This window comes from Coregonus clupeaformis, chromosome 6 (genome assembly GCF_020615455.1).
Source record: "Coregonus clupeaformis isolate EN_2021a chromosome 6, ASM2061545v1, whole genome shotgun sequence".
Taxonomy (NCBI): Eukaryota; Metazoa; Chordata; class Actinopteri; order Salmoniformes; family Salmonidae; genus Coregonus; species Coregonus clupeaformis.
Window position 1 is genome coordinate 16802228 of NC_059197.1, and position 72089 is coordinate 16874316.

General features: G+C 44.0%; 1 protein-coding gene across 1 annotated transcript; it reads left to right on the forward strand.

Annotated features, from left to right (window-relative positions):
- The first annotated feature begins 28869 nt into the window (after nucleotides 1-28869).
- On the forward strand, nucleotides 28870-33735 carry LOC121568350 (ATP-sensitive inward rectifier potassium channel 1-like). Its single transcript, XM_041878902.1, has 2 exons — nucleotides 28870-28958; nucleotides 32174-33735. The coding sequence occupies exon 2, from the start codon at nucleotides 32191-32193 to the stop codon at nucleotides 33310-33312; it is 1122 nt and encodes a 373-aa protein (XP_041734836.1). The 5' UTR covers nucleotides 28870-28958; nucleotides 32174-32190; the 3' UTR covers nucleotides 33313-33735.
- The last annotated feature ends 38354 nt before the right edge of the window (nucleotides 33736-72089 follow it).

The following is a 72089-nucleotide window of genomic DNA, read 5'->3' on the forward strand; positions in this document are numbered from 1 at the left end:
TTTGTCTGAGACTTTAAAAGATGAATTGGTGTCATATGATGAATCGCCTACGCTGGATAATCTTATTTCACTCACTATCAGGTTGGATAATCGGATTCGGGAGCGCCGCCGGGGAGAGGAGTGTTAGTTCCAAGCAACCTGTCTGTCATCAACAAACTCCTCCCTGCATCGTCCCTACGGAGAGAGCCGTGTCTTCCCGAGTCGATACGAGGAGCACTGAACCCGAAGCCATGGAGGTGGGTCGTGCACGGTTGTCCTCAGAGGAGCGTGCACGTCGTATTCAGGCTCGGGTCTGCCTGTATTGTGGGAAGCTGGTCATTTCGTTCCTTCCTGCCCAGTTCGTCCGGGAAAAGGGCGGCTCATCATTTATGGGAGAAGTTTTGGTGAGCCGAGCAGCGGATTCTTCCTCTTCTCCCCGCATTCTGCTCCAGGCATCCCTCCAGTGGCAGTCCCAGAATTTCTCTGTTAGTGCGCTGATTGACTCTGGTGCCGGACAGCTTTTGGATAGAGATGGGCTCAACAAATGGATTTGGAGACTGTTCCTATGGACTGTCCGCTGCAGGCTAAGGGTCTAAATGGACAATTGTTGACCCGCATTACCCATCAGACTGTTCCTGTTTGTCTTAGAGTGTCGGGAAATCATCAGGAGAACATTCAATTCCATATTATCGACTGCCCACAGACTCCCCTGGTCCTTGGTATCCCCTGGCTCATAAAACACAATCCACACATTGATTGGGTGACAGGTAGCATTGTTTCATGGAGCACATTTTGTCATGTGAATTGTTTGTGTTCTGCTCAGACTCCTGCCAGTACTGTGCCTCAACCTCCACTGGAGTCCATGGATCTTTCTGCTGTTCCTGACGTGTATCATGACCTGGCATCCGTTTTCTGCAAACACAGAGCTACTTCTCTTCCTCCTCACCGGCCTTACGACTGCGCCATTGACCTCCAGCCAGGAGCCCCGCTCCCCAGCAGTCGCCTGTACAATCTCCCCGGCCGGAGACGGAGGCTATGGAGAACTACATTCGGGACTCCTTGGCGGCAGGTATTATGCGTCCTTCCTCGTCACCTGTAGGAGCGGGATTCTTTTTGTTGCTAAGAAGGATAAGACCCTCAGACCCTGTATTGATTACCGTGGACTTAACAACATCACCATTAAGAACAAGTATTCTCTACCTTTGATTAATTCTGCTTTTCCCCTCCTTCATGGTGCTACCATCTTTACGAAACTGGATCTACGAAATGCGTATCACCTGGTGCGCATTCGTAAGGGGTGATGAATGGAAGACTGCCTTCAACACACCCTTGGGACATTTTGAGTATCGGGTTATGCCTTTTGGGTTGTCTAATGCCCCTGCTGTTTTTCAGGCACTAGCTCAATGATGTCCTTCGGGACATGTTGAATCGGTTTGTTTTTGTCTATCTGGATGATATCTTGATTTTCTCAGAGTCCTCCCAGGAACATGAACTGCATGTGCGCCAGGTGTTGCAAAGGTTGTTGGAGAACAAACTGTTTGTGAAGATGGAGAGAAATGTGAATTTCATGTGTCTGAGACCTCTTTTTGGGTTACATCATAGCTCAGGGGAGCTGCGGATGGACCCAGCTAAGATCTCTGCTGTCACGGACTGGCCAGCTCCCTCTACCCGCAAACAACTTCAACGATTCCTGGGGTTTGCGAACTTCTATAGGAGGTTCATCAAGGACTACAGCCGCATTGCGGCGCCACTCACCGCTCTCACCTCCATCTCACGACCGTTCGCTTGGAATGAAGGGGCCGAATCAGCGTTCGAAGAACTGAAACATCGCTTCGCCTCGGCTCCCATTCTGATGCAGCCGGACCCCGACCGCCAGTTTGTCGTGGAGGTGGATGCATCCGACACTGGGGTAGGTGCAGTGTTGTCACAACGTTCTCCTGAAGATAACAAACTGCATCCCTGTGCTTTTCTCTCAAGGAAACTTTCTCAGGCAGAGAGGAATTATGATGTTGGAAATCGTGAACTGCTCGCCGTTAAGCTGGCTCTCGAGGAGTGGCGACATTGGTTGGAGGGGGCGGAACAACCCTTCATCGTTTGGACGGATCATAAGAATCTGGCTTACCTCCAGTCAGCCAAGCAGCTCAACCCCCGGTCAAGCCAGGTGGGCACTATTTTTTGGGAGATTCAATTTTTCTCTGTCTTACCGTCCTGGGTCACGCAACGTCAAGCCTGGCGCCCTGTCTCGTGTTCATTCGGCTGTTGATACTGGTAGTAACCCTGAACCCATTTTGCCTCCTACCTGCAGTATTGCAGTCATCACATGTGACATCGAGGGGATTGTTAGACAGGCTCAACATCATCAAGCTGACCCTGGGAGGGGTCCTCCTAACCGGATGTTTGTCCCTGAGTCTGCTCGCTCCCAGGTACTTCAGTGGGCTCACTCGTCTCCCCTTACCTGTCACCCTGGAGTTTCGCGGACCCTTGACTTTGTGCGACGGAAGTTCTGGTGGGCCACGATGGAGGCGGACACTCGAGCCTTCATTGCTGCTTGTACGGTATGTGCCAAGTAAAAACTCCACCCAGGCCAGCGCTGGTCATCTACGACCTCTACCTATACCCAGCCGGCCCTGGTCGCATATCGCTATGGATTTTGTCACTGGACTTCCCCCCCTCATCTGGTAAGACTGTCATTCTTACGGTGATTGATCGTTTTTCTAAGTTCGCTCATTTTTGGCCCTACCTAAACTGCCCACTGCCAGAGAGACGGCTGATATTTTGGTTGAACATGTGTTCCGCTCTCATGGTCTACCCACGGATATTGTCTCTGACAGGGGTCCCCAGTTTGTCTCCCAGGTGTGGAAAGCTTTCTGTAAAGCTTTGGGCATTACATCCAGCCTGTCCTCTGGATATCACCCCCCCAGACCAACGGGCAAGCCGAGAGAGCGAACCAGGAGATGGAGACCGCACTTCGCTGTGTCACTGGGTCTAACCCTGGGTCATGGAGCTCCATGCTCCCCTGGGTGGAATATGCTCATAACACCTTGACTAACGCTTCCTCTGGTTTGTCTCCTTTTCTGTGTGCTCTGGGTTATCAACCTCCCCTGTTCCCTTCCCAAGAGAGGGAACTTGCGGTACCCTCGGTGCAGTCCCACATGCGCCGCTGCTGCAAGGTCTGGAGGAAGGCCAGGGTAGCTCTGTCCCGAGCTTCGAGCGTACATGCAGAGGCAAGCCAACCGTCACCGGTCCCAGGCTCCCGGTTACTCTCCTGGTCAAGAGGTATGGCTGAAGTCACGGGACCTTCCATTGAAGGTGGAGTCGAAGAAGATGGCGCCTCGTTTTATAGGACCGTTCAAGATACTGTCTATTGTTAACCCCTGCGCGGTTAAGCTACAGCTTCCTGCCTCCCCTACGGGTTCATTCCACCTTTCATGTTTCCCAGATTAAGCCTGTGTCGGTTAGCCCTTTGTGCCCGCCCTCTCGTCCCCCTCCTCCGCCCAAGATCGTGGGTGGGGTCCGGTCTACACTGTCCGGCGACTTCTGGATGTTCGCCGCCGGGGTCGTGGTTTCCAGTACCTGGTGGATTGGGAGGGTTATGGTCCTGAGGAACGTTCCTGGGTGCCCAGGAGCTTCATTGTGGATCCTGCTCTGGTTCGTGAGTTTCATAGGTTACATCCTGATAAACCCTGTCGGCCGCCAGGTGGCGTCCGTAGAGAGGGGGTACTGTTAGGCCTACTGCTGCTAGGTAGCTCTCTCTCTGCTCTCCCCCTCCCCTCTGTCTGTCCTTGATTGCAGGAGTGAAGTCTGGTGTGCGGGAGTCAGGGTTCCAGCTGCAGCTCATTCACCATAATCACCTCAGCCTTTAAGACCCGGTCAAACTTTCCACTCATCGTCAGATCATAGTCAAGGCGACCATGTTAGTCTCGCTGCCGACTCAACCTGTCTGTTTTCGCTCTTGTGTTTTTTGGACTGTTTATTTACTTTTTCTCCTGTGCCACAGATATTTGGAACCTGACTCCTGCCTCCGCTTCACTCCTGCCACCACCATCCTGCTCTCCACTACTCGGGCCTCTCCTTTGGACTCACCACGGACACTAGGACATTACGGTACCACACCTGCCCTGACCTGGATCTGTACCCTCCCTGTAACCTGGACTTGCTCTTCCCCATTTATTGGAAACCTGGACTATTGAACATTATAATAAACCTGTTAAAACTTCTCTGGCTTGGTGTACTTGTCTGCATTTGGGTTCTATCCAGTTAAATCATAACAGTTGGCTAATCAACCTCCTTGTAGATTGTCATGTTCAGAAGAGAAAAGGATCAAATAGACCCTCTAAGATACTTTATTATACTGTCTAGTTATGGCACAAGTTCTCAAAGAAGCAGCATGAAGCTCTCACAATTAACCTGCTGCCAGAAAATGGAAGCCATCAACCTCCGACAATCAAAATCGAGTAATTAAAATGCTGACAGGCTTTCTCCAGACACAAAATGGATTATTTACAGTTAAGTGTAATGAAAAGTAACATTAATATTGGATTAATTTTTAAATGCCAGGAAAAAGAGACGCATGTAAGAACTTCTTCAGAGTGGACATTTAAACTCCTTTAATAAATAGAAGACTTGCATGTGTGGACATTTAAACTCCTTTAATAAATAGAAGACTTGCATGTGTGGACATTTAAACTCCTTTAATAAATAAAAGACTTGCATGTGTGTGTGGAGAAGAAAGGAGGAGGAAGACGCATTCATATCTTCACTTCTTTTCTTTTTTCTTTCTTCTTGATCCAGACCAACGTCGCTGAAGTAATGGGACCAATGTTCTCTATCACTATCCAGTCAATCTTTGTATTACAATATCATATAGTCATTTTATATTATAGAGTAACCAGTATGGGAGTAAAATGTTCCACCACTTTGTCCCGTGTACCAACTCCAGAGTGTTTCAGAGGAATTGAGTGTGCATCACCCATAGCGTTGATCCTTGCGTTTCCGCACATAATGAAAACTAAACAGCAAATTCAGTCTGTGGTCGTCTTCCTAGCTATCTGGTAGTGCTCCTAGTGAAAATGGGAGTGGTAGGGATGTGGTGGAGCATGTCCTGTTGTCTCATCTGTTCCTGGTGAAGATGGGGGAGGGTTGTCTCTTGTCTCATCACTGTCACCAAAGAACTGAAATTAAGCGTGTCAGGGTTTGGGTGAGCTGGGGGGAGCGGGGGGGCGTATTTTGCTTAGCAGATTACCGAGGGGGGTCCCTGGGCGTTATGAAGAGTGAGGAGCAGGAGGTTCTCTAAGATGTAAGGGGTTCATCTTATGCCTCACTGAGCAGTGAAGAGACAAGAGGAGGCCCAAACAGGTGGTGCAGCTTCTCTATCAGAGACTTCACACCAGAGGAAACTGGTCAGGGGAGGACATCTCATAATAATGAATGGAATGGAGAAAATGGAACGGTATCAAACACATGGAAACCAGGTGTTTGATGTGTTTGAGATCATGCCATTCACTCCGTTCAAGCCATTACTATGAGCCCGTCCTCCCCATTTAAAGGGCCACCAGCCACCACTGCTTCACACACACTGAGCATCTTGATGCAACAACACTTAGTCCTCCTGGCTCTGTGGAGAAGCAGACATTGACTGATTATTTTCCACAGTTATTATTCAAAGATGGTTTCTAGGATAAAGACTTGAATTTGGACATAATGATTGAGAGCAAAGCAATTCTCCTTTAGAATGAAGACTGTGATACTATCAAGAGAAGAGAAGCCACTTCCTCTATCAGCCGCTACACTGATCAGTGTCAATGTAAAATGTTAGTGAACCTCCATAGGGTTAGGGTTAGGATTAAGGGTTGAGCCGGGATGTGGACATGAAGCTAGGGTTAGGGTTAGGGTTAGGGTTAGGGTTAAGCCAGGGTGTAGACATTAAGCTAGGGTTAGGGTCAGGGTTAGGGTTAAGCCAGGGTGTAGACATTAAGCTAGGGTTAGGGTTAGGGTTAGGGTTAAGCCAGGGTGAGACATGAAGCTAGGGTTAGGGTTAGGGTTAGGGTCAGGGTTAGGGTCAGGGTTAGGGTTAAGTCAACTCATCAGACAGAGTTAGCTAAGGTTAGAACTAACTCTGTCTGATGCGAGTCAAAATAAGTTTAAATCATCGGTAGATCTTCCTGGCACGATGTGCACTAGTCATAGGGCTGTTTACTCTGATAGAGATGTCTCTCCCCTGACATACACTACTGTTCAAAAGTTTGGGGTCACTTAGAAATGTTTTGTCCATTAAAATAACATAAAATTGATCAGAAATACAGTGTAGACATTGTTCATGTTGTAAATGGCTATTGTAACTGGAAACGGCTGATTTTTTATGGATTATCTACATAGGCGTACAGAGGCCCATTATCAGCAACCATCAGTCCTGTGTTCCAATGGCACGTTGTGTTTTCTAATCCAAGTTTATCATTTTAAAAGGCTAATTGATCATTAGAAAACCATTTTGCAATTATGTTAGCACAGCTGAAAACTGTTGTGCTGATTAAAGAAGCAATAAAACTGGCCTTCTTGAGACTACATTTACATTACATTAACATTTACATAATTTAGCAGACGCTCTCATCCAGAGCGACTTACAAGTTGGTGCATTCAACTTATCACTTTTTAACTTAAGACTAGTTGAGTATCCGGAGCATCAGCAATTGTGGGTTCGATTACAGGCTCAAAATGGCCAGAAACAAATAACTTTCTTCTGAAACTCGTCAGTCTATTCTTGTTCTGAGAAGGCTATTCCATGTGAGAAATCTCCAAGAAACTGTAGATCTCGTACAACGCTGTGTACTACTCCCTTCACAGAACAGCGCCCTGGTGCACAACTGAGCAAGAGAACAAATACATTAGAGTGTCTAGTTTGAGAAACAGACGCCTTACAGGTCCTCAACTGGCAGCTTCATTAAATAGTACCCGCAAAACACCAGTCTCAACGTCAACAGTGAAGAAGTGACTCCGGGATGCTGACATTCTAGGCAGAGTTGCAAAGAAAAAGCCATATCTCAGACTGCCCATCTTAATATTTAATTTTTATTGGCTCCCGAGTGGCGCAGCGGTCTAAGGCACTGCATCTCAGTGCTTGAGGCGTCACTACAGACCCCCTGGTTCGATTCCAGGGTGTATCACAACTGGCCGTGATTGGGAGTCCCATAGGGCGGCGCACATTTGGCCCAGCGTCGTCCGGGTTTGGCCGGTGTAGGCCGTCATTGTAAATAAGAATTTGTTCTTAACTGACTTGCCTAGTTAAATAAAAGTAAAATAAACATGAAATTGGCCAGTCTGAGATATGGCTTTTTCTTTCTAAGAGACTCTGACGCCTTAGGGCAGTGATCAAACAATAAATTGCTGGTTCTGATAAAATAACAATGCACTTGCTCACCAAGGGCTGAAACAGCTTTCCCCTCTCCCAATCAGCTCAGCAGTTAATACTAACAGAGACGTTGTGTAAAATTGGCTCTGGCTGGTTGGTGTACAACTCATTCCACGGAGGGCCTAGTGTCTGTAGGTTTTTGCTTTTTCCTTTCAATTAAGACCTAGACAACCAAGTGAGGGGAGTTCCTTCCTAATTAGTGACCTTAATTCATCAACATTTACATTCTAGTCATTTAGCAGACGCTCTTATTCAGAGCGACTTACAGTTAGTGCATACATTATTCTTTCATTCATACTGGCCCCCCATGGGAATCGAACCCACAACCCTGGCGTTGCAAACGCCATGCTCTACCAACTGAGCTACATCCCTGTCGGCCATTCCCTCCCCTACTCTGGGCCAATTGTGCGCCGCCCCATAGGTCTCCCGGTCACGGCCGGCTACGACAGAGCCTGGATTCGAACCAGGATCTCTAGTGGCACAGCTAGCACTGCGATGCAGTGCCTTAGACCACTGCGCCACTCGATTTGTATTACTCAACCAAGTACAAGGAAGGAGCGAAAACCTGCAGACACTTGGCCCTCCGTGGAATGAGTTTGACACGTGACGTACATGATTAGCCTATCTCTGGGTGTAAAACAGAAGCCTTTGTTTCACTTAGGTGTTACATTGCTTGACACCTAATATGTGTCTGTCAGGCCCTGAGATCTCATTGATAGATTGCCATTTAGTTTAAGAAGTGCATAGTTAATAAAATACCAATATCTCTCCATTAGACTCTCAGGTCTGGATTGATTAAAACTGCTGATGTTATCTATCTGAGGTCTAGACATGTGACAAAGGAAGCTCAGATTGAACAGCCACCTCTACCTCTATTGCCTGAAGCAGAGTGGATGACAATGACAGGTGAATAGACAGACATTGTAGAATACACACTTTGGCTTGCAATAGCATTTCAAGTCAGTGTTTCCTGAGGGCATAGACACAGACGGACACACACTCACTCAGTCACACACACACTCATGGACACGCACACACACACACACACACACTCACTCCGTTAAGGTAACTGGCCTTATCTTTTGTGGCGCAGGCTATCCATCTGAGCCAGCTGTGACTGTTTGTCAATCATTTACTGTTCTTCATGTAACACTGATCGCATGTACAGTTGAAGTTGGAAGTTTACATACACCTTAGCCAAATATTTTTAAACTCAGTTTTTCACAATTCCTGACATTTAATCCTAGTAAAAATTCCCTGTCTTAGGTCAGTTAGGATCACCACTTTATTTTAAGAATGTGAAATGTAGGGGGCGGAGCTAGCATGTTGGAGTGAACGGCTGTGTGTGAGAGGCTCCCGCAACTTTTTTGCGAAATAATCTAACCTAACTTACTTTATTGCACTTGTTACAACAAACTTTTCTTTCTAATACAATATTGTAACTTTCTATGTGAAAATGCCTAGTAATAAGCGACCAAAGGACAATAAATCCACATCAGAGGCCTACTCCCCACCAAACAACGAGACAAACATGGCGGAAGGCACAGGTAACAACGTGACACTTACAGAACTTACCCGGGCTTTGGGAGAACTACGTGTTGCTATAGCGGAGGATCTTAAGGCTACTATTGCTGAACTGGACACTAAAATCGAGAGCACCATTCGAACGGTCGCTTCGCAGGGCCAGAGTATTGTGGACCTTGAGAAAGCTTCTGAATTCAACGCTGGTAGGATCGACGAGTTAGAGAAGCTATGCACGTCATTGCAGGATAATGTGCAGAGGCTTTCTGTGAAAGTGGTCGACCTGGAGGGCAGATCCAGGCGTCATAACCTTTGCGTGGTGGGTCTGGCAGAAGGGGTGGAGGCGGGCTCTCGCCCCACCGACTTCTTCGCCAAGCTACTGAAGGATGCAATGGGACCGGATGTTTTGGCGTCGGATCCCCTACTGGACCGTGCACATCGCGCCCCTTGTCCCAGTGCCTGGACCGGGCCAGCGTCCTCGCCCAGTAATCATCTGTTGTCACAGTTTCAAGACCAAGGATCTTATCCTGCGCGAGGCTCGAATGAGGGGCAACCTGTTACATAAAGGGCACCCCTTTCGTGTCTATGAGGACTATGCGCCCGATGTGGCAAAGCACCGCACTGGCTACAGAGATGTCATGACCAAACTCTACAAACTCCATCTTCGCCCAGCCTTGCTCTTCCCTGCAAGACTAAGAATTACCCCGCCTTCCGGGGAGAAGATCTGGCTCTCCTCGGTTCTGGACGCAGAGAAGTTTGTCCGGCAATTTACTCCAATCCCCGTACAGGTTAGAGTGCCTTGTCATTGTGTGTTAAGGTCTGCTCACGGACTCGAATCCATACCATACCATAACGGGTGATACCGTATTCAACGGTCTCAGCAAGGGCTACCGAACATGTAATACGATGAGCTGACCAATGGAGGGTGGTCAGAGCTCTCACTTAACGTTAATTTCACTTTCATTCCGACTGGGTTTAGAGCGATGCCTGTTTGGGAGGCCTTCCAGGTCGGATCATTGACACTTTCGGATGGATATACTTATATTCCCCCATTTTTGTTTTGTTTCGTTATTTATTTTTCAATTCTTACATTATTCCTGTGCGTACATATAATAATAATTATTTGTACTTTATTATTATTTTCTCTTAGCATTTTAGTATTATGTATGTGTATATTTTAAATTTGTATAGATTATTATTCTGGGGTATGCATGTTTGTGTATGTAGATGTGTGTGTATGGATGTATGTGTGTATGCGTGTGTATGTATCTGTATATATTTAAGAATATTTATTTTATATGTATATTTTTTTTGGGTGTGTGTATGTATGTAATAATAATAATAATATGCCATTTAGCAGACGCTTTTATCCAAAGCGACTTACAGTCATGCGTGCATACATTTTTTGTGTATGGGTGGTCCCGGGGATCGAACCCACTACCTTGGCGTTACAAGCGCCGTGCTCTACCAGCTGAGCTACAGAGGACCACGTGTGTGTATACGTGTGTATGTATACGTGTGTATATGTGTGTGTGTGTGCGTATATATATGCGTATGTGTGTGTGTGTATGTATGTAGGTATACACATGTATGTATGTATGTATGTGTGTGTGTGGATGTGTATATGTGTATGTGTGCACATATGTATTTTTAATTTTTTTACATTTTTATTTACTTTGTTATTTTTTTGATTGGGGGGTACGTTCAATTTATCAAAATCCTTGTTCCCTTCTCCTAACCCACAATATGTAACTGTACTGCTGTCTATGTCGGTTACTGATGGTTTATGTTTAGACCGGTATTGCTTAGCAATAGAATCTTGTGATGATATTGCTTATCTCAGGGATTGACCCAAGATGAACCTTAAGTGCGCAATATGTTTAAGTTGCAACTTATTCTGTTTAGGTTTATTAGATGCTAATTGAACACTTTAAGTGCAGGAGCCTCCTCAGTTCATATGTTAGTAGAAGTTCTAGGATAGTTAGAGGTGAGCGCATAGTTGGGATTTTATTTGTGTTTTACCTCTTGTTCGAGGTCGCGCCATGCTTTTTTGGCATCGGCCAGACAATGTGTTTGTTATTTTTATTTTCATATTTTTTTCTGTCCTATGTGTGTATGCCTGTTAAATGTGGGTTGATGGGGGGGTAAAGGTTGGGGAAAGTAGGGGAACAGGGTGGAGAGTAAAGGTGCTTGCGGGGGGAGGGTGGGTTGGATACTGCTCGGGTGTAGGTGCTACATATGCTGATCGTGATGGTTTGGTGCGCTTTCTTACCTTTTTAGTGAGTTACATGTTATGCAGGCCACCATAGGAACTACAAATGAGAGGAGGGCGGGACTTACATTCACTTCCTGGAATGTCAAGGGTTTAAACGAACCAATTAAGAGAGGCAGGGTCCTAGCCCACTTGAAAGCACTTTCGTCTGATATTATATTTTTGCAAGAAACCCATCTGAAAAACAAATCTCATAACAGACTTAAATGTAAGTGGGTGGGACAAGTGTATCACTCTAACTTCTCTGCCAAAACGAGAGGCACAGTGATTCTGGTACGGAATGGAATTCCCTTTCTACATAAAACCACTATTGTGGATAAAGAGGGTCGTTATGTGATCGTAATAGGAGAGATCCATTCTACTTCTGTAACTCTACTAAATATATATGGGCCAAACATTGATAACCCCTCTTTTTTCAAAAGAGTCCTTGCCCTGATTCCAGATATCTCCCATACTAATCTGGTCATTGGAGGGGACCTTAACTCGGTACTAGACCAATATTTGGATAGATCCTCTACCCGGCGAACCCCTACCTCCCATTCAAGCGAATTCTTGAATACCTACATAAAAAATTCTAACTTATTTGATATATGGAGGATCTCTAATCCTACGGGTAGGGAATACTCCTTTTACTCTCATGTTCACAATGTATATACTCGAATTGACTACTTTTTGGTTGATGCTAAACTACTCCCCTATACCTGTAATGTGAGATATCATGATATTATAATCTCTGACCACAGTCCACTCACCTTCTCCCTGAGATTGGGTGACATCGTACCAAACGAGAGGGTCTGGAGGTTGAATCCTCAGCTCCTCACAGAACCAACATTCTGTGAACATCTTAAAGACCAAATTACATTTTTCTTTGATACCAACGACAACACAGAGACTTCCCCAGCATTATTGTGGGAAACGCTGAAGGCTTATTTGAGAGGCTGTATCATCTCCTTTCAGACTGCCAGGAGTAGGCAAAACAGAAAGAAATTGGTAGAACTGGAGGGACAAATTCACTTACTGGATAGGGAGAATGCTAGACATCCATCTATGGAGAAACATAAACAAATTATGTCTTTAAAATTTAAATACAATCAGATCCTCTCAGCTAAAATTGCTAAATCTTTTCTCTATGCCAAGCAAAAATATTTTGAGTTTGGTGACAAACCACACAAATTACTCGGCCAGACAACTTCGAAAAAACGTGAGCGACCGAATGATTCACAAAGTTAAATCTGCATCTGGGGAATTACTCTCCTCCCCAAAGACATCAATGACAGATTCCGTCAGTTTTATGAGACTCTATATACATCTAAAGCGGATCCTAACCCCTTAATTATGCAAAACTTTTTGGAGGACTGTAATCTTCCTGCCCTGAACCAGGAATACTCTAACTTCCTGAATAAGGAAATATCTCTTGAAGAAATTAGAGAAACAATTAAATCTCTAAAGAGTGGCAAGACCCCGGGCCCAGATGGATACCCTGGTGAATTCTATAAAACATTCAGCAACATGCTCTCTCCCTACCTGCACAAAATGTTGGTTCGGGCCAATGAGGATGGAGCTCTCCCATCTACTTTGGATGAGGCGTTTATTACAGTTATACATAAGAAGGGTAAGGATCCGGAAGAGGTAGGGTCATACAGACCAATATCCCTCCTTAATACAGACCAAAAGATTTTAGCAAAAACTCTGGCTAACAGGCTTAGCACTTTAATTGGCAAATTGGTCCATTCGGACCAGACCGGATATATCCCTAATAGAAACTCATTCTTCAATCTCAGGCGCCTCTTCAACATTATGTATTCTCAGAGGTTACCTAACGTGGACCTTGCCGTTATATCTCTTGACGCCGAAAAGGCCTTTGACCAAGTTGAGTGGCCCTATCTATTCAAGGTCCTACAGAAATTTAATATTGGAGATGGGTTCATAAATTGGATCCAGCTTTTATATAGGAACCCCTGTGCGAGAATACTCACTAACCAATCATTGTCGCCCGATTTAACCTTCACAGAGGGACAAGGCAGGGTTGTGCGCTGTCGCCTATGCTCTTCGCCCTAATTATTGAACCTCTCGCTCAAGCGATCAGATCTAATTCAGCAATACACGGCTATAATACTAAAGATACTCTAAATAAGATTTCCCTATATGCAGATGATATTCTCCTCTATGTAACAGAACCCCAAGCTAGTATTCCAGCTTTTCTTGAGGTGATTAATTTGTTTGGTACCTTCTCGGGATACAGAATAAATTGGAACAAGAGTGAATTAATGTCCATACGGTTGCAAAACACCTCCTGGCTAGAACATCTTCCAGTTAAGTTATCTTCAGAAAAATTTATCTACCTTGGAATTGTAGTTACCAAACAATACTCCTTACTATTTAAAGAGAATTTCCCTTCTCTGATGCAAAATCTCAAGGCAAACATACAGTTTTGGAGAACTCTCCCAATTTCTCTGCTCGGAAGAATTAATGCCATTAAAATGGTCTTCCTCCCACAACTGCTCTACCTATACCAGAACATCCCAGTATTCATACCTAAATCATTTCATAAACAACTGGACTCTATTATCAATCCTTTCATCTGGGATTATAAAACACACAGGATAGGTAAAAAACACCTATGTAAATCCAAGATGGAAGGAGGATTGTCTCTCCCAAATTTTATATTTTACTATTGGGCCGCTAACCTCCGCGCTGTTACCTTTTTGCTGGATGACGCAACCCCGCCACCCAGCTGGATTAGCATGGAGCGGGAGGAGTGTCACCCCTTCTCTATTGGTGCCGTGATTTTGTCACCTGTTAATCTGGAGATGTCACTTTACCATAACAATTCTATTATACATAGCACAGTCCGAATCTGGAAGCAAATTAAAGTCCACTTTGAGCTTAGACCAATATCATTCATGCTCCCTGTTGCCAGGAATCCCTCCTTTGCCCCCTCTAACCTTGATAACACCTTTGAGCGATGGGGAGAGTTGGGGATAAGTACCATAGGGGATTTATATATAGGAGGGACCTTTGCTTCCTTTGAAGCGCTGAGGGAAACTTATAACCTTCCCAGAAGTAACTTTTTCAGATACCTACAAATTAGACTATGTTAGAAAACACCTCCCAACATTTGAGAATGCTAAACCTTCCATGTTTGACGGATGCATAAAAATATGCCCCACCTCAGACAAACTGATATCTCGTCTATATGACGCTTTTCAATCTGTTAGCGCACCCTCTACAGATGCCATTAAGGCAAAATGGGAGGAAGAACTAGGGACTGATATTTCGGTGGCAGACTGGGAGGATAGCTTGGAGTATATCCACACCTGCTCCATTAACTCCAGACATCGTCTCATTACAATTTAAGGTATTACACAGATTACACTATTCCAAAACTAAACTGCATAGGATATTTCCTGATACATCCCCTATGTGTGATAAATGTCAGGCTGAGCAGGGTACACTACTCCACTGCTTTGCCCAATGCTCTAGTCTGTATGGTTATTGGTGTGGAATATTTGGGGTCCTCTCTGAAGTTCTGGAGACTTCAATAGACCCAGACCCGCTTCTGATAATCCTGGGAGTGTCCGACTCCCTAAACGGATTAACCAACTCCCAAAAACAACTCATCTCTTACAGTCTCATCTCGGCAAAAAAATTAATCTTGTTGTTTTGGAAAAGGAGGGAAGCGCCCTCTACCAAATTATGGCTCAGCGAAGTGGCAAAACTGTACACTTAGAAAGAATTAGATATATTCTGAACAATAAATTATCAACATTTGATCAAATCTGGCAGCCTTTCCTCTCTTACCTGGACCAGTCGGTGCTGTGAATTTGTACTTTTAACGCACTCTCAATTGTCATATTTATATATACCTTTGGGCAGCGTGTGCTGGCCCCGACACTCGAGCAGTCGGGAGGGGAATAGGGTGGAATAGGGGGGATAAAGGGGGTATAAGTGGGGGGTTACATCTACCCTTTTTCTTTCTACCTGTCCCTGTTCTTTATGTCGTGTTTTGTAATATTTGTTTTGTGTCCAGAACTCTGGGTCTTGTTGTTCATGTCTGTTCTCTTATGTTTAGATAAGAACTGTACACATGTCTTTCATACCTATACACCATTCTTGTGTGTGTTCAATAAAAAATATTTGAACAGAATGTGAAATGTCAGAATAATAGTAGAGAGAATGATTTATTTCAGCTTTTATTTATTTCATCACATTCCCAGTGGGTCAGAAGTTTACATACACTCAATTAGTGTTTGGTAGCATTGCCTTTAAATTGTTTAACTTGGGTCAAACGTTTCGGGTAGCCTTCCTTTGCTGTTGTTCTGGGATTGATTTGCACTTTTCGCACCAAAGTACGTTCATCTCTAGGAGACAGAACGCGTCTCCTTCCTGAGTGGTATGATGGCTGTGTGGTCCCATGGTGTTTATACTTGTGTACTATTGTTTGTACAGGTGAACGTGGTACCTTCAGGCATTTGGAAATTGCTCCCAAAGATGAACCAGACAATGTGGAGGTCTACAATTTATTTTCTGAGGTCTTGGCTGATTTCCTTTGATTTTCCCATGATGTCAAGCAAAGAGGCACTGAGTTTGAAGGTAGGCCTTGAAATACATCCACAGGTACACCTCCAATTGACTCAAATGATGTCAATTAGCCTATCAGAAGCTTCTAAAGCCATGACATCATTATCTGGAATTTTCCAAGCTGTTTAAAGGCACAGTCAACTTAGTGTATGTAAACTTCTGACCCCACTGGAATTGTGATACAGTGAATCATAAGTGAAATAATCAGTCTGTAAACAATTGTTGGAAAAATTACTTGTGTCATGCACAAAGTAGATGTCCTAACCGACTTGCCAAAACTATAGTTTGTTAACAAGACATTTGTGGAGTGGTTGAAAAACGAGTTTTAATGACTCCAACCTAAGTGTATGTAAACTTCCGACTTCAACTGTATGTATCGCTCATCATCTCCTCTCCCCCAACATCCCCCTTCCCCCACTGTCCCCTGGGAAGTAAAATACGCCTGAAGATATGAGCATTCTACTTCTAACTGCTGAAGGGTTTCCTACTACACTTTGTCATTTTATGTTGAATACAAGTAGCACTCAAACAGCTTGCCCATGTCTTCAGAAAATTACGTTGCCTGAACAGAATGTCCAAATTTGGAGAATGCTGCAGCTGACATTAGGGAAATGAGTTGACACTCATGCAATGCATACAGACACATACTTAAAATTTGGACAAATCCTTCTTTTGCATAAGCAATCCCAATAAACCCCTGTCTTCATGCATATCCTCTGAACATTCAGAAAATTCAGTTACCCTTCAAGAAAAGATTAACAAAATGCAGAAAAAAAGGTAGAGAGTGACAGGTGGAGAATAGAGGTGTGATGTGTATGTGTGTGTGTGTGTGTGTGTGTGTGTGTGTGTGTGTACATGGGACATTTATTCAGGTGATCAGTCAGCCAGACCCTGGTGCAGGTGGGGGGCCAGCAGGCAGAGCACATCATGTCTGAGTCCCACTGAGGGACTGGCCCCCAGCAGAGAGGGGCTGAGAGGGGGCTGTCACCAGGGCTGACATGAGGGGTCCGTTGGGATGTGAGGGTCTGGCTGGGCTGGCTGCACAGGTACCTCATTACACACTCTAGCTCATAAGATATGTACTGTATGTAGAGGTAGGAGAAGGAGTCGGACTATACACTTGGGTGGACAGTATCGTTTTACTGTCTACTGCATGCCAGAGACAGATTAAGGACCATGGACAGCAACAGTGTTCTATGCTGGAAGATGGTGTCACGACTTCGGCCGAGGCTGCCTCCCCTCCTTGTTCGGGCAGGCTTCGGCGTTCGTCATCACCGGCTTACTAACCACTGTCGCCCCAATCATCATCACATTTGTCTTGTGTATAAGTGTTCCCTCTGCCCCCCTTGTCCTTGTGGGTGATTGTTATTTGTGAGAGTAGTGTAGCTCGGTGGAGCTACTCGTACATTTTGTTGCCAGGGTAGATTTCCCCCTGTGCCTATGTATTATTGGATTCTACCGTTACAGTGTATTTGCCAGGGATGAGAGTTTCCCCTGTGCCTGTTTCGTTGATCGCTATTTGAGCGCAGTTGTGTGTCAACGAAGGAATAAACTCTGTATTCGGTGATGACCCTCCTGCGCCTGACTCCTTCCATCACACTCACCACAGATGGAATAGAAACAACACAAGATACTGTAGTTCAAGTCTTGCTTTGTTTTAGCATGCCTACTGTACTAACTGTGCTGGTACAGCAAACTATGTATATTTTATCTGTGTGTGCTTCATGCGTTAATGTTCCTTGAGATTACAAATCCATCAGGTCTGGATGAGCTGCACTGTTAACATGGAAATAAAGATATCTGGGCTTTTCCACGGCAACGGAATGATTGTTTTTTGTGTTGGACATGCATTTTAAAGTGAAAAATCTGATTTTTCTATTACTGTGGCATTGCCCATTTGCTATTTGTCATGCCATTAATAACCTGCATGGTGACCTTTTTAAAGGCTCCTCTCTACACCTCCAATCTGTCATAATATGTTATTCTAAAAGAAATAGGAGCACCTCTTTATTCACAGTCAGTGTGGAACAGTCATGATATTTGTTCTCGCTTTACTGTTGCCTCAACTGACTTGTCTAAATTAATCTTGCTCTTCAACCAAATTTTATACCCTCAAGTTGATAATCTGTTGACGTTGGAGGTGGTGGTCGACAGGTGGTGGTTGACTATAATTCACAGGTTAGGGGATACATAAATAATGAATGCTGCATTGTACATATTTCATAAAACAAGTTGTAATCAATCATGAATGAGTTGAGGTACCGACTGCGGTCCGTGTCTGAGTTATACAATGTCAATTACCCCCTTTAAAACAAGATGTCAAGTCCTTCATTTCCACTTCAAAGGGCTGAGAGAGCATAGCAGCTTGCTGAGCCTCCAATGACTGTGGCACTGAAGTCAGCACATGAAAGCGATTCCACAAATCCTCGGCTCAAATTGGGGAACCTTTCCAGCTAAAATCAAACATTTCTGTTGGTCTGTAGAACAGAACTTTCTATTTGAACAATGTAAGAACTGCATATGTCTAGCCGAGTCAGAAAAGAGTGTCTTGACACTAAATGTGTGTAAATATGTCACCTTTCCCATTAACAGAGTATCCCATCACAGATTAAAGACTCATCACATACTGTAGGGGAGGACTAGAAGACAGATTAGGCCTCATAAACTAGCAGCTGTCGTTATAAACTGAAGGCTTTACGAGCTAATTGAAGTTGCTTGATATTGCTTCATGAAGTGGTGATGTGGTAATGACAGGATGTTTCTCTTTACAAGGTAATGACAGGATGTTTCTCTTTACAAGGTAATGACAGGATGTTTCTCTTTACAAGGTAATGACAGGATGTTTCTCTTTACAAGGTAATGACAGGATGTTTCTCTTTTCAAGGTAATGACAGGATGTTTCTCCTTACAAGGTAATGATAGGATGTTTCTCTTTACAAGGTAATGACAGGATGTTTCTGTTCACAAGGTAATGAGATGATGTTTCTCTTTACAAGGTAATGACAGGATGTTTCTCTTCACAAGGTAATGACAGGATGTTTCTCTTTACAAGGTAATGACAGGATGTTTCTCTTCACAAGGTAATGAGATGATGTTTCTCTTTACAAGGTAATGAGAGGATGTTTCTCTTCACAAGGTAATGACAGGATGTTTCTCTTTACAAGGTAATGACAGGATGTTTCTCTTTACAAGGTAATGACAGGATGTTTCTCTTTACAAGGTAATGACAGGATGTTTCTCTTCACAAGGTAATGACAGGATGTTTCTCTTTACAAGGTAATGAGAGGATGTTTCTCTTTACAAGGTTCATTTAGTTCTTCTAAAACTAGTGGCATCATTAAGTAGAGTTCAGGACGGTGGTCATTAATGGAATGAGACCCATTAAAGTGAAGAGAGGACCTTTCTCTGTCCCTCCTTCTCATCCTTCATCGAACACACACACGCACACACGCACACACATGTGCACATGCACGCACACACGCACGCATACACACACACACACACACACACACACACACACACACACACACACACACACACACACACACACACACACACATATACACACACACCTCCCACTGCATGACCAATGCAGCATGAAGGGAAGACACTCTTTTATAAAAACAACAAGGGCAAGGGCATGCATTCCTGCCTCCCATAGACCTTTCAGAGCAACCTGTCCAATTAACTTCAATGGCCAATAATATCATTTTATACTTTCCCTCCTCCCCCTCCCCTCCCCTCCCCTCTCCTTCACCCCTCCATCCAGAACAACCTGTTCTACTCCCCTCCCCTCCCCTCCCCTTCACCCCTCCATCCAGAACACACTGTTCTTCTCCTCACCCCTCTATCCAGAACACCCTGTTCTTCTCCCCTCCCCTCTCCTTCACCCCTCCATCCAGAATACCTTGTCCTTCTCCCCTCCCCTTCCCTTGCATGCGTCTCCAGACCTCGAGTGTCAATGATTTAAACGGATTGCTCATCCAGCCAGTTAACCTTCCCATCCCATAAAAAGTGTAATTGGTTTGCTATAGAAAGCAGCCTTTTCCATGCCGGGGATAATCCCTGGGCTTGATTAATGCCTCTCTAATCAATGTGTGTCTGGGAGACCCGCCTCTTCAGTCATCCTGTAAAGGGGAACAGCTGGCCTTTCCAAAGTTCACAGTGAGGGTCAGTCAAACCACTTATACACATTAACAAAAACCCTGTGCTCTTTTCAAGGAGTTACCAAGGGATGAGTAAAAGGATCACAGGCCTAACACTGTGAAGGCAAGACAGACGGCGTCACGTCTCCTCCCGTTGCTCCCCTCCGGCGCTCTGATTCGCCGGTCTACTGAGCCACCGGTCTGAGCGCACCACCTCGGCAACACCGGAATGGAAACCCAACGTACCCTAATCACCTCCAGCGCACCTGCAACTCATCATCTCATCACCACCCCTATTTAGCCCTGGACTGTTCAGTATTGTGTTGTGTGTGATTGTTAGTTTCTTGTCGTGTACTCATCCTTTGTTTGTTCTCTTGCTCAGTTTTAAGGCAACCTTTTCATTGTTGATTCCTGTGTCTGCGTCCTGCCGCTTCGTATCCTCAGTACTCGTCACTGACGAGTGTAAAGGCAAGACAGACAGGTGTTTGTATGTTTCCATGGATGTGTATGTTTCCATGGATGTGTATGTTTCCATGGATGCGTGTGTTTCCATGGATGCGTGTGTTTCCATGGATGCGTGTGTTTCCATGGATGCGTGTGTTTCCATGGATGCGTGTGTTTCCATGGATGTGTGTGTTTCCATGGATGTGTGTGTTTCCATGGATATTTGTGTGAGGTGTGACCATATGTGACAGACAAAGAGACAGGCAGAAAAATAGGCATCTGAATTGAAACTAACCCACACACATAATCTAAATGTAATCACACTATTAGAGTATAGGAGATGTGTTTCATGCGGTGACATCACAGAGAAAGATCCCCTGGTGTATTGCTGTTGTAATTTTCTCTTCAAACAGCAGTGGTTATCAAGCTCCCAGCCAGAGGTGCTGAGGGTATTGTGTTGTGTTTGTTGTGGAAAATAACCACTATACTTTATTACAAATAAGGGTTTACAGAGTTTTTGTTGCATCAAGAAATGACTTTATTAAAGTTTCAACAAAGCCGATACCAGTCTGCAGAGTGGCACCCCGTTCCCTCTCCCTCACGTCACATTATATACCATCATCCCCAACTCTTCTAGCTCTAAATCCCTCCCTCTCTTTATCACTCCACGCCCACTTCCTTTGTCTCTGAGGGTGGCTAAACCTAACATACACAAACATCACTCCATCATGCTGTAATCAATCAGGAAGATACCAAGGAGACAAAGGTCTAGCCCAAACTCCATTTAACCCTGGTGCCGCTCCCTTCACTGTGTTTGAAGAGAGAGACAAAAGGCCACAAGCTAGTTTCAGTCTCTTTTATATTTCACCTTTATTTAACCAGGTAAGTTCTCATTTACAACTGCGACCTGGCCAAGATAAAGCAAAGCAGTGCGATAAAAACAACAACACAGAGTTACATATTGTGTAAACAAAACATAAAGTAAAAAAATACAACAGAATATATATATATATATATATATATATATATATATATATATATATACAGTGTGTTCGAATGTAGTAAGTTATGGAGGTAAGGCAATAAATAGGCTATAGTGCAAAACAGTTACAATTTTGTATTAACACTGGAATGATAGATGTGCAAAAGATGATGTGCAAATAGAGATACTGGGGTGCAAATTAGCAAAATAAATAACAATATGGGGATGAGGTAGTTGGGTGGGCTAATTTCAGAAAGGCTGTGTACAGGTGCAGTGATCGGTAAGCTGCTCTGACAACTGACGCTGAAAGTTAGCAGCGTTCGGTTGAAGAGCATGCATTTAGTTTTACTAGTGTTTAAGAGCAGTTGGAGGCTACGGAAGGAGTGTTGTATGGCATTGAAGCTCGTTTGGATGTTTGTTAACACAGTGTCCAATGAAGGGCCAGATGTATACAAAATGGTGTCGTCCGCATAGAGGTGGATCCGAGCGTCACCAGCAGCAAGAGTGACATCATTGATATACACAGAGAATAGAGTCGGCCTGAGATTTGAACCCTGTGGCACCCCCAGAGAGACGGCCAGAGGTCCAGACAACAGGCCCTCCGATTTTACACATTGAACTCTATCTGAGAAGTAGTTGGTGAACCAGGCGAGGCAGTCATTAGAGAAACCAAGGCTATTTAGTCTGCCAATAAGAATGCGTTGGTTGACAGAGTCGAAAGCCTTGGCCAGGTCGATGAAGACGGCTGCGCAGTACTGTCTTTTATCGATCGCGTTTATAATATCGTTTAGGACCTTGAGCGTGGCTGAGGTGCACCCATGACCAGCTCGGAAACCGGATTGCATAGCGGAGAAGGTACGGTGGGATTCGAAATGGTCGGTGATCTGTTTGTTAACTTGGCTTTCAAATACTTTAGAAAGGCAGTGCAGGATGGATATAGGTCTGTAACAGTTTGGATCTAGAGTGTCACCCCCTTTGAAGAGGGGGATGACCGCGGCAGCTTTCCAATCTCTGGGGATCTCAGACGTTACGAAAGAGATGTTGAACAGGCTAGTAATAGGGGTTGCATGGGGGGGCATGGGCAAGTTGCAGCGGAGGGTGCAGAGCTGGTGGCCGGGGTAGTGGTAGCCAGGTGGAAAGCATGGCCAGCCGTAGCAAAATGCTTTCATCAGATAAGACAGCCATGGATTTAAGTAAGAGCAAGCAATTTGACCCTAGGGCAGATTCCCTCTCTACTCACCCACACAGTGAAATTAAATGACCCAATACAATTCCTGGCCCAGTAACACAAAGAATTCTAACTTTATGCTCTTGATTAACCCAGTTCTACCTCATAGTCCATTAAACTCTACAGTTCATTAATAATAATTCACCACATGTTCAGGACAGATTTGAATAAGACTGGGAACCGGCCCACAGCCTGCTGGGATGTATGAATATCAACGTCACCACTGACTTTAGGATGTGACCAGGGCACTACACACAACGGCTCTCCTCCACATTGCCTTGTAGACTGACGCAATACATGTTTCATGAATGTAATCTCTGCTCTTAGATAGGTCTTGTGAGGATAGAGAACGGTATTTGCTCAAAAAACTATAATCAATGTATGATGCCTCCAACAGCCACCAACATTTGACCCCGGTTCAAAGAGATGTCACATTTGGGTTCCCAAAATAATAAATAATGGATATCCTACTTGCTGTATACATTAGCATTCAAAATGGAAATCTACTAGGATGACTCTATAGAGTGTCACTTGTCTCAAAGAGTGAAGAGCTGCATCTTTCTGTGGAGCTGCATTCTAGTCTAGACAGAGTGTTACCGAATGTAAAGCTGAGATGCTACATCAATCTGAGAGATGTGGTGTTCCAACCACTAATGGCCTCCGACTAGAGATATGATATATGCAGACAGTGATGAATGATCTTACTACACATTTATTAGTCTTCCACCCCTCCACTCCTCTCCCTCCCTCCATCTCTCTCAACTTTGCTAAGGGTGTCATGGCTGGTAGTGATTCAGTTGAACTTGTAAACAACAGCCTCCATCTGTCTCCACCACCTTTAATAACAGCTCAATGTTTACTCTGCTTTATTTATAAGAATAGGAGAGTAGGCAGCAGGTCTGTGTTGGAGTAGGCAGGGTGGACGCAGCCACAGCACTCCATGAGTTAGTATGCACCCACATGCGTCTCCTACACAGTCTCACTGCAACAACACTGCAGTCAGAGAAGGGGGGGAAGGGTGACAAGCAGTGGGAGAGAGAGAGGGCTGCATTGAAATATTCAGACTAAGCCTTTCTTTGAGGTCAGTTGTTTGGACCTCTACACACACAGAGACACACAGACACACACAGTCTTGTATAACTAACCTTGTGGGGACACAATTCAGTCCCATTCAAAATCCTATTTTCCATAAACCCTAATTCTAAACCTAGCCCTAACCCTGACCCCAACCCTAACCTTAACCCAAACTTTAACCTGAAAACCTAACCTTAACCCTAAAGCTAACCCTCACTCCTAACCCTAACCCTAAACTTAATTCTAACCCTAACACTAATTCTAACCTTAACCTGCAAAAAATAGCATTTGACCTTGTAGGGTCTAACAAAATGTCCCCAGTTGGTAGTTATTATTTTTTGTTTACAATTCATGTGGGGACTTCTGGTCCCACAAGTATAATTAAACACGTCCACACACACATCCACACACACAGACACACACACACACACACACACACACACACACACACACACACACACACACACACACACACACACACACACACACACACACACACACACACGTAGGGCTAAATAATATTTAAGAGCAACACAAAGATGGCTGAATTCCTGAGAAGACAATACTATATTTTACAAACAGTTGATTGACAGTCCTCTGTAGCTCAGCTGGTAGAGCACGGCGCTTGTAACGCCAAGGTAGTGGGTTTGATCCCCAGGACCACCCATACACAAAAATTTATGCACGCATGACTGTAAGTCGCTTTGGATAAAAGTGTCTGCTAAATGGCATATTATTATTATAAGCATCACTTCGGGGGCTGCCCGTAATTGAGTTTACATACACTCAATTAGTATTTGGTAGCATTGCCTTTAAATTATTTAACTTGGGTCAAACGTTTCGGGTAGCCTTCCACAAGCTTCCCACAATAAGTTAGGTGAATTTTGGCCCATTCCTCTTGACAGAGATGGTGTAACTGAGTCAGGTTTGTAGGCCTCCTTGCTCGCACACGCTTTTTCAGTTCTGCCCACACATTTTCTATAGGATTGAGGTCAGGGCTTTGTGATGGCCACTCCAATACCTTGACTTTGTTGTCCTTAAGTCATTTTGCCACAACTTTGGAAGTATGCTTGGGGTCATTGTCCATTTGGAAGACCCATTTGCGACCAAGCTTTAACTTCCTGACTGATGTCTTGAGATGTTGCTTCAATATATGCACATCATTTTCCTTCCTCATGATGCCATTTATTTTGTGAAGTGCACCAGTCCCTCCTGCAGCAAAGCACCCCCACAGCATGATGCTGCCACCCCTGTGCTTCACGGTTGGGATGGTGTTCTTCGGCTTGCAAACACCACCTTTTTCCTCCTAACATAACAATAGTCATTATGGCCAAACAGTTCTATTTTTGTTTCATCAGACCAGAGGACATTTCTCCAAAAAGTACGATCTTTGTCCCCATGTGCAGTTGCAAACCGTAGTCTGGCTTTTTTATGGCGGTTTTGGAGCAGTGGCTTCTTCCTTGCTGAGCAGCCTTTCAGGTTATGTCGATATAAGACTCGTTTTACTGTGGATATAGATACTTTTGTACCTGTTTCCTCCAGCATCTTCACAAGGTCCTTTGCTGTTGTTCTGGGATTGATTTGCACTTTTTGCACCAAAGTATGTTAATCTCTAGGAGACAGAACGGGTCTCCTTCCTGAGCGATATGACGGCTGCGTGGTCCCATGTTGTTTATACTTGTGTACTATTGTTTGTACAGATGAACGTGATACCTTCAGGCTTTTGGAAATTGCTCCCAAGGATGAACCTTGCTTTGTGCATTCGCTTCTCATGACCATTTCTTGATATTAGTCATCTAAACTCAGAATACTTCATTGTCTCTTTCTCTTTGTTCCTGCCCTGCGTGTGTGTATGTACAGTGGGGAAAACAAGTATTTAGTCAGCCACCAATTGTGCAAGTTCTCCCACTTAAAAAGATGAGAGAGGCCTGTAATTTTCATCATAGGTACACGTCAACTATGACAGACAAAATGAGAAAAAGAAATCCAGAACATCACATTGTAGGATTTTTAATGAATTTATTTGCAAATTATGGTGGAAAATAAGTATTTGGTCAATAACAAAAGTTTCTCAATACTTTGTTATATACCCTTTGTTGGCAATGACACAGGTCAAACGTTTTCTGTAAGTCTTCACAAGGTTTTCACACACTGTTGCTGGTATTTTGGCCCATTCCTCCATGCAGATCTCCTGGGAGCTAGAGCAGTGATGTTTTGGGGCTGTCGCTGGGCAACACAGACTTTCAACTCCCTCCAAAGATTTTCTATGGGGTTGAGATCTGGAGACTGAATAGGCCACTCCAGGACCTTGAAATGCTTCTTACGAAGCCACTCCTTCGTTGCCCGGGCGGTGTGTTTGGGATCATTGTCATGCTGAAAGACCCAGACACGTTTCATCTTCAATGCCCTTGCTGATGGAAGGAGGTTTTCACTCAAAATCTCACGATACATGGCCCCATTCATTCTTTCCTTTACACGGATAAGTTGTCCTGGTACCTTTGCAGAAAAACAGCCCCTAAGCATTATGTTTCCACCCCCATGCTTCACAGTAGGTATGGTGTTCTTTGGATGCAACTCAGCATTCTTTGTCCTCCAAACACGACGAGTTGAGTTTTTACCAAAAAGTTCTATTTTGGTTTCATCTGACCATATGACATTCTCCCAATCCTCTTCTGGATCATCCAAATGCACTCTAGCAAACTTCAGACGGGCCTGGACATGTACTGGCTTAAGCAGGGGACACGTCTGGCACTGCAGGATTTGAGTCCCTGGCGGCGTAGTGTGTTACTGATGGTAGGCTTTGTTACTTTGGTCCCAGCTCTCTGCAGGTCATTCACTAGGTCCCCCTGTGTGGTTCTGGGATTTTTGCTCACCGTTCTTGTGATCATTTTGACCCCACGGGGTGAGATCTTGCGTGGAGCCCCAGATCGAGGGAGATTATCAGTGGTCTTGTATGTCTTCCATTTCCTAATAAGCTGCTTACCTATTGCAGATTCAGTCTTCCCAGCCTGGTGCAGGTCTACAATTTTGTTTCTGGTGTCCTTTGACAGCTCTTTGGTCTTGGCCATAGTGGAGTTTGGAGTGTGACTATTTGAGGTTGTGGACAGGTGTCTTTTATACTGATAACAGGTTCAAACAGGTGCCATTAATACAGGTAACGAGTGGAGGACAGAGGAGCCTCTTAAAGAAGAAGTTACAGGTCTGTGAGAGCCAGAAATCTTGCTCGTTTGTAGGTGACCAAATACTTATTTTCCACCATAATTTGCAAATAAATTCATTAAAAATCCTACAATGTGATTTTCTGGAGAAAAAAAATCTCAATTTGTCTGTCATAGTTGACGTGTACCTATGATGAAAATTACAGGCCTCTCTCATCTTTTTAAGTGGGAGAACTTGCACAATCGGTGGCTGACTAAATACTTGTTTTCCCCACTGTACATACACACACGCAGGGCAGGAACAAAGAGAAAGAGACAATGAAGTATTCTGAGTTTAGATGACTAATATCAAGAAATGGTCATGAGAAGCGAATGCACAAAGCAAGTATTATTTAAAGCTGCAATATGTAAAGTTTTGGGTAACCTGACCAAGAGGTTGATCTTTAACCTGACTAAGAGGTTGATCTGTAACCTGACCAAGAGGTTGATCTGTTCTATGTGCACTATTTCTATGCTTATTTTTTTAAGTTTCGCTTTGCATCTTTTACTTTCAGTTTTGTACACCAGCTTCAAAACAGCTGAAAATACAATATTTGTGGTTATGGAAAGTATATTTCACAGCAGTTTAGATGGCACGATGATTCTCTACACTATACATGCTTGTTTTGTCACATAAACTGAAATTAGGCGAACTATTCGAATTTTAGCAACCAGGAAATGGCGGAGCGATTTCTGCATAGTGCAGTTTTAATATCATTGCAAAATGAATGGATTCACACACAGTACAAGGTATAGTGCTTAGGTTACAAGAAAAATACTTTACAAGGCATTATTCTAGGCATGATCAGAGAGGGAGAGAGAGATAACTCATAGCCTGAAAAGGCCATGCCTCAAGAGTCCCTGGGGTGGAGAGAGAAAAAGAGAGCGAGTTTCTCACCAGCGCAGGTCAGGAACAAAGAGAACATGACAATGAGTCCCTTTTGTAACATATGAGTTGTTTGGATTCAAAATCTGAGTTGTTGACCAATAGCATTACTGTTGCGTTAACTACCAATCAGATATCAGACCTACAGGAAGTAAAGACAACTGAACCTCTGCTTCAAAGAGGTGAGACAGAATGGGGGATGGAGAGAGCCACACAGAGAAGGCTGAATTTCTGATAAGAGTCGCCCAACACACACACACAAAGAAATGCAATGGATTTGTACTGGATCTGCGGTACGGCAGAGGACTGTCGAGTGAGGCCCTCACTGTGTTGTTTTATTATGAATGCTGCTGAGCCAATGGGCTGTGGAATAGCATCCAGCGACCTGCACTTCCCTGTTCTTATGCTAATCCTCATTGACATTTCCCTCACACAGCACACCGGTCCGGAACATCAAGAGAGACCAGAAAACCATCCAACATTGACGACTATAAAAGCCTCACATGGTGCAGTAACCAATCTACAATCACAGCCAGCAGATACTGCTCATGTGGCACATGTATTATCACAAAATCTGGCTACAATTCAAGATCTTTATTTCTCCCATCAACAGCAAATACAAGCATGTGCGTGTGTGTGTGTGTGTGTGTGTGTGTGTGTGAGTGTGTGAGTGTGTGTGTGAATGTATGTGAATTGACCCATAAGTATAATACAGGAAGTCCAATATTTACAAATGTTTTGGGGAAGGGGGGATTGGGGGGCAAGTATTTAAATTGTGTAGTTTTTAGCAATCATAATAAGAGTCTGGTAACAGCAGTTGTGATGTGTGTGTAGCATGAATGTATAATATTTTTATTTACCCCATCAACAGCAAATACAAGCGTGTGTGTGTGTGTGTGTGTGTGTGTGTGTGTGTGCATGTGCGTGTGTGTGTGTGTCTAGACATTGGTGGTGTAACATAGGGTATTCAGGCTGGCCCTGGGTACCTGCGCTGTGTGGGGTGAACACATACCCACTCAACAGCCCTGCTGGAGGGCGGTACCGGTACTTTATGTTTGTGTGCGTGTAAACACCACCTGAAGTGATTCCTGTCCCACCAGTACAAGGCTTTATAAAAGGTGTAGCACTGCGAGAGGTGTCAGAACACTAACTACAGTTCAGAGGACACACCTTCAGAGACTGGCTGAGAGAGAGACAGCGACAGAGGGCACATCTTTGGATTTCCACAGTTCACAAACTGACAGGTGAGTTCAGTTTGAGTGAGGACCTCATCTTAGCTGGACCATCATCATCCAGTGAGGGAAAACTTCACATTGTGTTCTCCAATTATAACAACAGTGTAATGATGATGTCCATTATGTTGATATGTACCCACTTTGAGGCTACGGTGAGCTTGTCGTGTTACGGCTACTCTCCCTTAACATAAGTGGTGCATATATTTTCAAATTGGCATTCCGCTAATGTTTTTGCATCCAAGAAGCACCGCTTTACAAAATCACTATGAGTGAAGAGTGGCATGTCTGCCAGTAAACATATTGTATGTTATATTACTAATCTGACTCCACTCCAAACGGTGTATACAGGTGTGTGTGTGTAGTAGGGCTAGTTTATGGTCTTGCATATTGCTGAGGATTTTAACATTGAAAGGAAATGGTCTTGGAGGGCAATTTCTTTACTGTTATTGTTATTTGAGATATTTACAGTAGCGACGGTCTCTCTCCAAAAGGGGACAAGAAGTAGCTAACGTTCTGACCTCTCAGAAGTAAATTATACAACATGTGCCTACATTTATTAGTGTAAATATTACGTGAATGATTTAATTGGCTGAAACATCAAAATGTGAATAAGTGTAGTCATAACATTGCATTTAATCACAAACTGTTGATTACAAGGGTGGAAATGGTCCCTACTACCTTGGCATTGTTTGCACACCCCTTAAATAAATGATTATAACATTTTCCTGGGGAAATCATTAACTGTTGAAGAGTTATTAGTGACAATGACAACTGACCACACAGTACTAATAAAATGATCACTCTATTTCAAAAGTATATTATTGAAAAGTATCAGCCAAGCATCGTATCAAAGTAAACCTCGAATGATCTTAGCATTTGTTATATCACCTTACAGTAACAATGGGGAAGAAATAATGAATACATGTGAAAGGCTTTGTGAGATCAAAAGAGAAAAGCTTGACAACAAAGCACGTGACTATCGGATTTCTGTTTGTGAAATACAGGACATTTCAAAGCTTTGAGCATAGGAACAAACACACCAGCTTACTGTTCTGGTCATTTTGTACTTAACACTCCCATCCAACTTGGCAGCAACACAGGCCAGATGTCTTCAGAGAACCTAATCTTGCCAGGGACCATCCATCAAACACTTCTGTGCTGTACCCTACCAGTGGTTACAATGAGAGTTTACCCTACCAGTGGTTACAATGAGAGTTTACCCTACCAGTGGTTACAATGAGAGTTTACCCTACCAGTGGTTACAATGAGAGTTTACCCTACCAGTGGTTACAATGAGAGTTTACCCTACCAGTGGTTACTATGAGAGTTTACCCTACCAGTGGTTACAATGCCAGTTTATATAATTTACATTTAAGTCACTCAGCAGATCCTCTTATCCAGAGCGACTTACAGGAGCAACTACGGTTAAGTGCCGTGCTCAAGGGCACATCGACAGATTTTTCACCTAGTCAGCCCAGGGAATCGAACCAGCAACCTTTTGGTTCCCAACACACTTAACCGCTAGGCTACCTGCCGCCCTATATGCAGCTATGTGGTTGTAGTAGGCTAGATGAGGATGGTTTTAGGGTGGTTATGGTTATCTGACGTGGGGCTGTTTTTCATGGTTCGGGCTAGGCCCCTTAGTTCCAGTGAAGGGAAATCTTAATGCTACAGCATACAATAACATTCTAGACGATTCTGTGCTTCCAACTTTGTGGTAACAGTTTGGGGAAGGCCCTTTCCTGTTTCAGCATGTCAATGCCCCCGTGCACAAAGCAAGGTCCATACTGAAATGGTTTATCGAGATCGGTGTGGAAGAACTTGACTGGCCTGCACAGAGCCCTGACCTCAACCCCATCGAACACCTTTGGGATGAATTGGAAAGCCGACTGCGAGCCAGGCCTAATCGCCCAACATCAGTGCCCGACCTCACTAATGCTCTTGTGGCTAAAGAGTGGAGAATGTTATAGCAGCAAAAGGGGGACCAACTCCATATTAATGCCCATGATTTTGGAATGAGATGTTCGACAAGCAGGTGTCCACATACTTTTGGTAATGTAGTGTATATACCTCAGCCCACTTACCCACACACCTAAACCCAATTACTCACACAACCCAGCCCTGCTAGCCCCATGCCTTAACCCTAACACCCACATTCCAACACCCTAATATTGATACAATCAAGTACCCATACACCCATATCCTAACGCTAAATGCACTATTTGTTACTCATAGACTGCCTATCTCAGCCCTTGTACCCACTTTCCTTACGCCTGTATTCTCCAAAACACCAACAGTAACCTATATCCAGCTATTCGCTGCACATTCCAACCCTGTTGTTTTCATATCTTAGTCCAGTCTACTGCTACATGTAAGCCCCAATTGTAATAAAAATTGCTGTACTTCTGCATTTCAGCCCCAATATTCATACAAACCAGGTACTTCACCTGTACTTCAGCTCCAATTTACATACCAAAGTCTGCACCTGTTCTTGAATCTATTTAGTCAACTAAGCCAGGTCTAAATGTGCCGAAGCCTGAAGACCCATAACATTTAAAACAGGTATACCCCTGCACCTCAACTCCAGTACTCCCACAAACCAGGTCTAGCCTTGTATTCAGCAAAACTCACATAAACCAGGTCTACCATTGTGTAAGAAACACTAAACAAACCTATTGACATTAAATATTTGTTAAGATAATACACTAATTACGTTTATGGGTCTATACATGGCCAATTCCCCCTAAAATAACAAAATATGACGTTTTACACTCAAAATGTTTCCAGTATGGAAAATGTATGCACTCACTAACTCTAAGTCGTTCTAGATAAGACCGTCTGCTAAATGACTAAAATGTAAATGTAAAATCACTGATTTAAACATAATAAAGGCTAATGGATAATGGTAAAATCATCTGGGCCTTAACTAAGGCCTGTGCCCAGGATTACAAGATTTAAGTGCAGATTAAAATGTGCAAGTGATGCATAGCAACTACTATTAAGTAGAGCAACATGTTTGGGGCAGGTATGTGAAATAATTTCATTGATCATAGACTGACTGAGGTGTTTGTGCTACTAAGTTGTTTCATATAATGATATTCTGATGAGAATTGAGGTCAGTGGGACTTTTACCTTGTGTTTTACCTAATTAGTTCCATAATTTAAGGATTAAAGGGGGTAAAACATTAACTATTTCACAAACAAATTCTTATTATCTCTAACAGACAACAGGACCTAGAAAATGATGTTTGGCATCCGGAAGCGCATCCATGACCACCTGGTGGAGCGAAGAATCCGCAGAACCCGGCTGGTGACCAAATATGGCCACTGCAACATTGAATTCGGTAACGTGAAGTACGGCAACCACTTTGCCTTCCTCGTGGACTTCTGGACGACCTTCGTGGAGTTCCGCTGGCGCTTTGTCCTGTTCTACTTCATCACCTCGTTCACCCTGAGCTGGTTCCTCTTCGGACTGGTGTGGTTCTGGATCGCCCGGAGCAACGGGGACCTGACGTGGCAGAACCCCTCAAAAGGCCACATCTACTGTGTGGAAAACGTTTACGATCTCATTACAGCATTTCTCTTCTCCCTGGAGACCCAGACCAGCATCGGGTACGGTATACGCGTCATCACCCCTCACTGTTCTGGTGCTGTTACCCTCCTCATTACCCAGTTTCTCATAGGTTCCATCATCAACTGCTTCATGTGTGGAGTCATCCTGGCCAAGATCTCCATCCCTAAGAAAAGGGCCAAGACCATCACATTCAGTGAGATGGCTGTCATCTGTCCTAAGAAGGACTTCCTTTGCCTCATGATAAGAATAGCCAACTTACGCAAGACCCTGATGATCGGAAGCCAGATCTACGGCAAGCTGTTGAGGACAACCATCAAACCAGACGGGGAGACAATCATCATGGACCAGGTGAACATTGAGTTCATGGTGGACGCTGGGAAGGACAACCTCTTCTTTGTGTGCCCTCTCACACTCTACCATGTGATTGACAAGGCTAGCCCTTTCTTTGAGATGGCAGTGGACACACTCCATAAGCAAGAGTTTGAGCTGGTGGTCTTTCTGGACGGCACAGCCGAGTCCACCAGCTCAGCCTGCCAGGTCAGGACCTCCTTCATCCCTCAGGAGATCATGTGGGGTTACAACTTCCTGCCCATCATCTCCCGCAGCAAAGAGGGCAAGTACAGAGTGAACTTCTCCAACTTCTCCAAGGTGGTGCCCGTGGCTACTGCACACTGTTCCTACTGCTTCCACAACGTGAAGGGACACCACCTCCACTCCATTAACGGAATTGCCAACGGGGAATTTGAAGAGATTGATAACTTAGAACAACCTAATATGACCAAGTTGTGAGCTTTTGGAGGAAATATGTGGCCTTAGGAATAGAAGACAGTAATAGGTTGTACACGATAAGAAAAAAAGGGATGCTAAAGGATTCTTCGGCTGTGCCCATAGGATAACTATTTTTGGTTCAACATTGCAAAAATGACAAATCTGAACAAGGCTGATTTACTTGTATTCATACTTTAAAATCGTATTATCTTATTTTACGAATGATTTACTTATCAAGTGCTAACTGTGTTAGACTATTTAGCTTGTTTTAGGAATAGCTGTCTTGAGTTATCTTACTACAAGTTACATGAGACACATTCTTGAGAGAACAGCTTTTTCAAGCTGGAATCTACTGATGAAAGGTATTTGAAGATACGTAGGCTTGTTTTAAGAATCACACTTGAAAAGACTATAGAACTAATATTTGTATTAAAAACATTTACAATCCAGACATGACTCAAATTGCTTATATTCAATATGCCACAGCAGACACTTTTATCCAAAGCAACTTACAGTACATTATGTGAATTCCCCAGAGCGGGAAACGAAGCCCCAAACCTGGCCTTGCTTTACCAACTGAGCTACTGCAGGACCACATTAGAACACTGTGACGTGCAAGGACATCCCCAAGATAATGCTTCACTGGAACATGCATGCTGCTTTTGAAAGTGAGTGAGTAGTAGGATATACAATCTATAAGCCTTTCCTTATATACCAACTCTGTGGCATGGGCAATATTAGGGACAGCAACTTCATATGCTAACAAATTCCTATTCAGACCAAAGGTGCCATAAGACTGATATTCAAATAAATAGTTGGAAGAGTTTGCTACAATGTCTTTTATCAGTCCAAATTCTGGAACATTATCATTCACGTTGGTAACGATCAAAGACTTTTGACTTCGTATATTTATTTCCATTTAGAACAAGCCACTTGACTGACACAACATGTCGTAATTTGTCAACACCACAGAAGTCTCTAACTTTTGCCTGAACATATTGTAAATTCTTCACCTCAGAGAGCGGTTCAAATTCCCTTTCATTAGTAAAAATGGGATGCTGTGAGCCAGTCACAGTGGGACTGCATTCAAACAGCTGATTATACTTCACCAATGATTTGCTAAAATTTTTCAAGTTCAATTTAGAAGGCCATTGCTAAAAAAAAAAAAAGTGCTTTGATTCAAATCACATGCACATATGCCTTACCATAGGACCCAAATACTTAATTTGTGTGGGAAGGTGAAGCAAGTAATGTTGCTTGGTGTTACATTATTAGGAAAAATCTGCTTAAATTTTTTCAAATGCTGCTTGATTAATAACTTGAGTCTTGAAATGGTTTGAAGCGAAATCACTAGAGCAAAAAGTATCTGCGTAACCTCTATCAACTCAAGCATGATTAAGTGATAATGCCCGAGAAGTCGGTGTTTGGAGGATATATTGGCATGGGTGTTCTTATATTGGCAAACCGTGCCAATATTTCCTCCAAACACCGTCCTCGAAGGCATTATCACTTTTATACAAGGGGTTACCAACATATTCAAATAATGATTTACATATTTTCATTAAAAACGTTATTTTGATTAACTTATTCATACTATTTCATCCTTCCACAAGATCTAGGGTTGCTACCCAAGCCAGCTGGTCGGTTCAGTTGCCAGAGACGTGACCCAGTCGTTAAGACTTTTTGTTCTGTATCTATGGATTCGACCCAGTCGTTCGTTCTAAATGTTCTATTGCCATACTGGCTGGCAACGTTCTTATCCCTTGCTTGCTAGCTAGCCAACTACGGCTAACTTAGAGGCACGTCAAACAGTGTAGCCAAAATAACAACAAAGTAGCTGCATTTGCATTTGTTTAAGATGTTTTCTAGTTACATTTATTTGGATACTCCATAACAATGAGCTAATGATGTGCAATTTTACCTGGCATTGAAAATGTGCTCTCTCGTCAGGACACTGTTCTGTTGTTCAGAGGAGCTAACCAACAACACAGCTAACACAATCACTTCAAACTGTAGCTGGAAAGACTGCAAACTAGCTGCACTTCCTTTCATTTTACCTGTTTTCTATTGACATTTCTTTGTATATATCCATAAAAATGATGTTGATTTATGATTTCGACTGACTGAGAAAGCTACCTGCCTGTCTGTCTCATCTCGACTATGGGACAGCTGCAGATTGAATTTCAATACTGAATAATGTTGCAAATGTCAGAGAGACAGACAGCAAGGTTTAGACAAATCTCCGCTATTGAAAACCAATTGCTAGTCTAAAAGAAATGGGAGATAATGTCTACATGCTTTTTACAGTGGAGATCAAGTTTATAAATTGTATGGCTGTGCTGATGAGACAGTCGATTTCGCAGTGAGATGGAACAGAGTAAATACTCATTTCAACGTCATAGCTTTAGCCTGTGGTAACTTGGGGAATAGACAGGCTGGATGCATTTTTAACCATTCAGCGTCCAGGATTAGACCCACCCGTTGTATAAATTGCACATGTACACTTCCTCCAATATCATTCAACAAAAGAGGCAACATTTTCAAGGGAAACAATATTTTGTCCAGAAGACTGTTTGAGTTTGTTGTCATTCGATGCCAAGGTGTTAACAGTGATTGGACATGGTGTGTCTCATGATGAGTATGGAACATTTTGCATGGCTCCATTGAATGAATGCCCATAAGGCGGCGCACAATTGGCCCAGCGTCGTCCGGGTTTGGCCGGTGTAGGCCGGCATTGTAAATAAGAATTTGTTCTTAACTGACTTGCCTAGTTAAATAAAGGTAAAATAAAATAAAAATAAAAATGTGTCCAAGTCCATCTGCCCTGAGAGAATGAGATGTTTCAACACAGTTTTCATTTCCATAGGGGCAATGACTTCGATAATGATATGCATAATGTATTGTGGTGTTTGTTGTATAAGATCAAAGCCTGGAAATTCAACAAGCTTATTTTTCCTATTAATCCCATATGTGGTTTTGAGGCAATTTTTCAGAAAATCTGTGTGGGCCTTCTCTATTTCAAGGCATTGCCTAATGTGCATGTCCAATGTTCTTCTGACAAAATTATTCTCATCAAAATAAATTTATTCAAAACGTACACTCACAGTGGCTGCATTTGCTGTACGTAAACCCGACTCCCACCTTGAATGGTGTTGGGCTAAAGTGTCACCACAAACAGAAATCAATGCACCAACCAAATCCATTTCACCATTAGCAGTTTGGATTTTTTCTCCATGATACAACAAATCTAAGTCCTTCTGAATTATCTCCAAGACCACGTCAACACCACGCCAAGAAAGGTCACTTGATTTAGCGAGGTCACTTGATTTAGCAATGGCAAGAAGTCTGATTGCAGCTAGCTTAGATCTATATTTAGGATCTAAATTTCCCAATTAATAGTAAACCATCAGCAATTTGTTTTTAGAAGCATGTGATCCAAGTGGGTTGCATATCTCTATTTCATCTGTCAACAAAATCAACTGCAAAGCATTGGGAAAAGTGGGAGTGACTGGAAAATGAGGATGTGTTCTCAGGCAACTTACCTGGTAAACGAAGGGTTAAATAAAACTTTTTAAAATAAAAAGGTCTCCATCGGCTATGTCATACAATAATCCATCCTTACACTTCTGTGGCCCTGTGGCTGTCATGGCAATAATTATTGAGTCAGAAAACAACTGTTTCAGGCTTCTGAGCAAGGGTATGTGGTCCTCTGTAGCTCAGCTGGTAGAGCACGGCGCTTGTAACGCCAAGGTAGTGGGTTCGATCCCCGGGACCACCCATACACAAAAATGTATGCACGCACGACTGTAAGTCGCTTTGGATAAAAGCGTCTGCTAAATGGCATATTATTATTTATTATTATTATGTAGTAAAACATATTTGTATTTCATGACGAGAGGCCTCGAATTACCACTTGACTCTGCACGCTACTTTAGAAAGTACTACTTCCTCAAGCTCAACCGGGTTGAAAACTTCCTGGATGCTGTGGTTCTGCATGCGTGTAGTAGCAACTCTGGAAAAAGGATCAGCAAAATTAACAAACATTGCCAGTTCCTCTTCATGTACTGTCCCGTGGTCTCAGAATGTCTCTCGAACACCTGCTTCATTTGGTCCCTCAGCTCAGCCATAAGCGAAGCTTGATATTGTTCCACCACAGATACAATGTCGTTGACACTCTGAAACATAAAGACAAAAACAAGCACAACATTTTTTAGGACATGAATGTATCAAACTAGTCCAGCGACTCCAGCCACAAACAAAATGCACCAATACATTAGCCTTGTTCAATGTGATATAATATAATAATAATATTGATATCTCGTAGTGCCTCCTGTGCCTCTTGTAGAGCATCCTCAAAATCAACTTCTCCATGCACTGACAAAGCAACAAGGTTGGCTGTTTCGTTCTGTTCGGGTGTAGTGCAACCAGATAAAAGGGGTGTTTCAAAATTGTCACGTCTGTAGGATTGTGGATCTCTGTTGGGTAGCTGAAAAGGCCCTCCGTTAGCGCCATTGGTAACGTTAGTCCTGCTTCTTGGTGGGCGTCCATTTGACAGATACAAAGCATGCCCACGTTTAATATGATAGTAAAACGAGTTGTAAACTCTATACTCCTCTCGACAGCAGTTAATATCACATATGACACGGAAAAAGGGACTGCGGTAATGTGCTCTATTGATGCGGCCCAAAAGACACTTCAAAGTCGAGGCCACAAATACAAAGCAAATAACACACCACCAATTCATTGCATAGATAGTTAGCTAGTATTTGTAGTCAGCAGGTATTTGAAGAGTGGTACTGAGTCCAATGCCAGAAAGCAACCTCCAGTAACTATCATAAAAAATGTATGAATGAATTGGGTGTTATCTTGCTCACATCTTATTAAACAAATGGGGAAGAAATTTAAAATATGCATTGGTGAGGGAACCCCCTCCTCACATGCGCAGTGGTTTCCACTCTCCAGCCATCCAGTTTGAACTTTGAAAAACGAAGCCGAGTCCAGTCATAAAAAAGTTGTTGTAGTCTGTCAGTCATAAAGTCATTGGAAAAAGAAACTTGTTGGAGTCAGTCACTTGATAGACAAAACGCTAAAGTGCAATATTTATTTTAGACTATGGTAAGTATTTGCAATTTAAAGTAAGATACTGGATCTATTCAGCTCAATAGCTAACTTAACAGCTAAAAACCAGTAGAGGCGGGAAGTCGGGAATAAAGGAGGTCAGCTAGCAGGCACGTAAGCATTAGCTAACGTTAGCTAAACCGTTGCCACATCGATAGGTTTCTAGCAGTAGCTAGTTAGCTATTAGCTCACATTAGATTGCATAGGAGTTCACCGAATTGAGCTAGCTAACTGTTGAATTTTAACGCAGATCAGTGCGGAGGAAGTAGGACATGGACAATTTGGATGACACGTCAGTGAGGATTTTATATGGTAAGTTAAAGTTAGGTAGCTAGCTAACTAATGTTAGCTGCCATTTTTGTTAGCTAGCTACCTAGTTTCCTACCCAGGCTAGCTAACATTAGCTAGCTACTAAGGTAGCTAACGCTGTTGTTAACGTTAGTGTATTGCATGCTGGGCGGCTGGCTAAGTAAAGTTAGCTATTTGAGAAATAAGCATTGGCATTGCCAAAAACGATTTGTTATTGTAACGTTACCTTTACTAACTTGGCAAATTGATTGTCACTTTACACCATTTTCAAATTATATATTATACATTTGAGATTCTTCAAATAGCCACCCTTTGCCTTGATGACAGCTTTGCACACTCTTGGCATTCTCTCAACCAGCTTCACCTGGAATGCTTTTCCAACAGTCTTGAAGGAGTTCCCACATATGCTGAACACTTGTTGGCTGCTTTTCCTTCACTCTGCCGTCCGACTCATCCCAAACCATCTCAATTGGGTTGAGGTCGGGGGATTGTGGAGGCCAGGTCATCTGATGCAGCACTCCATCACTCTCCTTCTTGGTCAAATAGCCCTTACACAGCCTGGAGGTGTGTTGGGTCATTGTCCTGTTGAAAAACAAATTATAGTCCCACTAAGCCCAAATCAGATGGGATGGCGTATCGCTGCAGAATGCTGTGGTAGCCATGCTGGTTAAGTGTGCCTTGAATTCTAAATAAATCACAGACAATGTCACCAGCAAAGCACCCCCACACCATAACACCTCCTCCTCCATGCTTTACGGTGGGAACTACACATGCGGAGATCGTCCGTTCACCCACACCGCGTCTCACAAAGACACGGCGGTTGGAACCAGAAATCTCAAATTTGGACTCCAGACCAAAGGACAAATTTACACCGGTCTAATGTCCATTGCTTGTGTTTCTTGGGCCAAGCAGGTCTCTTCTTCTTATTGGTGTTCTTTAGTAGTGGTTTCGTTGCAGCAATCCCCTCTGAACAGTTGATATTGATATGTGTCTGTTACTTGAAGCATTTATTTGTTCTGCAATTTCTGAGGCTGGTAACTCTAATGAATGTATCATCTGCAGCAGAGGTAACTCTGGGTCTTCCATTCCTGTGGCGGTCCTCATGAGAGCCAGTTTCATCATAGCACTTGATGGTTTTTGCGACTGCACTTGAAGAAACGTTCAAATTTCTTGAAATATTCCATATTGACTGACCTTCATGTCTTAATGTAATGAGGGACTGTCGTTTCTCTTTGCTTATTTGAGCTGTTCTTGCCATAATATGGACTTGGTCTTTTACCAAATAGGGCTATATTCTGTATACACCCCTACCTTGTCACAACACAACTGATTGGCTCTAACGCATTAAGAAGGAAAGAAATTCCACAAATTAACTTTTAAGAAGGCACACCTGTTAATTGAAATGCATTCCAGGTGACTACCTCATGTAGCTAGCTAATGTTAGCTAGCCTGGGTAGGAAACTAGGTAGCTAGCTAACAAAAATGGAAGCTAACATTAGTTAGCTAGCTACCTAACTTTAACTTACCATATAGAATGCTCACCGACGTGTCGTCCAAATTGTTTAGGTGACTACATGATTCCAAATGTGTTATTTCATAGTTTGATGTCTTCACTATTATTCTACAATGTAAACATTTTAAAATATAAAGAACAACCCTTGAATGAGTAGGTGTGTCCAAACTTTTGACTGGTAGTGTATATCAGTATGACTTCTATAGGGCGGAGAGGGTCAATAAAGAGGGACATTTGGCCCGTCTTTTGAATAACGGCACATACATTGCATAATGTGAGTCCATTGGCGCAACCTAGCGTTGTGTATTCGCTATGACGTGTTTTTTAGACATGTAGCTACATTTACGATATCTCATTGATTCTTGAAAAATATTACCTATAGATGGCTCATGTGCTTCAGAACGACTGTCTCACTGGCTAACTCAATATAAGGCTGTTTTACACCAATGTTTGTGATACAAATATAATTCAACAAAACGTGTTTATAACTTCAATTTTGATGTCACAGACTATCAGTCCTGCCATCCAGACCCCCATATGTGAATTTGAGAGATGTAACATTTCTCAAACTCCATCTGTTGGATTTTTAGTGTTGTGGGTATTCACTTGGTTATTTTTTGAATTCAGGGTAGTACTTTGAAAATACAGTTACTGTATTGTGTTACTGCTGCAAACATTAGTGAAGTCTTGTTGCGCACCCTGACATGGGATGATGTAAGGGATATTTTTCCAGGACCAGAGCACTTTCTGAGGAGAAGAAGTAGTTGGCAAACAGTTCATCAAGCCAGAGCTTCTGCGTGCACATTTCTAGCAACAGTTTTTCTTCAATATTTTCACGTGATAATGTCGGAAAGGAAGAAAAAAAACTTTGTCATTTGAATGTTGTTTAAATAATTTGCATTTGGAGTTGACTCATGTAGCTGGATCCACATTACTGAAGTTAGGGTCATTGGAATGCAGATAGACATTAGACTAGCTGTGAGGTCTGAAAGCACCTGACATTGGCTTTTGGGTGAAAAGTTAGGTGGCACCATGTCAAAGGAGCTTCGCTTCAGGTTGGTGGGAAACATTACAACCGTGGTCTCCATCCTGAAGGCAACTGTTGAGACTGATGAAGATGACAGATACCCTTCAAATGAAGAGATTACGGTAATGGCTAAGAGACTTGTTGAATACTACCCTATGCTGCAAGACCAGCCCTCTGGCTTTCCACATAGATGGTTAAGTATGTCCATTTTAATAAAAGGCTAGGTGGCTAGAAGCCTTATAGATAACTTTTGAGTTTTCATTCACAGGAGCAGACCTCAACTCATGGACACCAAGCCAGTGTCGCTGATGGAATGGCATCCACTTCAAAGGAAAGGCAGCTGTTGAGACTGATGAAGATGACAGATACCCTTCAAATGAAGAGATGACGGTAATGGCTAAGAGACTTGTTGAATATTACCCTATGCTTCAAGACCAGCCCTCTGGCTTTAATGGGTGGGGGAAGTGCATACAAGCATATTTCAGGAGAAGCATTATGTAATCATGTCCTTACATAACAATGTACAAAGGACAGTACAAGAGAGTTCAGATTATAAACTCACCAGAGAAGATGCAGGGCATGGAAAGATGGCGGCGGCTTATTGGTTTTGAGACCTCAAGTGACCCTGACTCTAGCGCCTCAACTCTGCTACTGGATGTCTCTCCTTACATTTACGTCATTTAGCAGACGCTCTTATCCAGAGCGACTTACAGTTAGTGAGTGCATACATTTTTTATATTTTTCATACTGGCCTCCCGTGGGAATCAAACCCACAACCCTGGCATTGCAAACGCCATGCTCTACCAACTGAGCTACATCCCAGCTACGCTGGGCCAATTGTGCGCCGCCCCATGGGTCTCCCGGTTGCGGCCGGCTACGACAGAGCCTGGATTCGAACCAGGATCTCTAGTGGCACAGCTAGCACTGCGATGCAGTGCCTTAGACCACTGCACCACTCGGGAGACTCCTGTCAGAAGCAGCGCAGCCTCCCCTGTCAGAAGCAGCGCAGCCTCCCCTGTCAGAAGCAGCGCAGCCTCCCCTGTCAGAAGCAGCGCAGCCTCCCCTGTCAGAAGCAGCGCAGCCTCCCCTGTCAGAAGCAGCGCAGCCTCCCCTGTCAGAAGCAGCGCAGCCTCCCCTGTCAGAAGCAGCACAGCCTCCCCTGTCAGAAGCAGCACAGCCTCCCTTGTCAGAAGCAGCACAGCCTCCCCTGTTTTTGACATGCCGTTTCTGCAGTGCAGGTAGAACCCTTTTCAGTTCCAGGTACAACCATTTTGGTTCTACACTACAAAAACAGTATGACAAGAAAATACGTCCCCAAATTAAGGAAATAAATGCTAAAAGTAAGCAAAATTACAAGACAATACATCCCCAAATTAGGGGAAAAAATGCTACAATTATCTGCCAGTACACTGAGATAATCCTGCTTCGTAAGATTTCTTAAAATAAAACAATATATCTAGTTGACTAGAAACCCCTTAAATCTTAAGTGATTTCAAGCTATTCTGTCTAGTTTTAAGCATGGCTAGTTTAGTGAAATATTTACATAGTTAAGCAATAACTTTTAAAACAAGCATTTTTCTCTTATTTCCCAAACGCATACCTTAATCTTGGATGAAAATGTCTATAATGAAGACTACATAATGAACTAAAACATGCACAAGAGGCTGACAATAAGACTGAAATTGAATGAAAACTAGATATCTACACTTGTTTCAAGAATCTTACGGCATAGAAATATGAGGGCAAACCACTTAAAACAAGAACTCATTCCTTTTCAAATAAATTGCATTTATTTCAACATGGTGCACTCCACAATGAACCTAAACATGAATAAACTCAAAAGTGAAAGCATTTTCTTTTTTATTGTATTTCTTGTCCAACATAAATGTTAACACTACGAAAGAAACCAGAGTGTATATTTTGTGATAATTCAATCATAAAACTGGAACACATCACTTATATTTTCAAAAGGTCACATTTAGTTATGGTTAGAATTGCAACAGCCCCAACGCACATCCATCACAGCATGAACATTCATCAAGTTCAAATCAATAGCTTTTGTATTTGAACACAACCCTGTCAGAAGCAGCACAGCCAACCAATTATTTGGATTGAGACCAGGCTGCATGATGGGTTAGGTTTAAAGCGACTGTCCAGTGCTTCTGAATGTACTTGAAACTGATAACAGATCTACCGTACACAATCACTTCTTTGCTGCCAAGATAATGCATTTTGTGAATTTTTAAAAATGGAGTTTACATATGCATATCTGTTGACTGTAAACATGTGTCTGATTACGCCTTTGTTGAAATATCAAGCAACTCCTTGCACTTCGTATCAACATTTGTTAAGTTGCTACAGTAACAGCACATCAGACACAGACAGCATGCTAGACTGGGGGAGGAGCGATTCAAGCAAAGTGGCCAAATTCCAGTTCTCTATTGGATTATCAACATAGCTAGTTTCAACTACTACAAATAAAAATGCAGTAAACATGTTATGTAGGAAGGGAAAGGATTTTTTTTTTTTGCCATTTCCGGTGAGGAAGGTTCAGATACAGTTCTGTGAAAATAAGTTGAGTCAGCTTTTTCTTCAAATCGCATGTACACACATAGAGCTTGTAAAACACGATTCTCACTGGACAGTCGCTTTAACCCATAAGAGTCTAAGCCCTGAAATATATATATATTTTTTAAAATAATGTGGGCCTTACTCCTATTAACCCATACAAACACATTGAATAACAGATTCACTACATGGAACAACATATATTCCCCCCCCAAAAAAATATAATAAGGAAGTTTGTTCTGAAGTGTCTGTCCTATATCTGAGAGATATAAGATTTCTTTACATGTATTTAAAAGGAAACTGGAAGGGATTGGATGGGGACAGGCTGTAGGAAGGGTGGAGGAGTGTTAGTCTATTGTCCAAAATAGTAACAAGTCTCTTGTTAGAAAACCTCATGACAAGCTGTAGACCACACTATTTACCAAGAGAGTTTTCATCTATATTTACACCACAAACCGATGCTGGCACTAAGACTGCACTCAACCAGCTGTATAGGGCCTTAAGCAAACCAAAAAAATGCTCACCCAGAGGCGGCGCTCCTAGTGGCCGGTGATTTTAATGCATGAACATTTTAATCCGTTTTATCTCATTTCTACCAGCATGTCACTTGTACAACTAGAGGCGAAAAAACTCTAGATCACCTTTACTTCTAGTGCTTATAAGCAGAAACTCAAACACGAAGTACCAGTGAAGCGCTCAATACGGAAGTGGTCTGATGAAGCAGATGCTAAGCTGCTGGACTGTTTCACTAGCACAGACGATCCGATGGCATTGAGAGGTTTACCACAACAGTCATCGGCTTCATTAACAAGCGCATCGTCCCAACAGTGACCGTACGTACATATCCCAACCAGAAGCCATGGATTACAGGCAACATTCGGGGAAAAAACAACAGCCATGCCTTGACCTAAAAACTACAACTAAAGACAGTACAGTATCAAGATAGGCTAAAACTGCTTCTCCAATAGAAATCCCCGATCACACTTGTAGGCGATCTAATGGCGACGTTGACTAGCTAAGCTCATGCGTAGAAACATGTCATTGGGTCTAACGGTCTTCTCGCGGCGAACTGAGCATGTGCAGGCCATCAAATCTACAGCACTCCTTCGATATAAAGTTGTTTTTGATGAAAATGAAAACGTGTCAGTTTGTCAATTTCACGAGGTTGGAGAAAAAACAAGTTAATCTACTTAAGACATTGAATCGAATCAAGGTTATTTTTTTATTTTTTTTATTTCACCTTTATTTAACCAGGTAAGCCAGTTGAGAACAGGTTCTCATTTACAACTGCGACCTGGCCAAGATAAAGCATAGTAGTGCAATAAAAAACAACAACACAGAGTTACATATGGGATAAAAAACATAAAGTCAGAAATACAACAGAAAATATATATACAGTGTGTGCAAATGTAGCAAGTTATGGAGGTAAGGCAGTAAATAGGCTATAGTGCAGAATAATTACAATAGTATTAACACTGGAATGCTAGATGTGCAAGAGATTATGTGCAAATAGAGATACTGGGGTGCAAAAGAGCAAAATAAATAACAATATAGGGATGAGGTAGTTGGGTGGGCTAATTTCAGATGGGCTGTGTACAGGTGCAGTGATCGGTAAGGTGCTCTGACAACTGATGCTTAAAGTTATTGAGGGAGATAAGAGTCTCCAGCTTCAGAGATTTTTGCAATTCGTTCCAGTCATTGGCAGCAGAGAACTGGAAGGAATGGCGGCCAAAGGAGGTGTTGGCTTTGGGAATGACCAGTGAGATATACCTGCTGGAGCGCAGACTACGGGTGGGTGCTGCTATGGTGACCAATGAGCTAAGATAAGGCGGGATTTGCCTAGCAGTGATTTATAGATGGCCTGGAGCCAGTGGGTTTGACGACGAACATGTAGTGAGGACCAGCCAACAAGAGCGTACAGGTCACAGTGGTGGGTAGTGTATGGGGCTTTGGAGACAAAACGGATGGCACTGTGATAGACTACATCCAATTTGCTGAGTAGAGTGTTGGAGGCTATTTTGTAAATGACATCGCCGAAGTCAAGGATCGGTAGGATAGTCAGTTTTACGAGGGCATGTTTGGCAGCATGAGTGAAGGAGGCTTTGTTGCGAAATAGGAAGCCGTTTCTAGATTTAACTTTGGATTGGAGATTATTTATGTGAGTCTGGAAGTTGAGTTTACAGTCTAACCAGACACCTAGGTATTTGTAGTTGTCCACATACTCTAGGTCAGACCCGTCGAGAGTGGTGATTCTAGTCGGGTGGGCGGGTGCCAGCAGCGTTCGATTGAAAAGCATGCATTTAGTTTTACTAGTGTTTAAGAGCAGTTGGAGGCTACTGAAGGATTGTTGTATGGCATTGAAGCTCGTTTGGAGGTTTGTTAACACAGTGTCCAATGAAGGGCCAGATGTATACAAAATGGTGTCGTCTGCGTAGAGGTGGATCTGAGAGTCACCAGCAGCAAGAGCGACATCATTGATATACACAGTGAAAAGTGTCGGCCCAAGAATTGAACCCTGTGGCACCCCCATAGAGACTGCCATAGGTCCAGACAACAGGCCCTCCGATTTGACACACTGAACTCTATCTGAGAAGTAGTTGGTGAACCAGGCGAGGCAGTCATTTGAGAAACCAAGGCTATTTAGTCTGCCAATAAGAATGCGGTGGTTGACAGAGTCGAAAGCCTTGGCCAGGTCGATGAAGACGGCTGCACAGTACTGTCTATTATCAATCGCGGTTATAATATCGTTTAGGACCTTGAGCGTGGCTGAAGTGCACCCGTGACCAGCTCGGAAACCGGATTGCATAGCGGAGAAGGTACGGTGGTATTCGAAATGGTCGATTATCTGTTTGTTAACTTGGCTTTCGAATACTTTGAAAGGCAGGGCAGGATGGATATAGGTCTGTAGCAATTTGGATCTAGAGTGTCACCCCCTTTGAAGAGGGGGATGACCGCGGCAGCTTTCCAATCTCTGGGGATCTCAGACGTTATGAAAGAGAGGTTGAACAGACTAGTAATAGGGGTAGCGACAATTTCGCGGCTAGTTTTAGAAAGAAAGGGTCCAGATTGTCTAGCCCAGCTGATTTGTAGGGGTCCAGATTTTGCAGCGCTTTCAAAACATCAGCTGTCTGAATTTGTGTGAAGGAGAAGCGGGGGGGCATGGGCAAGTTGCAGCAGAGGGTGCAGAGTTGGTGGCCGGGTTAGTGGTAGCCAGATGGAAAGCATGGCCAGCTGTAGCAAAATGCTTGTTGAAATTCTCGATTATTGTAGATTTATCGGTGGTGATAGTGTTTCCTAGCCTCAGTGCAGTGGGCAGCTGGGAGGAAGTGCTCTTATTCTCCATGGACTTTACAGTGTCCCAAAACTTTTTGGAGTTAGTGCTACAGGATGCAAATTTCTGTTTGAAAAAGTTAGCCTTTGCTTTCCTGACTGCTTGTGTATATTGGTTCCTAACTTCCCTGAAAAGTTGCATATCGCGGGGGCTATTTGATGCTAATGCTGTACGCCACAGGATGTTTTTGTGCTGGTCAAGGGCAGTCAAGTCTGAGGAGAACCAGGGGCTATATCGGTTCTTAGTTCTGTATTTTTGAATGGGGCATGTTTATTTAAGATTGAGAGGAAATTACTTTTAAGGAACAACCAGGCATCCTCTACTGACGGAATGAGATCTATATCCATCCAGGATACCTGGGCCAGGTCAATTAGGAAGGCCTCTCGCTAAAGTGTTTTAGGGAGCGTTTGACAGTGATGAGGGGTGGTCGTTTGACCGCGGACCCGTTACGGACGCAGGCAATAAGGCAGTGATCGCTGAGATCCTGGTTGAAGACAGCTGAGGTGTATTTAGAGGGTATGTTAGTCAGGATGATATCTGTGAGGGTACCCATGTTTACGGATTTAGGGTTGTACCTGGTAGGTTCGTTGATAATTTGCGTGAGGTTGAGGGCATCTAGCTTGGATTGTAGGATGGCTGGGGTATTAAGCATATCCCAATTTAGGTCACCAAGCAGTACAAACTCTGAGGATAAATGGGGGCAATCAATTCACATATGGTGTCCAGGGCACAGCTGGGGCTGAGGGGGTCTGTAGCAAGCGGCAACAGTGAGAGACTTATTTCTGGAAAGGTGGATTTTTAGAAGTAAAAGCTCAAACTGTTTGGGCACAGACCTGGATAGTATGATAGAGCTCTGCAGGCTATCTCTACAGTAGATTGCAACTCCACCCCCTTTGGCAGTTCTATCTAGACGGAAAATGTTATAGTTGGGGATGGAAATTTCAGAATTTTTGGTGGCCTTCCTGAGCCAGGGATTCAGACACTGCTAGAACATCAGGGTTGGCAGAGTGTGCTAACGCAGTGAATAACTCAAACTTAGGAAGTAGACTTCTGATATTTATGTGCAAGAAACCAAGACTTTTGCGATTACAGAAGTCATCAAATGATAGCGCCAGGGGAGTAGGAGTGATACTGAGGGCTGCAGGGCCTGGGTTAGCCTCTACATCACCAGAGGAACAGAGGAGGACTAGAATAAGGATACGGCTAAAGGCTTTAAGAACTGGTCTTCTAGTGCGTTGGGTACATAGAATAAAGGGGGCAGATTTCCGGGTGTTATAGAAAAGATTCAGGGCATTATGTACAGACAAGGATATGGAAGGATATGAGTAAAGTGGAGGTAACCCTAAGCATTGGGTAACAATGAAAGAGATAGCATCGCTAGAGTCATCAATTGTGTCGGTCTCCGCGTGTATAGGGGGAGGTGCAAATGAGCTATCTAAGGCAGGTTTAGCTAGGCTGGGGGGTCTACAGTGATATAGTACAATTAGAAATAACCGAAACAACAATAAACTAACCATGTTTGGGCTGAGGCTAAACATAAACAGGATGTAGTACCGTAAAAAGGAACAGTCCAGCAGATATCAGCTGTATAGCTGAGTTATCATAAGGTCCGGTGGTGAAGCACTAGTAAGAGGCCACGGCTAACATGTGCTAGCGGGCCAGGGCTATCAGATGGATGGAATCTTCGTGGTTAACGTCGTAACCACATCAGACGATTTCGTCGGCAGACCAGTCGTGTAGGATCGGCGGGGCTCCGTGTCAACACTAGGTGGTCCCGTCCGGTTGACAGATGATTAGCCAGACCACAGCGTCCGTTTTGTTGTAGCTGGCTGGTGGTAGCTAGCTGGTAGCGATGAATCCGGAGTTAAAGGTCCAGTGATTCAGTGATTCCGGCGGAAAAACTGATATGTTCTGTGTCGATAACGCGCTGTGCAGACTGGCCGAATATCCGGTGATCAATGTCCAGTGATTAAAATTAATCCCGCAGAAAAAAATCAAATGTTCTGGGTGAAACACCGCTAGCTGTGGCTAATAGCAAATAGCAAGTAGCTAGTTAGCTGGCTAGCTAGTTTCAACTGGAGATTCTAGATTCTAGATAAAGGTAAGTCAAGGTAAGTCAATAATAGAATCCGTTCCACATTGAGTGAGGCGGGTTGCAGGAAAGTATATCTTGTAGAAGGATAAAAAGTCTGATAGGGAAATATGTACGAAAAAATAGGGTATTTACAGGCTATTTACAGACAGACGATAAAAACACAACTGCACTACTACGCCATCTTGGAATGGTTATACTTACCTGCTGGTTATACTTACCTGCTGCTTCTGACAGGGGAGGCTGTACTTATTCTGACAGGGGAGGCTGTACTTATTCTGACAGGGGTGGGTGTACTGCTTCTGACAGGAGAGACATCCAGTAGCAGAGTTGAGGTGCCAGAGTCAGCATCATAATCCTCGGTTGAGGTGTCATTGCCCTGGGCACTTGAGGTCTTCAAATCAATGAGCCGCCTCCGTCTTTTCAGTCCATGGCCCCTCTGTGCTGTTGGGCCAGTCCACGTCCCCTCTGTGCTGTTGGGCCAGTCCACGGCCCCTCTGTGCTGTTGGGCCAGTCCACGGCCCCTCTGTGCTGTTGGGCCAGTCCACGGCCCCTCTGTGCTGTTGGGCCAGTCCACGGCCCCTCTGTGCTGTTGGGCCAGTCCACGGCCCCTCTGTGCTGTTGGGCTGGTGAGTTTATAATTTCAACTCTCTTGTACAGTCCTTTGTACATTGTTATGTGTGGCATGTAACGACATGATTACATAATGCTTCTCCTGAAATATGCTTGTATGCACTTCCCCCCATGAAATTTGAGGTTAAATAACTTGTGAAGTGTTCCTTCATTAAAATTGACATACTTAACCATCTATGTGGAAAGCCAGAGGGCTGGTCTTGCAGCATAGGGTAATATTCAACAAGTCTCTTAGCCATTACCGTCATCTCGTCATTTGAAGGGTATCTGTTGTCTTCATCAGCCTCAACAGTTGCCCTCAGGATGGAGACCACGGTTATAATGCTGTTTCTCACCAACCTGCAGCGAAGCTCCTTTGACATGGTTAATCCCCTCTCTTAGCTAACAAGCTTATTCTCTAAGTAATGCTTCCACACTGACTCCAGCTCAGTGTCTGTGTTTATTACATACTCAGGGCTGTGTAGTTGTACAATTTTCTTTGGAGAAACTTCTTTCTGGTTACTCTTGCTGGTTCCCAGGAGGTTGCTTTGGGGTGTCTCCTTTGAAGTGGATGCCATTCCATCAGCGAGACTGGCTTGGTGTCCATGAGTTGAGGTCTGCTCCTGTGAATGAAAAGTCAAAAGTTATTTGTAAGGCTTCTAGCCACCTAGCCTTTTATTAAAATGGACATACTTAACCATCTATGTGGAAAGCCAGAGGGCTGGTCTTGCAGCATAGGGTAGTATTCAACAAGTCTCTTAGCCATTACCGTCATCTCTTCATTTGAAGGGTATCTGTCATCTTCATCAGTCTCAACAGTTGCCTTCAGGATGGAGACCACGGTTGTAATGTTTCCCACCAACCTGAAGCGAAGCTCCTTTGACATGGTGCCACCTAGCTTTTCACCCAAAAGCCAATGTCAGGTGCTTTCAGACCTCACAGCTAGTCTAATGTCTATGTGCATTCCAATGACCCTAACTTCAGTAATGTGGATCCAGCTACATGAGTCAGCTCCAAATAAATAAGTATTTTTTCCCCTCCGACATTAATTATCAATGAAAATATTGGAGAAAAACTGTTGCTAGAAAGCATGTGCACGCAGAAGCTCTGGTATCCCTCAGGATGAATTGTTTGCCAGATACTTTGTCTCTTCAGAAAGTGCTCTGGTCCCGGAAAAGATCCCTTACGTCATCTCGTGTCAGGGTGCGCAACAAGACTTTACTGATATTTGCAGCTGTAACACAATACAGTAGATGTATTTTCAAAGTACTACCCTGAATTTGAAAAACAACAAAGTGAGTACCCACAACACCAAAAATCCAAGAGATGGAGTTTGAGAAATGTTACATATCTCAAATTCACATATGGGGGTCTGGATGCCAGGACTGATAGTCTGTGACATCAAAATTGAAGTTATAAACATGTTTTGTTTAATTATATTTGTATCAGAAACATTGGTGTAAAACAGCCTTATATTGAGTTAGCCAGTGAGACAGTCGTTCTGAAGCACATGAGCCATCTATAGGTAATATTTTTCAAGAATCAATGAGATATCGTAAATGTAGCTACATGTCTAAAAAACGCATGTCATAGTGAATACACAACGCTAGGTTGCGCCAATGGGCTAACGTCAATAATGCAATCTGTACGCTGGTATTCAACATGCCGGCCAAATTTCCCTCTTCATTGACCCTCTCTGCCCCTATGCAAGTCATACTGATATAGGTCCCCTCCTCCATTATCAAATCCTCAAATGCCACTGAAAATTGTGTGAAGTGACAATTAATTTGCCAAATTAGTAAAGGTAACATTACATTAACACATCGTTTTAGGCAATGCCAATGCTTATTGCTCAAATAGCTAACGTTACTTTGCCAGTCACCCAACAAGCAACACATTAATGTTAGCAACGTCGTTAGCTAACTTAGTAGCTAGCTAGCTAATGTTAGCTAGCCTGGGTAGCTAACTAGCTAGCTAGCTAACATAAAATGGCAGCTAACATTAGCTAGCTACAATAGCTACCTAACTTTAACTTACCGTTTAAAATGCTCACCGAAGTGTCGTCCAAATTGTCCATGTCCGACTTCCTCCGCACTGATCTGCGTTAAAAGTCAAGAATTAGCTAGCTTTTGTTGACTGGCCAATTCGGTGAACTCTTGTACAATCTAATGTGAGCTAATAGCTAAGTTAGCTAATGTTAGCTAGCGCTAACTTGCTTTCTAGCTGAGCTCCTTTGTTCCAGATTTTCCACCTCTACTGGTTTTTTGCTGTTAAATTAGCTAGTTAGCCGAATAGATCCAGTAGCTATCTTTAAATACTTACTGTAGTCGAAAATAAATTATGCGCTTTAGCGTTTTATCTATGTGTATGTCACGTGTACTCCCGCTCCCGCTCCCCCTCTCCCTCTCCCTCTCCCTCTCCCTCTCCCTCTCCGGCGTTCAACGTTGCTGGTATATTAACCACCGGTCCTGGCAACCCATCTTTACGCACACCTGGTAACCTTAATTACGAACACCTGCGCCTCATCATTAGGCACACCTGGACTTCCTCACCTCCCTGATTACTTCCCCTTTAATTACCACTCCATTGTCCCTCACCAGGCAATATTAAAGTGTTTCCATGTTAGACGCTTCTCTTGTTTTGTGTCGTTCCATGTTCTTCGTCATTAAACTTACTAACTGCACTTGCTTCCTGACTCCCTGCGTCTACGTCACAGAATATTGCCTCACAGAATGGAAGCAGCAGCCAACTGAGACATCTCCCAGATGGTCGGCAAACAGGGAGACTTACTTTGCCAACACCACGATAAGCTGGCGCAACTGGGGACGGCGATGGATGAGGTCCTCTGCGTTCTTCAAAGTCTAGATCTTCCCCATGGGGCGTCACCTCCAACGAACAAAGGATCCTCTACCATGAGTCGACCCAGTGAGCCAATACCCCAGCCCATTCAGCAGTCTGCCCAGGTCAGCAATGTCCGTTTGTCCCTTCCAGACAAATATGATGGGACTCCATCCAAATGCCGTGGCTTCCTCCTCCAGTTCTCCCTCTATTTTGCTCATCAAATGGGAGCACCCACCACAGAGAGGTCCAAGGTTGCCACGGTTATTTCCTGTTGACCGGGCGGGCGTTGGAATGGGCTACGGCCTTCTGGGAGAGAAGGAGCTGGGTTCCTATGGGAGGTTTATGGCTCTGTTCAGAGGAGTCTTCGATCATCCACCAGAGGGCAGAGAGGGGGGTGAGCGCCTACTCCAACTATGGCAGGAGGACCAGACCGCTGCGGAGTACGCCCTCACCTTTCGTACAGTGGCAGCATCCAGCGGATGGAATGAGCCGGCACTCTACACCTTATTCAGAAGAGGATTGCGTGAGGAGGTCCAGACGGCGCTGGCATGCTGAGACGACACCCTCTCATTGGACGCACTCATCGAAACACCATCCGTCTGGATAACCTCCTTCGGGAGCGTCGGCACTCTCATCACCTCAATCTCCCTCCTTCGTTGACCAATCTGAGTCAGAGCCTGAAACCATGGAGGTAGGGGCAAAATGCTTCCCCACGGCTGAGCGACGCCGTCGGCAACAGCTGGGCCTCTGTCCCTATTGTGGCCAGGAGGGACACCAGCTTCAATGGTGTCCGCTATGTTCTAACCCGATAGTCACTAGAGCAGAGGGACGGTCCAGTGATCATCCGTCTCCTGGGGTAGGTGTGAGTATTCCATCATCTTCACTCTCCACCAAACCCTTTTTAGTACTGATTTCACTAGCTGGCTGTCCCTCATGTGTTGTTTCTACAGCCCTTGCCTCCTCCCTGAACATAACATCATACCCGGTCTCCTCTCCGTTTCCGGTTCAAGCGCTGGATAACCGACCACTGAGATCTGGCACAGTCACACACATCACAGCACCACTCACAATCAACGTGGGACCCCTGCACCAAGAAAGCCTCCCCTTCCTCATCATACAGGCACCAGTACACAAAGTCGTCCTCAGCCTCTCATGGCTCCAACGCCACGACCCCACCATCTCCTGGCCGAGGATGGAGATTACGGCCTGGGAACCCAGATGCCGGAAGACCTGCTTCCCCTTACCCTGTGGTTCCACGTCGGTTGAGAGTCCTGTGGTTTCCCTCTAGGCTGACATCCCGGAAGTTTACCAGGATCTCCAGGAGGTTTTCTCCAAGACTCGTGCCACCTGTCTCCCTCCTCATCGCCCCTGGGACTGTGCCATCGACCTGCTAACAGACTCTGCTCCTCCGCTCATGTCACGACTTCCTCCAAAGCTGCCTCCACTCCTGGTTTGGGCAGGCTTCGGCGTTCATTGTCACTGGCCTTCAAGCCACTGCCGCTCCTCATCTCATCATTCCATTTGTTTTGTCTTGTCTATTACACACACCTGGTTCATATCCCCTCATTAGTACGTGTATAAGTGTTCCCTCTGCCCCCTTGTCCTTGTGGGTGTTTATTGTGAGGAGAGTGTAGCTCGGTTGAGCTCCGTGTATTCCCCGTGTGCCCGTTTGGTTCCAGTGCGCCTGTCTTGCGCACTGGACTGTTTGACGCATTTCTGCATAACACTGTATTCCCGGAATAAACTCTGTATTCTGTGATTTACCCTCCTGCACCTGACTCCTTCAAATCACCCATCACAGCTCAGCCGCATCTACCCCCTGTCGGTGGCTAAAACCAAGGCTATGGAGTTGGATGTCTCAGAAGTAGGCGTGGGGTCCATCCTGTGAAAAATCAAGGTAATCCACAAAAATTGGATCCAAAAAAACTGTCCCCTGCAGAGAGGAACAATGATGTCGGTGATCGGGAGCTCCTGGCGGGGAAGTTGGCATTAGAGGAGTGGAGACACTGGCTGGAGGGTGCCACGGACCGGTTTCTCATCCTCATCGACCATTGGAACTTGGAGTACATACAGACAGCGAAGCGGCTGAACTCGCCCTTTTCTTTACTAGATTCAACGTCACCTTGTCACACCGCCCAGGTTCAAAGAACATCAAAGACGATGCCATGTCCCATCTCCATGATTCGGAAGAGGTTCCTGTCCTGTGTGGTCCCATCATACCGCCCTCCCGAATCGTTGCCCCCGTGCTCCGGGAAATAGACGTGGACATCCGTCAGGCTCTGGAGAGAGAACCCGCACCGGCTACCTGTCCTCCGGAGCGCACCTACGTTCCCACGGAGGTAAGGGATTGGCTTTTGACCTGGGCGCACACATCCCTTTGCCGCTGGACACCCAGGTATCTTTATGTGCCCAAACCAAGTCTTCCCGGAACGCTCCAACAGGGAAACTCCTTTCCCTCCCCGTGCCTCAGCGGCCTTGGACCCATCTGTCGATTTTTTTTTTTTCACTGATCTTCCCCTGTCTGATGGTTTCACCACTGTTATGGTTGTTGTGGACAGATTCTCCAAATCCTGCCGTTTTATCCCTCTCTCTGGTATCCCTACCACTCTCCAGGTCGCTGAGGCACTGTTTCAGCAGGTCTTCCGGCACTATGGCCTTCCGGAGGATATCGTCTCCGACCGTGGTCCCCAATTCACGTCGCGTGTATGGAGAGCCTTCATGGAGAAGCTGGGGGCCACAGTCAGCCTCACATCCGGGTACCGACCTCAGTCCAACGGGAAGGTGGAGAGGACCAACCAGGAGCTGGGGAGGTTCCTGAGGAGTCTCTGTCAGGACCGGCAGAGGGAGTGCGTCCGGTTTCTTCCCTGGGCAGAGTACGCCCAGAACTCACTTCGTCACTCCTCCACCGGGTTGTCTCCCTTCCAGTGCGTCCTGGGATACCAGCCGGCCCTGGCTCCGTGGACCCCGAGCCAGACCAAAGCCCCTGCGGTGGATGAGTGGTTCCGGCGCGCAGGTGAAGTTTCGGATGCTGCCCACGTGAGGCTCCAACGCGCCATCCGGCGCCAGAAGGAGAAGGCGGACCGCACTGAGGCACCCGTTTTCCATCCTGGCGATCGTGTCTGGCTCTCCACCAGGAACCTTCCACTCCACCTGCCCTGCCGGAAGCTGAGCCCCCGGTTTGTTGGGCCATTCAGTCCCTCGGAGGGTCAATGAGGTAACTTACCGACTACAGCTTCCCAATAACTACCGGATCTCTCCCTCTTTTCACATTTCCCTCCTCAGGCCGGTGATTCCTGGTCCCCTGGCTGATGCCATCCCCGACGACACCTCTCCGCCTCACCTGGACATCAAGGGTAGTCCCGCCTATGCCGACAGGTCCCTCCTGGACTCCAGACATCGTGGGGGTCGGCACCAGTATCTGGTGGACTGGGAGGGGTACGGTCCAGAGGAACAGTGTTGGGTTCCGGTGGATGACATTTTAGATCCCAACACCATCCGAGATTTCCACCTTCGCCGTCCGCTCCTCATCCTCGGGGCCGTCCTCCTGGCTGGCGTCATCCTGCGGCTGGAGCCGCATGTCGGGGGGGGGGACAGTGATTTGACATCGCCGGTCTATTAACCCCCTCCTGATAATTCATCATTAGGCACACCTATACTTCATCACCTCCCTGATTACTTCCCCTTTATCTAGCACTCCGTTGTCACCCACCAGGCAATATTGCTTACGTTTCCATGTTAGACACTTCTCTTGTTTTGTATCGTTCCATGTTCTTCGTCATTAAACTCACTAACTGCACTTGCTTCCTGACTCCCAGCGTCTACGTTAGTGTGACTTTTCTCAGTTTCATCAAGCCAGCAATGTCTCCATGTAATCATAAATAAATACAATTAAAAAGGTCAGCTCAACAGAACCCAACACATCTCTGGTGCCACCCCCATCCCCAGTCTTTCATCCACAAACAAAGAAGAGTTGTGACAGCAAACAATAATCCGAAAACATCAGAGCTGAATATTTTACAAGGTGTCTCTCTCTTTCACACACACGTAGGCATGCGCATGCAAACACATTCACACAGGCACACACACAAACACAGGCACTGACTCAAAATATACGTAGGCTACAAATGTAGGACCTTTAATTTGAGCCAGTTTGCTACAACAGGAAAATAATCCTGCAGCAACAAGAAATGTGAATTATTATGTGGATTATAATTAACTGGCATTTTTGTATGGGTTAATACATTTTTCTTAAGGGAAAATCAAGTCTGAAATTTAAAAGTGGAAATTACAAACTTCAGAAGCCTTTATAAACCTCAAATACACTACAAGTTTTAAATGTACAGTACCAGTCAAAAGTTTGGACACACCTACTTATTCAAGTGTGCCTTGAATTCTAAATAAATCACAGACAGTGTCACCAGCAATGCACCCCCACACCATAACACCTCTTCCTCCATGCTTTACAGTGGGAACTACACACGCGGAGATCATCCGTTCACCCACACCGCGTCTCACAAAGACAAGGCGGTTGGAACCAAAAATCTCAAATTTGGACTCTAGACCAAAGGACAAATTTCCTCCGGTCTAATGTCCATTGCTCGTGTTTCTTGGCCCAAGCAGGTCTCTTTTTACTATTGGTGTCCTTTAGTAGTGGTTTCTTTGCAGCAATTTGACCATGAAGGCCTGATTCACACAGTCCCCTCTGAACAGTTGATGTTGAGATGTGTCTGTGACTTGAACTCTGTGAAGCATTTACTTGGGCTGCAATTTCTGAGGCTGGTAACTCTAATGAACTTATTCTCTGCAGTAGAGGTAAATCTGGGTCTTCCATTCTTGTGGCAGTCCTCATGAGAGCTAATTCCATCATAGCTCCTGATGGTTTTTGCGACTGCACTTGAAGAAACTTTCAAAGTTCTTGAAATATTCCGTATTGACTGACCTTAATGTCTTAAAGTAATGATGGACCGTTCTTGCCATAATATGGACTTGGTCTTTTACCAAATAGGGCTATCTTCTGTATACACCCCTTACCTTGTCACAACACAACTGATTTGCTCAAAAACATTAAGAAGGAAATAAATTCCACCAATTAACTTTTAAGAAGGCACACCTGTTAATTAAAATACATTTCAGGTGAGTACCTCATGAAGCTGGTGGAGAGAATGCCAAGAGTGTGCAAAGCTGTGATCAAGTCAAAGGGTGGCTATTTGAAGATTCTCAAATCTAAAATATATTTTGATTTGTTTAACACTTTTTTGGTTACTACATGATTCCATATGTGTTATTTCATTGTTTTGATGTCTTCACTATTATTCTACAATGTAAAAAATTGTAAAAATAAAGAAAAACCCTTTAATGAGTAGGTGTGTCCAAACTTTTGACTGGTAGTGTATGATTTGATGTCCTGCATTGCAGGAAAGTTCTTCTGCAACAGTGAGAACAAATTAAGATCCTACATCTGTAATGTTGGTAGTACTGAATACTTTACTGTAAACAGCAGTTACCATAAACATAGACCTGACATAATCTATGACAACAAGAGGACAAAAGCCACTTCCTTCCATCCATGTACCTCCCATGTTGGGAAGAAATCACAACATTCCCTTCTGAGGTTGTTAAATAACGCTTCCAATGCCACAACAACCCCCAGTAGTCGTCTGTCATTGTTAGCAAAGGTCCTGTAGCAGTCTGTGTCGATGGGTGGCGTCATTATGATAAACATCAGAGAAATCTATGAAGGATATTCTCCTTTTACAATCTCTTCTCCAGAGGAAATTTTTTTTCTCCATCAAATAATTTAGTTTAATTTAGTTTTGATTGAAATAGGGCTACATACAGTGCCTTGCAAAAGTATTCATCCCCCTTGGCGTTTTTCCAATTTTGTTGCATTACAACCTGTAATTTAAATATATATTTTTTTAGATTTCATGTAATGGGTATGCACAAAATAGTCCAAATTGTTGAAGTGAAATTAAAATAATAACTTGTTTCAAATAATTCTAAAAAATAAAGAACGGAAAAGTGGTACGTGCATATGTATTCACTACCTTTGCTATGAAGCCCCTAAATAAGATCTGGTGCAACCAATTACCATCAGAAGTCACATAATTAGTTAAATAAAGTCCACCTGTGTGCAATCTAAGTGTCACATGATCTGTCACATGATCTCAGTATATATACACATGTTCTGAAAGGCCCCAGAGTCTGCAACACCACTAAGCAAGGGGCACCACCAAGCAAGCGGCACCATGAAGACCAAGGAGCTCTCCAAACAGGTCAGGGACAAAGTTGTGGAGAAGTACAGATCAGGGTTGGGTTATAAAAAAAATATCCGAAAATTTGAACATCCCACGGAGCACCATTAAATCCATTATTAAAAAATAGAAAGAATATGGCACCACAACAAACCTGCCAAGAGAGGGCCGCCCACCAAAACTTACGGACCAGGCAAGGAGGGCATTAATCAGAGAGGCAACAAAGAGACCAAAGATAACCCTGAAGGAGCTGAAAGCTCCACAGCAGAGATTGGAGTATCTGTCCATAGGACCACTTTAAGCTATACACTCCACAGAGCTGGGCTTTACGGAAGAGTGGCCAGAAAGAAGCCATTGTTAAAGAAAAAAATAAGCAAACACGTTTGGTGTTCGCCAAAAGGCATGTGGGAGACTCCCCAAACATATGGAAGAAGGTACTCTGGTCAGATGAGACTAAAATTGAGCTTTTTGGCAATCAAGGAAAACGCTATGTCTGGCGCAAACCCAACACCTCTCATCACCCCGAGAACACCATCCCCACAGTGAAGCATGGTGGTGGCAGCCTAATGGCAGGAGCTTTACTGTATAAGGGGAATGTAGATTGAGACCCATAGAGAATGGGTCCATGTCTGGGATAAGACAGATTAGGTATGAGAACCTCTATGGTCTCTCGATAAGCCTGCGTATGTGTGGGTAACCGTCTCCAGATTTTAAGGGCACTCTAAACTGGCCCATGGGTGCAGCTTTCAGGGGACAGAAATGCACAAAAAACACAGAAGCACAAAAACATAAAAAAATTAAATGGAAACAGTTGCATGTCCTGTAATTACACTACATGACCAAAAGTAAACAGCTCATTTCAAAATAATGAGCATTAATATGGAATTGGTCTCCCCTTTGCTGCTACAACAGCCTCCACTCTTCTGAGAAGGATTTCCAATAGATGTTGGAACATTGCTGTGGGGACTTGCTTCCGTTCGGCCACGAGAGCATTAGTGAGGTCGGGCACTGATGTTGGCGATTAGGCCAGGCTCGCAGTCGGCGTTTCGATTAATCCCAAAGGTGTTCGATGGGGTTGAGGTCAGGGCTCTGTGCAGCAGGCCAGTCAAGTTTTTCCACACCGATCTCGACAAACCATTTCTGTATGGACCTCGCTTTGTGCACGGGGGCATTGTCATGCTGAAAAAGGAAAGGGTCTTCCCCAAACTGTTGCCACAAAGTTGGAAGCACAGAATTGTCTAGAATGTCATTGTATGCTGTAGCGTTAAGATTTCCCTTCACTGGAACTGAAGGGCCTAGCCCGAACCATGAAAAACAGCCATAGACAATTATTCCTATTCCACCAAACTTTACAGTTGGCACTATGCATTGGGGCAGGTAGCATTCTCCTGGAATCCACCAAACCCAGATTTGTCCGCCGGACTGCCAGATGGTGATGCGTGATTCATCACTCCAGATGTGTTTCCACTGCTCCAGTGGACAAATGGCAGCGAACTTCACACCACTCCAGCTGGCACTTGGCATTGCGCATGGTGATCTTAGGCTTGTGTGCGGCTGCTCGGCCATGGAAACCCATTTCATGAAGCTCCCGACAAACAGTTCTTGTGCTGATGTTGCTTCACGAGGCAGTTTGAAACTCGGTAGTGAGTGTTGAAACCGAGGACAGACGATTTTTACACGCTACGCGCTTCAGAACCCGGTGGTCCCGTTCTGTGAGCGTGTGTGGCCTACCACTTCGCGGCTGAGCCGTTGTTGCTCCTAGACGTTTCCACTTCACAATAACAGCACTTACAGTTGACCGGAGCAACTCTAGAAGGGCAGAAATTTTACGAAACTGACTTGTTGGAAAGGTGGCATCCTATGACGGTGCCACGTTGAAAGTCACTGAGTTCTTCAGTAAGGCCATTCTACTGCCAATGCTTGTCTCTGGAGATTGCATGGCTGTGTGCTCGATTTTATACACCTGTCAGCTACGGGTTTGGCTGAAATAACCTAATCAACTCATTTGAATGGGTGTCCACATACTTTTGTACATATAGTGTAAGTACTATCCTATTTGCATCATAGCATTCAGTTTTTATTTTTTATTTTATTCCTTCAGTTAGCTTCCTTCATTTTGCCAGTTAAGAGCAAACCTTGGGTCGAGGTGGAGAACCCCCCTTTCAGAGGGCACATGGGAGTTGGGGTGGCGGGGAACACTGGGGTTGGGGTAGATGCCCTCTGTAAGGGAGCTCAGGTACGGTATGTTGACAAATTACGTTGAAACAACATTGATTCAACCTGTGAGTGCCCAGTGGGTGGTGCTTGGGCTCATAGCGGGCTCTCACACATCTCTCTATGAGCTAGGGAGGAATGCATGGGCTGATGGGGAGGACCAGATCTTAATTCCTCGTGTGGTTAGGCTCTTTCTGCGACTCAGAGATTGTGCTTATCTTTGCCACTGTGCATGTTGTTCGACCATGCAGTCCAGCTGTAAAACATTATATGAGGGGTCTGAGAAGTAGAGAGAGAGAAAGAGAGATTTGTCAAACTCTCTACTGCACTTCTTAACATTTAATTTTGGAATATTGCATTTAATTATCCTATACAAGAACGGGAAACTGATTCTCTGAGTCTTGAGAACATGAGCCATCCACTTCATCTCATTATATACACTAAGACCCAATTTAAAATGAGTAATGGCTCTGTTTTATATGTGGCAGTGTGTATTCATAGCTAGGCTCTCTACCTCCCCACCCCCCAGGGAGCCCATCTCAGGAACACAACTTGGCTTTATACGAGCAACAAGATTGTCACGGACATAAGGCAGGGGAGTGAAACCCTATGCAGCAGGATATCTGGCCCAGGTGATGTGGGTTTATCTGGCATACAACTACATTATGTCTCAAACCTAGAGGAACCCACAAGATGTTTTCGATAAAATTACAGTTTCATGAGCAGGTTGCAACATTGTGACCACAAACGGGAGGGGAAAATACACATATACAGACACACAAACAGAAAGATAGACTTTCTAGGAATTGATGATTGTAAAATGCCGCTACTGTAACTACAAAAGGTTGGGAAGAATTGCCTCACATTTCCGAGGTACACAACTGATTGAATGTGGTCTGGGAACCTGGATTTCTACCAGTTGTAATCAGTCTCCTTGACATGCAGATAAAACAGAGGATGTATCGTTCACAGAAATAGAATGAATAGAATGGGCTTGGAAGTTCTAACCCTGGCAATCTGACATGTAAACTCATGGGTGCACTCAAAATGGCTGCCAGTCCACCGATTGTGTCATCATTGACTTGAATGGACAGTCACTGAGTAGACTGATACCCCTGTCATTGATCTCAGTATATCCATCAGACGTGTTGCTGTGCGTTTTGTTGCTGTGCGTTTTTGCTGCCAACTTTACTTTATTTTGCTAGCTGACAACTTTATGTTTTTTTTGTTTTGTTTTGTTTTTAATTACCGTTTATATTTTTAGTTTTTCCATCGCAACTTTTTTCCCTCATTCAACTTTTTCACTCCGGACGCTTTATCTGGACATGGTTCGTCAACATCTTCAACAGCCGAAGCTAAGTAGTAACATTAACATGATGTCTTCTAATTGCAGTCGCTGTACTCATAATATACAGGAGAACGATCGCCTTACGGCGAGAATAGCTGTGCTACAAGCCCAGCTTCAGACGCAATCGTTAGGCAAGGGTAATTTCAGTGTAGGAAAGGAAGAAACAGCGTCTGTGCCACCAGTAAGTACAGATAGTAACGTTAGTATAAATCCCCCGCACAGTCCCCGCAGCCGGACAACTTTCTCATGGCTTCTGGAGGGAAATACTGTTGGAATGCTCAACCGGTGTCGCTCATTCAGCCGACAGAAACTTTCAACCGGTTTTCCCCATTATGTAGCGAGTCGAGTCTGAGTCTGAGTCTTCTCTTGTCTCTACTCCTCCCGTTCACGGGGTCTGAGACGCCGAAGGCTCCCACCATTAGCTCTGACAAATTGAAAACCCTAGTCATTGGCGACTCCATTACCCGCAGTATTAGACTTAAAATCGAATCACCCAGCGATCATACACTGTTTACCAGGGGGCAGGGCTACCGACGTTAAGGCTAATCTAAAGATGGTGCTGGCTAAAGCTAAAACTGGCGAGTGTAGAGAGTATAGAGATATTGTTATCCATGTCGGCACCAACGATGTTAGGATGAAACAGTCAGAGGTCACCAAGTGCAACATAGCTTCAGCGTGTAAATCAGCTAGAAAGATGTGTCGGCATCGAGTAATTGTCTCTGGCCCCCCTCCCAGTTAGGGGAGTGACGAGCTCTACAGCAGAGTCTCAGCACTCAATCGCTGGTTGAAAACTGTTTTCTGCCCCTCCCAAAGATAGAATTTGTAGATAATTGGCCCTCTTTCTGGGACTCACCCACAAACAGGACCAAGCCTGACCTGCTGAGGAGTGACGGACTCCATCCTAGCTGGAGGGGGTGCTCTCATCTTATCTACCAACATAGATAGGGCTCTAACTCCTCTAGCCCCACAGTGAAATAGGGTGCAGGCCAGGCAGCAGGCTGTTAGCCAACCTGCCAGCTTAGTGGAGTCTGCCGATAGCACAGTCAGTGTAGTCAGCTCAGCCATACCCATTGAGACTGTGTCTGTGCCTCGACCTAGGTTGGGCAAAACTAAACATGGCGGTGTTCGCCTTAGCAATCTTATTAGGATAAAGACCTCCTCCATTCCTGCCATTATTGAAAGAGATCGTGATACCTCACATCTCAAAATAGGGTTACTTAATGTTAGATCCCTCACTTCAAAGGCAGTCATAGTCAATGAACTAATCACTGATCATAATCTTGATGTGATTGGCCTGACTGAAACATGGCTTAAGCCTGATGAATTTGCTGTGTTAAATGAGGCCTCACCTCCTGGTTACACTAGTGACCATATTCCCCGTGCATCCCGCAAAGGCGGAGGTGTTGCTAACATTTACGATAGCAAATTTCAATTTACAAAAAAAAAATGGCGTTTTCGTCTTTTGAGCTTCTAGTCATGAAATCTATGCAGCCTACTCAATCACTTTTTATAGCTACTGTTTACAGGCCTCCTGGGCCATATACAGCGTTCCTCTCTGAGTTTCCTGAATTCCTATCAGACCTTGTAGTCATAGCAGATCATATTCTAATTTTTGGTGATTTTAATATTCACATGGAGAAGTCCACAGACCCACTCCAAAAGTCTTTCGGAGCCATCATCGACTCAGTGGGTTTTGTCCAACATGTCTCTGGACCTACTCACTGCCACAGTCATACTCTGGACCTAGTTTTGTCCCATGGAATAAATGTTGTAGATCTTAATGTTTTTCCACAAAATCCTGGACTATCGGACCACCATTTTATTACGTTTGCAATCGCAACAAATAATCTGCTCAGACCCCAACCAAGGAGCATCAAAAGTCGTGCTATAAATTCTCAGACAACACAAAAATTCCTTGATGCCCTTCCAGACTCCTTCTGCCTACCCAAGGACGTCAGAGGACAAAAATCAGTTAACCACTTAACTGAGGAACTCAATTTAACCTTGCGCAATACCCTAGATGCAGTTGCACCCCTAAAAACGAAAAACATTTGTCATAAGAAACTAGCTCCCTGGTATACAGAAAATACCCGAGCTTTGAAGCAAGCTTCCAGGAAATTGGAACGGAAATGGCGCCACACCAAACTGGAAGTCTTCCGACTAGCTTGGAAAGACAGTACCGTGCAGTACCGAAGAGCCCTCACTGCTGCTCGATCATCCTACTTTTCCAACTTAATCGAGGAAAATAAGAACAATCCAAAATTTCTTTTTGATACTGTTGCAAAGCTAACTAAAAGCAGCATTCCCCAAGAGAGGATGGCTTTCACTTCAGCAGTAATAAATTCATGAACTTCTTTGAGGAAAAGATCATGACCATTAGAAAGCAAATTACGGACTCCTCTTTGAATCTGCGTATTCCTCCAGGGCTTAGCTGTCCTGGATCTGCACAGATCTGCGAGGGCCTGGGATCGGGAGAGACACTTAAGTGTTTTAGTACTATATCTCTTGACACAATGATGAAAATAATCATGGCCTCTAAACCTTCAAGCTGCATACTGGATCCTATTCCTACTAAACTGCTGAAGGAGCTGCTTCCTGTGCTTGGCCCTCCTATGTTGAACATAATAAACAGCTCTCTATCCACCGGATGTGTACCAAACTCACTAAAAGTGGCAGTGATAAAGCCTCTCTTGAAAAAGCCAAACCTTGACCCGGAAAATATAAAAAACTATCGGCCTATATCGAATCTTCCATTCCTCTCAAAAATTTTAGAAAAAGCTGTTGCGCAGCAACTCACTGCCTTTCTGAAGACAAACAATGTATACGAAATGCTTCAGTCTGGTTTTAGACCCCATCATAGCACTGAGACTGCACTTGTGAAGGTGGTAAATGACCTTTTAATGGCGTCAGACCGAGGCTCTGCATCTGTCCTCGTGCTACTAGACCTTAGTGCTGCCTTTGACACCATCGATCACCACATTCTTTTTGGAGAGACTGGAAACCCAAATTGGTCTACACGGACAAGTTCTGGCCTGGTTTAGATCTTACCTGTCGGAAAGATATCAGTTTGTCTCTGTGAATGGTCTGTCCTCCGACAAATCAACTGTACATTTCGGTGTTCCTCAAGGTTCCGTTTTAGGACCACTATTGTTTTCACTATATATTTTACCTCTTGGGGATGTTATTCGAAAACATAATGTTAACTTTCACTGCTATGCGGATGACACACAGCTGTACATTTCAATGAAACATGGTGAAGCCCCAAAATTGCCCTCGCTAGAAGCCTGTGTTTCAGACATAAGGAAGTGGATGGCTGAAAACTTTCTACTTTTAAACTCGGACAAAACAGAGATGCTTGTTCTAGGTCCCAAGAAACAAAGAGATCTTCTGTTAAATCTGACAATTCATCTTGATGGTTGTAAAGTCGTCTCAAATAAAACTGTGAAGGACCTCGGCGTTACTCTTGACCCTGATCTCTCTTTTGACGAACATATCAAGACTGTTTCAAGGACAGCTTTTTTCCATCTACGTAACATTGCAAAAATCAGAAATCTTCTGTCCAAAAATGATGCAGAAAAATTAATCCATGCATTTGTTACTTCTAGGTTAGACTACTGCAATGCTCTACTTTCCGGCTACCCGGATAAAGCACTAAATAAACTTCAGTTAGTGCTAAATACGGCTGCTAGAATCCTGACTATCCTGAAATTTGATCATATTACTCCAGTGCTAGCTTCCCTACACTGGCTTCCTGTTAAGGCAAGGGCTGATTTCAAGGTTTTACTGTTAACCTATAAAGCGTTACATGGGCTTGCTCCTACCTATCTTTCCGAGTTGGTCCTGCCGTACATACCAATACGTACGCTACGGTCACAAGACGCAGGCCTCCTAATTGTCCCTAGAATTTCTAAGCAAACAGCGGGAGGCAGGGCTTTCTCCTATAGATCTCCATTTTTATGGAACAGTCTGCCTACCCATGTGAGAGACGCAGACTCGGGTCTCAACCTTTAAGTCTTTACTGAAGACTTATCTCTTCAGTAGGTCATATGATTGAGTGTAGTCTGGCCCAGGAGTGTGAAGGTGAACGGAAAGGCTCTGGAGCAACGAACAGCCCTTGCTGTCTCTGCCGGGCCGGTTCCCCTCTCTCCACTGGGGTTCTCTGCCTCTAACCCTGTTACAGGGGCTGAGTCACTGGCTTGCTGGTGCTCTTTCATGCCGTCCCTAGGAGGGGTGCGTCACTTGAGTGGGTTGAGTTACTGACGTGATCTTCCTGTCTGGGTTTGGCGCCCCCCCTTGGTTTGTGCTGTGGTGGAGACCTCTGTGGGCTATACTCGGCCTTGTCTCAGGATTGTAAGTTGGTGGTTGAGGATATCCCTCTAGTGGTGCGGGGGCTGTGCTTTGGCAGAGTGGGTGGGGTTATATCCTTCCTGTTTGGCCCTGTCCGGGGTTTCTTCGGATGGGGCCACAGTGTCTCCGGACCGCTCCTGTCTCAGCCTCCAGTATTTATGCTGCAGTAGTTTATGTGTCGGGGGCTGGGGTTAGTTGGTTATACCTGGAGTACTTCTCCTGTCTTATCCAGTGTCCTGTGTGAATTTAAGTATGCTCTCTCTAATTCTCTCGTTCTCTCTTCTCTCTGAGAACCTGAGCCCTAGGACCATACGTCAGGACTACCGGGCATGCTGACACCTTGCTGTCCCCAGTCCGCCTGGCCTTGCTGCTATTCCAGTTTCAACTGTTCTGCCTGCGGTTACGAAACCCCTACCTGTCCCAGACCTGCTGTTTTCAACTCTTAATGATCGGCTAGAAAAGCCAACTGAGAGACCTGAGCCCTAGGACCATACGTCGGGACTACCGGCCGTGGTGACTCCTTGCTGTCCCCAGTCCGCCTGGCCTTGCTGCTATTCCAGTTTCAACTGTTCTGCCTGCGGTTATGGAACCCCTACCTGTCCCAGACCTGCTGTTTTCAACTCTTAATGATCGGCTATGAAAAGCCAACTGAGATTTATTCCTGATTATTATTTGACCATGCTTGTCACTTATGAACATTTTTGAACATCTTGGTATGGTTCTGTTATAATCTCCACCCGGCACAGCCAGAAGAGGACTGGCCACCCCTCATAGCCTGGTTCCTCTCTAGGTTTCTTCCTAGGTTTTGGCCTTTCTAGGGAGTTTTTCCTAGCCACCGTGCTTCTACACCTGCATTACTAGCTGTTTGGGGTTTTAGGCTGGGTTTCTGTACAGCACTTCGAGATATTAGCTGATGTACGAAGGGCTATATAAAATAAAATTGATTGATTGATGGAGACGCCCATTCTATTCATTCTATTTATATGGTATCTTTTCTCCAGCAGGGCATCAAAAGCAGTACTGCGCATTCCCATCTAAATTGAAAGTAAATGCAATTTCACAGTCATTTGGCTGGCAACAACTACAGCAGCCAACGTTAGCTTTGTTACTGGCTAAACTGGAGATATTGAGGGGATTCACTAAGCTGGACCAGGGCGCCCGAGTGGGCATAGTTTGCACCGGGTGAAAAGTGATTGCATTTGTTTTGGGCTTGAGCCGGCTTCCCCGTTCTGGCCAAATGTGAAGTCGGCTCAAAACAAAAGTGAGGTAGGTTAAGTGCGTGGAGTAATGAGTAGGATTCTGTGTTTTCGCATGCAAAAGTGATTGCTTTTGATAAAAACGCTTTATCTGCCTTCCAAATGAAAACTAGTTTGAAAATTAGAAAATATACGTTATGTAAAATACATGTTGTGTGTTTACAGTGGCGTGTATTCATGGATGCCAAGGGACGCCAGGCTTCCCAAAAAAATATTTAAAAAAATATATATATATTTTAAAAATGTATCTTTCGTCTCTCTGTGTTTCATAATTTTCCTTCAATTCACAAGAGGCTGAATGTATCTCTCCGGAGAAAGCATCCGAGTGAGCGAAACAGCGCCCCTCTGTCTCTCTATGTGTAGCTCATCTATCTGATGCTGTCTGGTCAAGAAGAGTATGACATTGTTGCTGCCCGTAGCATTGAATGCAAGGGAAGACAGCGAGCATTTGGCCTCCCTTGATTAAAAAAAGTATAAAGTAATAGCCAATCAGCGTTCAGCTAAACTGAGTGAGCTCAACTGTGAATGGTCCAGGCGTACCAAAAAAAGTGTTAAGGGAAGCCAGTCTAGATTTGGCTTCACCCCAATCACATCACATCAAAAGAAAAACGTAATTGACAGAAATAACTAAAATTGGCCCTTTCCTAAATTAGCCATGGATGGAGATAGGGATTTGGACTTGTGGTTTTACTTCATTCTCCGTACTGGCCAACAATTATTACGACGATTCTGATCCAACCATAAATTCATACATTGTGCCCCTGGCCTGAGAGGATGGAAGTTCAATATGTAGCTAGATGTAGTAGGCTAATGTTAACTAGCTGGCTCATCGTTGTCCATGAAAGGAAGTTAGGCTAGCAAGCAAGCATTTTAGCAAGCAAAAAGCGTGTTCTGTATGACAGAGTGATAGACCGTTTCGTCAACTGAAAGAGAGGAGGATGGCGTTGGCGTTTCTCTAAAAGTAGGGTGAGTCAACATGTTTTTTCTACTTGCACGAACACATGTACACACACACACACAGAAATCAGAACCATGGACAGCCACATCATATTTAGCTTACATTGATTGGGCTAAATGGTTTTTGGTATTGCTAACTGATTGAATGGGGCACAAGTCGGAAATGTCATAGTTTCTTAGTTCCGACTAGCACGTGAACGCGGCATTACTGTTCGATTTGAGAAGGGCTCTCCTCCCTCACTGCTTTTGCTTGTTCAAGTCACAGGCCATAGCCCAGTGCAACCCCTTAATCGAACCCCATCATAGTCTTCTGTATTTATTATTTTATTTTTATTTTACCTTTATTTAACTAGGTAAGTCGGTTAAGAACAAATTCTTATTTACAATGACGGCCTACACCGGCCAAACCCGGACGACGCTGGGCCAATTGTGCGCCGCCCTATGGGACTCCCAATCACGGCTGGTTGTGATACAGCCTGGAATCGAACCAGGGGGTCTGTAGTGACACCTCAAGCACTGAGATGCAGTGCCTTAGACCGCAGCACCACTCGGGAGCCCAGTATGTTTTAACATAAGTGGGCTTTTCTAAAAGACAAAGAATATATATATACAGTACCAGTCAAAAGTTTGGACACACCTACTCATTCAAGGGTTTTTCCTTTATTTTGTACTATTTTCTACATTGTAGAATAATAGTGAAGACATCAAAACTATGAAATAACACATATGGAATCATGTAGTAACCAAAAAAGTGTTAAACAAAGTAACACTTTGTAGCCACCCTTTGCCTTGATAACAGCTTTGCACACTCTTGGCATTCTCTCAACCAGCTTCACCTGGAATGCTTTTTCAACAGTCTTGAAGTAATTCCCACATATGCTGAGCACTTGTTGGCTGCTTTTCCTTCACTCTGCGGCCATTACACAGCCTGGAGGTGTGTTTTGGGTCATTGTGCTGTTGAAAAACAAATGATAGTCCTACTAAGCCCAAACCAGATGGGACGGCGTATCGCTGCAGAATGCTGTGGTAGGCATGCTGGTTAAGTGTGCCTTGAATTCTAAATAAATCACTGACACCAGCAAAGCACCCCCACACCATCACAACTCCTCCTCCATGCTTCACGGTGGGAACCACACATGCAGAGATAATCCTTTCACCTACTCTGCGTCTCACAAAGACATGGGGTTGGAACCAAAAATCTCAAATTTGGACTCATCAGACCAAACAAATTTCCAACATTCTAATGTCCATTGCTCGTGTTACTTGGCCCAAGCAGGTCTCTTCTTCTTATTGGTGTCCTTTAGTAGTGGTTTACTTGCAGCAATTTGACCATGAAGGCCTGATTCACACAGTCCCCTCTGAACAGTTGATGTTGAGATGTGTCTGTGACTTGAACTCTGTGAAGCATTTATTTGGGCTGCAATCTGAGGTGCAGTTAACTCTAATGAACTTATCCTCTGCAGCAGAGGTAACTCTGTGTCTTCCTTTCCTGTGGCGGTCCTCATGAGAGCCAGTTTTATCATAGCGCTTGATGGTTTTTGCGACTGCACTTGAAGAAACTTTCAAAGTTCTTGAAATGTTCCGGATTGGCTGACCTTCATGTCTTAAAGTAATGATGGACTGTCGTTTCTCTTTGCTTTTTTGAGCTGTTCTTGCCATAATATGGATTTGGTATTTTACCAAATAGGGCTATCTTCTTTATACCACCCCTACCTTGACACAACACAACTGATTGGCTCAAACGCAATAAGAAGGAAATAAATTCCACAATTTAACTTTTAATAAGGCACACCGGTTAATTGAAACGCATTCAAGGGGACTACCTCATGAAGCTGGTTGAGATAATGCCAAGAGTGTGCAAAGCTGTCATCAAGGCAAAAGGTGCTTGGAAGAATCTCAAATATAAAATATATTTTGATTTGTTTAACACTTTTTTGGTTACTACATGATTCCATATGTGTTATTTCATAGTTTTGATGTCTTCACTATTATTCTACAATGTAGAAAATAGTTTAAAAGAAGAAAAACCCTGGAATGAGTAGGTGTGTCCAAACCTTTGACTGGTACTGTACATGTATAAATGATTTTGTTATGATGTGAATAGTTTTTGACGTGACAGAGTGCTTTGTGTGTGGAACACTCCAGTATGTAAGTCTCCCTCCCTCCACCCATCCATCACCCATGTCTATCTTTCTCCAGTCCTCCATTTATCTCTCCATCCTTCCACCCATCCAGCCCTCCATCCATCAGTCCACACAACCATTATTCCAGGTTTTGATCCATCTTTCATGACCTTCACACTCCTGTGCTTTTATTTATATACAGACAGTTCTGTCCAATACAATAAAAATGTCTGACGACTGAAAATACAAAACAAACGTATAAGGTGTATATTGACCACTGGTTACAACAGAATCCTGGACTTCTGTTCCATTTTGCTTAGATAACAGGTGGTTGTACACGATTCTGTAATGTACGAATGTCTAAGGAAACAATCCCTGTTTAAAATAAATAGAACCTCAGTGTTGGTACCTGATGATAATATATATTTTTACGGTATGGTAGAAATAAAACTGATGATAATGCTGTAATAATGTTACAGTATAATATTCTACTGTATCTTAGTACATGCCACTCTGTCATTGCATTGCTAGATTTGTGTGTATTGGGTATATGTTGTGAAATTGTTAGATATTACTTGTTAGATATTACTGCACTGTCGGAGCTAGAAACACATGCATTTCGCTACACCCGCAATAACATCTGCTAAACACGTGTATGTGACAAATAAAAATGTATTTGATTTGATTTGTATGGTAGAAAAGGTATAAAGAAAAAGAGTCCACACTGCATCTCAGTCTGCAATGGTATATCACAGTCTGTAATGGTATAACTCTGTAATGGTATATCACAGTCTGTAATGGTATATCACAGTCTGAAATGGTATATGTCAGTCTGTAATGGTATACCTCAGTCTGCAATGGTATATCACAGTCTGAAATGTTATAACT

Bases quoted from the DNA above. Each gene is read 5' to 3' on its own strand.
- LOC121568350 (XM_041878902.1), top strand. From the start codon at position 32,191: ATGATGTTTGGCATCCGGAAGCGCATCCATGACCACCTGGTGGAGCGA.